We start from the raw sequence: 72,089 nt of genomic DNA, 5'->3' as shown, positions 1-72,089 counted from the left end.
ATCAGAGTGAAGGAAGAACTATTTGTGAGGTCTGGTAGAATATACATGGGATGTACTAGTTTCTTTGAGCTGCCTTAGGGGCATTGGGGCATTTCTCTGTAATATTTTTTCATTTTCTAAAGGTGTACCTTTTTTTAGAAGAGGACCCATGCCAGTCTAATTAGTTTTTATATTTGAAAATGCACCCTTGCTTTTGACACCCCCTTTGCCTTTTTTTTTTTTCCTTTCCCTCCAGGCTTTGAATAACGTGCAGTCTACACATGCTGGCTTTGGGTTTGTGGACAGTACGAATGTGTTTAAGGCAAGTGTGTTATTTTGTTCAGTGCTGTCAGTTTGTGCTAGTACTGTAGTAGCCTGCCTCTAAATTGGTATCTTATCTTTCAGGTTTGTGATGAACCACATCCACTGTTGGTGAAAGAAATGTTACAGCACTGTGTAAATGCAAACATTGATGAAGCATACAAGGTTTGTATTCTAGAAATTTTACTTAACCAGTTGATTACATTGGGCAGTGCTACACATGCAAACACAAAACTTAATTAACCACTTCCTGTCCAGCCTGTTGTAGTAATACGGCTGGGCGGGGTGCTCTGTTATCCTGGGTGGATGTCACATGACATCCTCCCACTCGCATGTCTCGTGTATGATCTGTGACCCGCTGTGTCTGGTACAACACAGATCGTTGTACTGGGCAGCTATGCGTGGCACTGGTACCGTGTGAGTGCTGTACTGGGCAGCTATGCGTGGCACTGGTACCGTATGAGTGCTGTAACCAATCACAGAGATCACATGTAAGTTGTAAACCATGGCTTGTCCATCATAGCCGTTGTGTACTATTGTGATTGGTCACAGTGATCACAAGGCCAATAACGGGCCTGTACCATGTGATGGCTGTGGTCAATGACCACTATCTTAATAGTACACTATTGCACATGAATGGATGACATTCCCGGTGTAAAAATTATTGCTTATTCAGTGATCATCACTGTAATAAGCAATTGGTGTAAAAAAAAAATCACTTTCTAGAGCTGTACAGTGTCACTGTGGTGACTCTAATGCTCTGGTGACAGTGTGTAATAAAAATTTGTGAGAAATGTTGTTTTTTGCCTAATTTTACAAAAAAAAAAGTGACAAAATATTACAACTTTGGGAAAATCCCCATGCCCCTTACTAAATACCTTTTGGGTTGTCTACTTTCAAAAAAGGGGGTATTTGTACATGCATTTTAGGACCTCAAGAAATGAGACACCGTCGGTACAACAGGACTGATCAATCTTCAAATGTATATACCATAGTTTGTAGACAAAAACTTTCACGCAGACTAAATAATATACATTGATTTGGGTTGTTTTTACAAAAGAAATGTAGCCGAATACATTTTGACCTAAAAGGATTATTTGCAAAATGTTATAACCAAAACTAACGTTTAAATAATAAAAGTAAAAAGCCCAGTGGTGATTAATCACTTCACTTGTAGAAGTGATTTGTGTAGCTATACAATCTTCTAGGTGGCAGAAGGGGGTCCCCAATCCTACACGAGAGCCTGGGACTACTCAGGCCGGCAGCAAACTCTGGAGTGGAGTGAACAGAGAGAGGAATGGACGTTGTTCCTCCCGCTCTGTGACGTCAGAAACTGGAAGTGACAAGGATTTAGTTCCTTTCCTGTATCGATTCTTAGTTTACTAGCCTGTTACCAATCTGTGTTTGATCGGCTGCATTGGAGGCCAGAGTACCTGCCACAGCCCATGCTATCGCAAAGAATGTTGTTCGTCCCATGTGATAGCAATGAAGTTCGGGGGGGAAAGGGGACTGTGTAAAATTAAAATAATGTTTTTTTATGATTTGAAAGTGCCCTTCCCCTGTGCTCATGCATGTGAACACATATGTAAGTCCTGAAGCGGGCTGAAGTCTGACGTTGCAGAACCGTTCCAGGCTCGGGCAAGATTGTGACAATGGAGTCTGGACTGACTCAGCAAGCTGCTGAGAGCCTGAGCTGGCCGCTTCCACCCCCTCTACAGCCCAGCGCTCCAGTGAGGGGGGGCAGCCAGAGAAAAGAGCTGCTGACTGCTCAGAAAGTTGCGAGAACTGAGTGATTGGCGGTGTTGTATCACTCGGTTCTTCGTGTTAGAGCCAGTGTGGGACATTCACCTAGGTAAGTATGATTTGGGGGTGATTTGTAAAGGGTCAGAATTGGCCCGGTAGGGAAATGATTAAATGCCAAAGTGTTATCTGTCTAAAGGGGGGGGGTACAAATTTCATTTGCGTACAGTGTTGCAAAGTGTGACAGCTCTGAAATCCGGAAAATTGGCCTGGGCAGAAAGGAGGTAAGTCTCTGGCATTAAAGTGGTTGTACCTCAGACGTGAAATATGAACAAAACACAGGAAGCTCAGACAAGCTATATAAGGTCTCCACTTTGAACAGATATGGATAAACGGGCATAATTTATGTAGAAGGATTTGTTTAATCTGTGGGTCACATGAGCCCAGTTACTTCACTGGGTATGTGTAATGGTGTACAATCATTTTTAAAGTATATAGAACGTTTGTAGCATGTTGAGTCCTTCTGCTCTGCTTCGGTGCCTCCCTTCCCACTTGCCAGCAATTCCAGCTTTTATTTTAACCAGTTGCCGACCGCCCACCACAGATATACTGTGGCAGGGCACCTCGGTTGCGCAAAATCACGTATATCTGCGTGATTTTGTGCACGGAATCTCGTGCCGCCGGAGCCGCGCTGTGTTTAGACGCAGCGGGAGGTGGGCCGTAGGAGGAGCGGCGGCGATCGCCGCTGGCCTCCCGCGATCGTCTGAGAAACTGGCAGAAGACCCATCTGCTTATGTAAACAAAACGGGCGAGTCTTCTGTCACATAGGCAGAGAGAGATCAGGCGTTTCATCAGCTAAGCTGAAACCCCGATCTCTCTGTGCCTGTCACAGAACCATTCCCCCACACAGTCAGTAAGCATATTTAGGCATACATTAACCCCTTTGATCACCCCCAGTGTTAACACCTTCCCTACCAGTGTCATTTATACAGTAACTGCATATTATTTAGCACTGATTACTGTATTAATGATGTCACTGGTCCCCAAAAAGTGTCAAAAATGTCAGTTAGGGGACCGATCTGTCCACTGCAATGTTGCAGTTCCGCCAAAAATTGCAGATTGCCGCCATTACGAATAAAAAAAAAAAAGTCCAAAAATCTATCCCGTAGTTTGTAAACGCTATAACTTTTGCGCAAACCAATTAAAATACGCTTTTGGGGAATTTTTTTTACCAAAAATATGTGGCAGAATACAAATTTGCCTAAACTGATAAAAAAAATTTTTTTATTGGGAATGTTTTTAGTTTTATAAAATAACGCAGTGCCGAATCGCAAAAAATGGCCTGGTCATTAAGGGGGTAAAACCTTCTGGAGCTGAAGTGGTTAAAAGACAAGTTTACTATGTTACACTCATATTCAGGCATCGGCCCCTGATTATCTGTTCTGACAGCTAGTGGTCAGATCTTCCCTCCCCCCACTAGCTGTCACAATCTGCTGTGAATGGGAAAACTACAGGGTCCAAAAAGCCTTTGCGGCTGCTGGCCTGTAGTTCCTAATGAACTACTGGACGCTGTTCAGTGATGTGGTGGTTCATTAAGTCTTCTTGTCAGAGTGTAACTGCCTGGCCGTATCGGTAGTACAGCCAGACAGATACACACACACACTCTGCAGGACCGTGGCATTACACCCACGATCTGCTGATCATGGGTGCAATTCTTTACAGGTCCATTGCAAAAAAACGAATAAATGCATTTCTTTTACCTGCATAAAAATGTGCATCAATTAATATTTTTGTAAAGATATACTTATCCTTTAGAGGTGGGAAGTTGCTGTGTAAATACAGTGTAGCTCTAGCGGCTGCTGCTGTCAAAAAATTAAAAAAGAAGCCAATTGACACTGTTATCTGACAAGTAGAAAAAAAAAAAAGTTTGTATTTTTTTTTTTTTTTTTTAAATAAAATTTGTGTCTAGTTCGGTGTTTCTCAAACATTTTCCTTTTTAAATAGTATTTTCAGTCTTAAAGGCACCCCTGTCCAAGGCTTTGCTCAATCCACTCAATAATATTCCTTCTAGTTATGTCACCATGGCAGAGGTAAGATTCAATCACTTACCAGATTTTGGGGTCATGTATGCCTTATAGCACAACGACCAATCGAGCTTGAGTCCAGGCTAAAATGGGCTCTCCTTATGGCTTACTCCAGTTGGATGAGATGGTGGGATCCCCCTCTCTCTCCTCTCCCCTCGTGCCAAAAGGATATAGAAAAAAGGAGCTCCAGATAGTGTGATAGCTTCAATTAAATTTATTCCCAATTGGGCAAAAAAATACAAAACTAGTGCAAATAAAAGCAAAAAAAACAGCAAAAAAACATGTAATAAAGGCGAGGGGTTTATTCCTCCCGAGTGCAGCCCTAATACGGCCGCTTGTGACCGTGTATTCAGCGCAAGCCGATAGCGTTCGCAAGGCTGTGTGTGTGTGTATATATATATATATATATATATATATATATATATATATATATATATATATATATATATATATAAATAATATAGGGTTCGTACGGTCATGAAATTCCTGGAAAAGTCATGGGATTTTGACATGACACTTTCCCAGGCCTGGAAAGTATTGGAAAATGACTGAATCCCACAAGGTTTTGGAGAAGTCATGGAATTGGGAAAGGCACAACTGCTGTGGAGCAGATGCTTAATTATTTTATTGACAGTGACATAGAGCTGCACGATTAAAAGTAAAAAAAATCGCGATCTCCATTCTCCTCCCGACAATCTTAACATGACCTTTGCTGCATTGTTTACATAGCTGTGAGATAGCAGAGATCGGCTTTCAAAGAAAAAAAAAAAAAAAAGAGCCTCCTGTTTATTAACATCAGTCTCCCAGTTCAGTACTATAATCACAATGAAATACAATGTATCTTTTCCTTCTGTCTGCCCATAGGAGGGAAATTTAACCTCTTAAAGACTAAACCTTTTTTGACACTTGTTGCTTGCAAGTTAAAATAAGTACCTGTATTTTTGCTAGAAAAGTACTTGGAACCCCCAAACATTTATATATATATATATATATTTTTTTTAGCAGAGACCCTACAGAATAAAATGGTGTTTGTTGTAATATTTTATGTCACACTGTATTTGCGCAGCAGTCTTTCAAACGCAATTAATACACTTTAATGAATAAAAAAAAAAAATGAAACAGTAAAGTTATCCCAATTTTTTTTTTTTTTTTTTTTATAATGTAAAAGATGATGTTACGCAGAGAATCGTGATCTTAATTCCAAGCAAAAAAAATTGTGATTCTCATTTCATCCAGAATCGTGCAGCTCTACAGTGACATGACATTTTACATTGTGTAAGCGTCTATCTGCATAAGAGCAGGGTCGGTGCTACCTATAGGTAGGCTATAGCAGTCAGGGGCAGTGCCAGGGCTGCTGAACCGCCCCTTCAGTGCTGTGCTTGGTCCCTATCCGCCCAGCAGGGAGGCGGGCAGCTTTACATTGACTTGTGGAGGAGCAGCGCAGAACCACCACTACTACTAGGTTTGAGGGGCCCAGGAGGTGAGAGCCGTAAGGGCATTTTTTTCTTTAATTTCAGCGCGCAGGTGGATAAAGCGGGCGCCGCATGTCCTGATCCTGAAGTTATGATCTGGCCGGCCATGGCAGCCACCATCCTTTCCCTTGCAGAGTGATACTCTGAAGAGTCTGTGCAGGAGTAAGAGGTGGCTGCAGGAGCAGGTGGGGGGATTCCAGCGGCGGGTGCACGTGCATGCATAGTCAGGCAGCAGGACATGGAAGGTACAGTGATTACACATTACAGCCTCAGTACCAACATATTAGGCAACAGTGTTCCTACTCTATATGGCTGTATATATTGATTCTGTGGCTGTACTTTATATACTAATACTGTGTCTATGTGTTATATTCTGATACTATGGCTGTACTGTATATACTGATTATATGGCTGTGTATTCTGATACTATGGCTGCACTGTATATGCTGATTCTGTGGCTGTAGTGTATATACTGATTCTGTAAATGTAGTGTATATACGGATTCAATAGCTGTACTGTATACACTCATTCTGTGGTTGTAGTGTATATGCTGATTCTGTAAATGTAGTGTATATACTGATTCTGTGGCTGTAGTGTATATGCTGATTCTGTGGCTGTAGTGTATATGGCTGTGTATTCTGATACTGTGGCTTTACTGTATATGGCTGCATATGCTGATACTTATCAGCATATACACTACAGCCAAAGTATCGGCATATACACTACAGACACAGTATTGGAATATAACACACAGACACGGAATCGGCATATAAAGTACAGCCATATAGCACCTACTGTACTATGATCATCATAATGATCATACTGTAAACATAGTGAGATGCTTCTGCTAAGGCCTTGTTTACACTTGTATTTGGAGGGCAGTAAAAATGTGCAGCTGAGCTGCTTTTTTTTTTTTTTTACCACCCCCAACAACTCTCCCCTAGGGCCCTTTAACACAACCTTTCCAACCAGGGTCGTCTTGTCTCTTTTTCAGGCAGGCCTGATCATGAGGTCCATGCAGGTCTATGGGCAGGCTGATGTAAATAGACTTGTGTCTGTTTACACCTACCCCCTTTTCATTCAGGTCCAGAAACAAAGGGAAAAGGACTGCATGTAGGGTTACCACCTCATCCCTTTAAACCAGGACACATATTAATTACACAGGTTCTGTGGCTGATTAAGGTGGTAATTAAACTCACTTGGCACCTTAGGTGCATTATATTAGCCTCAGAACCTGTGTAATTATTATGTGTCCTGGATTAAAGAGATGGGGTGGTAACCGGTTTCAGAGCATGCGTGCGTTAGTTAACATGTATACATAGACCTTTCATGAAACATTAGGTCAAAAATATTTACGTGAAGTCATGGAAAAGTCATGGAATTTTATTGGTGAAAATGTGTATGAACCCTGTATATATATATATATATATATATATATATATATATATATATATATATATATATATATATTCAAATGGAGAATGTGTTTGTATCACAAAATTATAAACAAAAGGTACCACATCCCTAATCTGTATATAATCTATACTGGGAAAGATATCCCGAAGGATAAAACCCACAGCTGAAACCTGAGGTGTACAGGTGGGTGCTGGGGTAGGAAACAAGGAGAGGAGAAAAGGGGGGGGAAAGAAACGGAGGGGGACAGGGACAAATAGAAGAAAAAACAGGAAAGCAAGAAAAATGAGACCCGAGGGTCGGAAAAAGGAATGGGAGGGCTGGTGGGACTTTTAAGGTACCGGATAATTCAAAATAATAAAGACATAGTTAAAAACTTAGAATATTTATTAACATAACATTTTTAAAATCAAAGACCGACAATACAACATTGGTACATGTATTTTGACATATACAAAAGAAGAATATATAAGACACAAGGCAATAAATGGATGATGAGGATGAATAGGTCCAATGATGAAAATCAGACCAATCCCGACATGTTTCACGGGCAACAGTGCACCGCTTCTTCAGGGGGATAAGAACATATCAATGTACAGTGCCTGTATAATACAGCAACAACAAACATTTGTTATTGGTTCAAATACATATATGTATATCATCAAACATAAAGTGCATGCCAATATGGAACATCAAGATGCATCCGAAACCTCCACCACAGAGAAATCCACCACCAGACCAGTCAGATGAAAGCACTCCCCAAGAGAAACGTCTCCCCAGCCGATGTGGAGGGGCATATAAGGCAAGATAGGGATATAGATGTAGTAAACTGGAAAAGCCTCCACCATCAAAAAGGGGAGGGGGGAAGAAAAGAGAACGGAGGCAAAAAGAAAAAGCCTATATATAAAGCTAGTATATATACCTTATTCAGTGTCTAAAATAGACACATTCATATAGTCAAAAATGGACAAGGTTAGGAGCAGGGGGGCTCATATATGGCGGTCATGTTGGAAACCCCCACATGGGATGTTAATCTGTTGGGATGGTGGTCAGATAAGTATACTTACAATCCAGAATCTATAGGGTATCTCTCCAATGGGAAGTTGGAAAAAAGGAAGGGCTTTACCTGCAGAATGGTAGATAAGCCTTTTCTGGTAAAGATGGGTGGCTTAAAATCTAATAAGGCCCAGGTATAGGCTTTTATACTTCTATCACTGGATCAGAGAGAGTAATGCCAGCCGTTAAGCACTTCTATACAGCATAACCGGAGAGATAAACAATTAGAGAGTTAGTAAACCCGTCTGTCACCGAGTAATTTGTGTACAGGTATAGTCCGAAGTTCTTACCCGCGTCTTATTTATTCTTTTGTATATGTCAAAATACATGTACCAATGTTGTATTGTCGGTCTTTGATTTTAAAAATGTTTTGTTAATAAATATTCTAAGTTTTTAACTATGTCTTTTATTATTTTGAATTATCCGGTACCTTAAAAGTCCCACCAGCCCTCCCATTCCTTTTTCTGACCCTCGGGTCTCATTTTTCTTGCTTTCCTGTTTTTTCTTCTATTTGTCCCTGTCCCCCTCTATTTCTTCCCCCCCCCCTTTTCCTTCCCCTTAGCCCCTTCCTCTTTCTTCTCGTTCCCTTTTCTCCGCCCCTCCCCTCCCTCCCCCCCTTCTTCTCCTTTCCCCCCCTTCTTCTCCTTTCCCCCCCCCTTCTTCTCCTTTCCCCCCCCCCCCCCCCTCCTTCATTTGTTTTCCTCCTCTCCTTGTTTCCTACCCCAGCACCCACCTGTACACCTCAGGTTTCAGCTGTGGGTTTTATCCTTTGGGATATCTTTCCCAGTATAGATTATATATATATATATATATAATGTGTGTGTGTGTATGTATAATATATATTATACTTTGTGGTTTAAAGGTTTTCATTTATTGCAGATAGTGGCTCATCTCTGGAAACTAGGTTACTCCCCAGAAGACATTATCAGCATTATCTTTCGTGTGTGCAAGACTTTCCAAATGCCTGAATATCTCAAGCTGGAATTTATTAAGGTAAATATAAAAACAAGGACCAAGGCACTGAGGACCTGTCCCCCACTAGGAGAGGGTAAACGTGCTATTGGGTGATCTTTCAAATTTTTGTTTGTGTGTGGTGTCTTTTGGGAAGGAAGAAACCAGCCCCTTTCACACATACGGTCCGTTCAGGTCCTCAGTTGAGTCATGTCAAAATGTATCCGTTTTTTTTTACATCCACTACCAATGCAAAAATGGATGAGAAACGGACCGTTTGTCCGTTTACATCTGTTTTTCGTCCGATCCGTTTTTTTTGACGGATGAATAATAGGGCATTCATCCGTTCCAAAAAAATGACATTGATGGAAGCGGATGAAAACGGATGTTAACAGATGATCATCCGTTTTTACATAGAAATGCATTGATGTCCATTTTTCTTCCGTCAATGGATGGATGAAAAACGGACAAACGGACCGATGTGTGAAAGGGGCCTTACACTGCATGTTAGGGGCACAAAAACCTATAAGTGCGGGATGCTTTTATCTTGACGGCACCAAAGGGATGCTAAGGAGGAAAAAAAAAAGAATGCCAGTGGTTGCCTCATAACCGTAAAATTCATATAATCTTTTCTATGCATAAGGTAGTCCTATTTAACAGCTTGTATGTATCATGTTCAAGATTAATTCTAGCAGTCATTAAAGGTAAAATACCCCTTCATCTTGAGTTGATACTAAGGTCTGTGAAATTCTGTCTCAGATAGTAGTTATGGAGGTATGGTGGTGCGATACTGAGGCTGAAGTGTCTACCAAACACACTGTCCTCAGTGCAACTCAGCAACCCTATGATGTAGAGCCTGTTAACGGTGCAGGATCAGCGTCACTGAGCACATAAAAAGAAAGTGTCTCTTTTTAAAAGAGAGCTGAAACTTTGTAGCGTAATTACCTATTTCAGTCGACTCTCACATTGCATTGTTACATTTCAGGATTTTGTTCATTTTTGTTGATCAGACTTTAAAAAAAAAATACTGAATTTTGAAGTATGATGGGCAAGCTTTTCTTTAAATGAATTCTGACTAATACTAAAAATAGGTTATCATTATTGAATTCCTTATGACAATACTCATTGGCTAGATTTCTGTGGCTTCCATATTTTAAGGTGGTATTAAACTCCTCAGAACAATACATTTTTAATGAAAATTTGCATTCCCTAGTAAATGTATTGATATTTTGTGTCCAAAACTGCGTTGTCCTGCTCTTTCCAAAGCCAAAGTCCTGCTTTTTCAGCACAGCTTCCCTGAACTTCTTGTCTGAGAATGCGTGCACTGACTACGTCACCTGGGACCAGACACAAGGGACTGCAGAGTCTTCAGCTGCTGTCTATCAGTTAGCTTGGAGGGAGAGAAGCGTGGGTTGGGCTTACTGTCTCTAGGCTTCAGGCTGTGTATTTGCAGATGTGCAAGAGTGGTTCTATAGGAACCTGCAATGCAGTGGAGCCTCCCTAAAATGGGAACCCTGCAGCAATGATTATGGGACCAGCTTGATTAAGTCATGCAAGATTTTGAAGAGGATGAAGCAGCATACAAGCTAAGTGCTATGGCAGCTGCTATAATATTGTAGGGTTTAATAGCATTTTGTGAGTTGCTGACAATAAGAAAAATGAGTGAGGTCAGTTATGTGCATACCTTTTCTGGGTCAGTGGATTAGGAAGAAATTAGAGCCATTGGATGATGGTCAGCAGTAGCTGCCCCCATACTTATATTAGGATGAAGAACTGCTTTAAAGAAATATATACCAACTAGTTGACTCACAATTGTTTAGATGCTGTTGGCCAACCCTTTGCAGCTAGAACAGCTTCAACTCTTCTGGGAAGGGTGTCCACAAGGTTTAATAATCTATGGGAATGTTTGACCATTCTTCCAGAATCGCATTTGTGAGGTTGGGCACTGATGTTGGACAAGAAGGTCTGGCTCACAGTCTCCTCTCTAATTCATCCCAAAGGAGTTCTAGGAGTTCTATCGGGTTGAGGTCAGGACTGCAGGCTAGTTAAGTTCCTCCACCCCAAACTTGCTCATCCATGACTTTATGGACTTTGCTTTTGTGCACTGGTCCAAATCATTTAATGGGGGGGGGGGAGACCATAACCCCATTATGTGTTTTTTTTTTTCCAGGGGTTGGGCTTGGCTCCTTAGTTCCAGTGAAGGGGATTCTTAATTTTGGACAATTTAATTTTCCCAACTTTACATGAACAGTTTGGGGATGGCCCCTTCCTGTTCCAACATGACTGCACACCAGTGCACAAAGCAAGGTCCATAAAGAAATGAATGAGCAAGTTTGGGGTTGAGGAACTTTTACTGGCCTCAACCCGATAGAACACCTTTGGGATTATTTAGTGCGCAGGCTGCAAGCCATGCCTTCTCGACCAAAATCAGTGCCTGACCTCACAAATGCGCTTCTGGAAGAATGGTCAAACATTCCCATAGACACACTCCTAACACACTCCTAAACCTTGTAGACAACCTTCCCAGAAGAGTTGAAGCTGTTATATCTGCAAAGGGTGGGCCAACTCAATATTGAACCCTATGGACTAAGACTGGGATGCCATTAAAGTTCATGTGCGTGTAAAGGCAGGCGTCCCAATACTTTTGCCAATATAGTGTATTTTCCAAGGGGCTGATTTTCTATGTGAGCACTGACAGATTTTACTTATTGCAGGAAATTGGCTACACACACATGAAAGTTTCAGAAGGTGTAAATTCTCTTCTACAAATGGCTGGACTCCTTGCACGTCTGTGTCAGAAGACTGCAGTTTCCACAAGCTAATGGATGTACTACTGTTATGTCATAAATATTTCCCTGTTATTTTTTTTATCGATAAAGGATATCTATTAAGTTCTAAAAAGGTGTGTGGGTTTTTCTTTTTTTCTCTCCTCTGTTTACATCTACTGCTAGGTATTTACTTTTGTGCCATATGTTCTGGTTTCTTGGTTTTATCATTTTTATTGTGGTTTGCCCCCTTTACTGCTACTGTATGTTTGAGTGGTGGAGTGATGGACATTTTATTTCTGCAATGGAGTTTGTAAATAGAATTACAGAAAACACTATCAGGTGGCCAGTGTGCACACTGACATACAGGGCATCTGGAAAGTATTCACAGCGTTTCAATTTTTGTGCATTTTGTTATGTTACAGCCTTATTCCAAAACTGAATAAATATAATGTTTTCCTCCTCAATTCTACAAACCTTGCCCCATGATGAAAACGTGAAATAAGTTTGTTTTCTCTCCTCACCTTCCAGGACGGCCCAACAGTGAGAGATGAGAGGCTCCTCACTACCGGAAACACAATCAATTAAGATTAGTTAAAAGGCCCCACCTTTCCCTCTAGCCCTCAGTTTCGATTGTGTTTCTTCCTACAAGAAACGTTGGTTACGTGTTACTCACCTGCAGACTCCTAGAGTCGAAAGGTACCCTGTGAGCCACGGGTTCCCTTTGGGGGACCTTACGAGTGGAGCTTTACCTGCCATCCCCGCCGGGAACTCACAGGTCGCCCACTGATGCACAAGCCCTCGGTCACCTGTGATTGTGTCTCCAGGTCTTCTCTCCGGCGCCAGCAGCTCTCAAGCTTCATCTTCAAACCGGAAGTTCCGGCGCAATGTCACACGCGCGCGACATGAAGAGGAAGAAGAACGTGGAGGAGACGCCGGAACCGCTGGTTAGCGGTAAAGCAGAATCCAAGGCTATCGGAGCTTGGATATCTGCTGGGGAAATGAAGCCCTCCACGACTCCTCCTCCGGGGAAGGAGGAGGAGAGGCAGGTCCAGGTGTCGGCAACCAAAACCAGGTCGGAACAGGGTAAGTGCTGAACATGTATCCTTTATTGTACTATGCATCCTAAAGTCTGCTGGTTACCGACATTAAATGTACCTGGAAGTTGTCCCATTTCTCTGACCTTAGTCGAACTTGCTATGTTCTTTCTACGGTCCCCATGTTATATGTTATTTAAGGAAGAGTGATACTTATACTATCTTGTATCCTGTCTTCCAGAGTCCCTGAGCGGTTTACAAGAAGCTACATCTATCACGGCATTATAAGGGCCAGTTGTCTATAGAAGTGTGGTAATTGCTCAGAGAAGTTGTCCAGTTCCCACACCAAGCCCTTTTGTTATAAATGCATTTATAAGTTGACAGGAAAGGAAACTTCAGGAATGATGAAAGACTTTTTTAAAACTATGCAAGATGAAATGCTGTCCACTATGATGACAGTCCGGTCTACCCTAGGTATGTCTGGTAGAGTGGAACCTATAGACCCTTCTTCAATGGAAGGGACCTCATCCCAAGAAAGCTCTCTGTCTAGAGCAGGACCTTCAGGCACTACACCAGCTACACAAAGTCTTCTCCCGAACCAGGTCACAGAAGAAAATAGATTATCTCCAGAAGATAACCGCTCAGATTCCCCATCTGGTTGAGAATCTGAGGGGGATAGGGACTTGGATACCTCAGGGGAGGTAGAGTCAGCTAAACACCTTTTTGGGTTAGAAAATATGCAGGCTCTCCTTCAGGCCATCTATGCCTCAGAAGAGATACCTGATTTGCCTAAGGAAATCACGGCACAAGATAAACTCTACAAATGGATAGGGAAAAGCCCTTCTAGAGTTTTTCATGTTCACCATTCACTGAAGACTTTGATTCTTCAACAATGGCAATTACCTGAAAACAGGTTAAATAGAGGGAATTCTTGGAAGAGGAGATTCCCCTTTAAGGAAGAGTATTCAAACAAATTCCTAAAAAGGCCAAAACTAGATGCTCCCCTCGCACAGGTCTCTAAAAAGTCAGATCTCTCCTTTTTGGATGCTGGTAGCATCAAGGATGCCATGAACCGAAAAGCTGAGACATTACTGGGGAAAGCCTGGGATGTCAATACAGTTGCTATGGCTTCATGTCTAACCGCCTCTTGTGTGGCAAGAAATGCCTTCTCCTGGATAGACAGACTGACTAAAAACCTTTCTCAGACAAAAACCCAGGATATCCAAGATTCCCTATCGGTGATAACCAAGGCAGTGGCATATCTAGCAGACGCTGCACTAGAATCGGTAGAAGCCTCTGCAAAAACAGGAGCTCTCCTGAACACAGCCAGAAGAGCCATTTGGCTCAAGGAATGGGAAGGAGACCTCACTTCCAAAACCAAGCTTTGTGGTCTTCCATTTGAGGGGACCCCCCTGTTTGGTTCAGGGCTAGACGAAGTCCTTTCTAGATCTTCAGAAAAAGGAAATACATTTCCCACAAAGCCTAAAGAGACTAGTAGGAAATTTTTTCGTGGCCCCTGGGATAATAAGCCGCAAAGAAGAAAAAGGGAGCCCACAAACAATTGGAACTTTAGGAAGGAATGATCAAGGAACAATACCTCCTTTCCTTCCACCTCAACCGCAAGGAATAAAAAATAACTCCAATCAAAGTAGGGGGCAGACTAAGTCAATTTCTTCCCAGTTGGGAAGAAATGACAGTCTCTCCATACATCCTCAGTACCCTAAAGGAAGGCTACCGACTAGAATTCGTATCAATACCCCCATTCAACAATGATCCTTACACATGTCCCTGAGAGAACTGCAAAAGGACAAGCCCTATTATTAGGGATTCGGGAGCTGGCAGAACAACGAGTAATCATCCCAGTACCAAAGGGTCAGGTTTTCCAAGGGTTTTATTCTCACGTCTTCGTGGTACCAAAACCCTCAGGGAAACATCGCCTGATAATCCTGAGAAGTCTCAACAAGTTCCTTCGCTACAAAAAATTCACTATGGAAACCATCTACTCAGTACGAAAAAATGTACTGAAAGATGTGTTCATGACCCCTTTGGACCTCAAGGATGCATACCTGCATGTTCCTATTCACCAGGACCATCAGCCATTTCTGAGGTTTGCAATAGTGACAAAGGAAGGAACTTCTCATTGGCAATTCAGACCACTACCGTTTGGCCTATCATCCAGCCCAAGAATCTTTACCAAGATCCTAGCGGAGCCGGTTGCTCATTTGCACAGCCAGGGGATAGCTCTAATCCCTTACCTGGACGACTTGTTGATCTTTGCAAGATCAGAGGTACAAATAAAAATAGACACCCAGCAAGTAGTAACCTACCTACAGAAACTAGGTTGGCTTATAAATTGGGAAAAATCTTCCCTGGTGTCGACTCAAGTGCAAACCTTCCTAGGGTTTCAAGTGGACTCTGTGTCACAGAAACTTTTTTCTTCCCAAAGAAAAGAGGTAACAAATAGTTTTGACAGTCTTAGACCTAAAGGAGGCTCAATCCTGTACCAGGAGAAAGGTTCTAAAGGTCTTAGGCCTTATGTCAGCCAGCATCCCAGCCATTGTGTGGGCTCAACTCCACGCAAAAGAACTACTGTTCTTTCATCTGTCCTCCTGGGACAAAAGAATAGAATCCCTAGACGAAATGGTCACCCTCACTCCACAGGTCCAGAACTCTCTAGAGTGGTGGACCAATCAGGACAACCTAGCAGAGGGCAGACCTTGGGGTCAATGGGACCCAGTAAGGGTTACCACAGATGCCAGTACCAGAGGCTGGGGAGCCCACCTAGAAGGGGCGCAAGCCCAGAGGATTTGAAGCAAGAAAACCGCTCAGGCTTCGTCCAACTTCAGAGAACTGAAGGCGGTAGGGAAAGCCTTAAAGGCATTCAGGAAATTCATATTGAACAGAGAAGTTTTGATATTATCAGACAATGCCACGACTGTGGCCTACTTGAATCGTCAAGGAGGAACCAGATCAAGATCACTTCTTACCCTGACCCAAGACATCTTGGGGTGGACCGAGGGGAGGGTAATTTCCCTAGTAGCGGTCCACATCAAGGGAAAGGACAATCTGCAGGCAGATTTCCTCAGCCGCCACTGCATCAAAGAGGGGGAGTGGTAACTGAATCCCAAGGTCTTCCAAGCTACAGTAGAGAGGTTTGGGCAACCAGAGATGGATCTATTTGCCTCAGCCCAGAACAAAAAGGTGAAGAACTTCTTCTCCATAACCAGGGCCCAAGAAATGGTTGGACTGGATGCTCTAGCCCAGCCATGGCAGTTCAATCTGGCCTATGCCTTTCCCCCTCTGGCCTATGCCTACCCGCCCTTGTTAAAAGGGTGAATGATAATATGGATAAATGTAGGTGATAAAGACCTATAAAATTATTACAACACTTCCCTCGAAATTGGTTATGGAAGATACTCTATTACAACTGAGGGCTAGAGGGAAAGGTGGGGCCTTTTAACTAATCTTAATTGATTGTGTTTCCGGTAGGGAGGAGCCTCTCATCTCTCACTGTTGGGCCGTCCTGGAAGGCTCGGAAGAAAAGATTGTTACCGCTGAACTAACGGTAAGTTTTTGAAATCTTTGCAAATTTATTAAAAATAAAAAAAAAATGAAAAAAAATCACATCTACTTAGTATTCACAGCCTTTGCTCAATACTTTGTTGAATCACTTTTGGCACCAATTACAGCCTCAAGTCTTTTGAGTATAATGCTACAAGCCTGGCACACCTATTTTGGGCAGTCTCTCCCATTTTCTTCGCAGGACCTCTCCAGCTCCATCATGTTGGAAGGGGAGCGTTGGTGCACAGCCATTTTTAGATCTCTACAGAGATGTTTGATTGGGATCAAGTCTGGGCTCTGGCTGGGCCACTCAAGGACATTCATAATTGTCCCATAGACACTCCTTTGTTATCTTGGCTTAGTGCTCAGGGTCATAGTCATGTAGGGAGATAAACCTTCGCCCTCGTCTGAGGTCCAGAGCGCTCTGGAGCAGGTTTTCCTCAAGGATTTATCTGTATGTTGCTGCATTCATCTTTCTGTCAATCCTGACTAGTCTCCCAATACCTGCTGTTGAAAAACCTTCACACAGCATGATGCTGCCACCACCATGCTTCACTGTAGGGATGGTATTGGCCAGGTGATGAGCAGTGCCTGGTTTCCTCCAGACATGATGCTTGCCATTTAGGCCAAAGAGTTCAAATTCTTGTTTCATTAGACCAGAAAATTTTGTTTCTCGTGGTCTAAGAAGTCCTTCAGGTGCCTTTTGGCAAATTCCAGGTGGGCTGTCAAGTGCCTTTGACTGAGGAGTGACTTCCGTCTGGGCACTGTACCATAAAAGCCTGATTGGTGGAGTGCTGCAGAGAAGGTTCTCCTCTCTCCACAGAGAAACGCTGGAGCTCTGTCAAGAGTGACCATCGTGTTCTTGGTCCTCTCCCTGGCTAAGGCCCTTCTTTTAAGAAATTTGCAAAGATTTCAAACTAACTTTGTTCACATTATCATTATGGGGTATTGTTTGTAGAATTTTGAGGAAAATAATGAATTTAATCCATGAGAGGCAGGTACTTTAATAAGATTGTAACACAAAAAATGTGGAAAAAGTAAAGCGCTGTGAATACTTTCCAGATGCACTGTATGTCATTGAGCAAGCTAAGGAACACAGACAAAACGACGGCAATGGCTGAAGCGTCTCATCAGTGATTGCATGTGTAAACACTAGTACTATGAAGCCAGCCCTTCCATTCCCCTTCCTCAGATCAGGTCAGAGTGTGAGAGGTGAGCTGTGCTACCAAAGCTGTCAGTAATGCATTGTATCACAGTTTACCATATGCCAGAGAATACATTGCAAAGTGGTGTTAACCAGCCATCAGAACCAAATGTGAGGAAATCTCTGCTTCTAATTATAAAACAGTAGAAAACTGACACTTCTAGTTCCGAAGAAGATGCAGATCCTGCTAAAACAGCCAAATATACTGAACTACCAAGCACCAGCAGTCTGGTGTATCAATACCAGCAACAAAGTGATAGATCAACACTGTCCCAGAGAGCCCATTTTGGTGTTCCTCCTCCTCTTGACAATTGTTGAGGCACCAGCTATTGCACTCCTGGAATAAATGTAGACTTTTTCTTTACTGCTGTACATTTTTCAGTGACGAGCTTTTCAATGAATTGTAGAACAAGCCAACTTGTACACCCAGCAGTTCATTTCTAGCAATGCACATTCTAGTTATGCTACAAACTGGAGGATCTGAACAAGGCCTGAAACATGGGAATAATCCATCATGTAACACCTTCTGCAATCCTGCCCAGGATAATGTGCCAAACTGTTATGAGAATTTTTACATTTTAGTACCAATGCCCTTTTGCCCTGCCACACGACAAAATTGACACTTAAGGGTTTATTTTCTAAAGACAAATCCACTGTGCATTACAAGTGCACGTGGAAGTGCAGTCACTGTAGAGCTGAGGGAGGACATGCAAGGAAAACAAAACACCACATTTTTGCTTGCACATGATTGAAATCAGCAGCGCTTCCCCTCATTTCAGATCTACAATAACTGCACTCCAAAGTGCACTTGCAATGCACAGTGGATTTGCCTTTAGCAAATCAAGCCCCCCCAAAGACCTATACACCCCTTGAAATGTTATTGCAGTTAGGTTCCCTTCTCTGGTAAACTCAGTATAAAACAGTATTCCTGGTAAATGTGCCAGCTCAGGGGCGGCAGTGCTGGAGCAGGTGCCCTCCCCCAGCTGCCAGGGGAGCGGCTGCTCCAGGAAGCGGGGGGGGGGGGGAGAGACTCAGGAAAGGTTAGACAGGTTGTGGTAGTGGGGGACTCAATTATCAAGAGGACAGAGAGGGCAATCTGTCAAAACGATTGCGGTAGCCGAACAGTATGTTGTTTACCGGGCGCTCGAGTTCGGCAAATCGGGTAGATAGATTATTGGGCAGGGCTGGGGAGGACCCAGCGGTCATGGTGCATGTTGGCACTAATGACCAAGTAAGAGGAAGATGAAAAATAAAAAATTATTTCACCAAGACCTAGATTTATTGCTCATTTTTTACACTTGTTCATATCACATAATTTTTAGTGTTTTACTCTGTTTTAACACTTATACACTTGTTTAGCGCACCTGATATTTTTTATTTACACGTTTACCACATTTTGGATCTATGGTTGCAGGTTAACATAGTCCCCAATCAGCGCACTTTTTACACCATACACAAATGTAATAACCAGTTAGTGCAATCTGGATGTTCATCTTACCTTGGCATCAACTAACAGAGTCTGAGACACTCTCCTTTAGGCTCCGTTCACATGTAGGCGTTTTGGGGCGTTTTTGGGGAGTTTTTCTGCTCTAGGATCAGCTCTCAAAACGCCCAACAAGACAAATCCTATTCATTTCAATGGCCCATGTTCACATCTGAGCGTTTTGACGCCTGAAGCAAAACGCCCAATGCTCAAAAAAGTACATGAGCTTCTTTTTGTGCAGATTACAGGCGTTTTCCATTGGTTTCTATTCAATCTAAAAACGCCTGCACAAAAATCGCGGTTAAAAATCGCGTGAAAACGCTACGCTCAGGTGTGACTGTAGCCTAAGAGATACCACCTCTATGTTGACAATTTTACTCAAGTGTACCACTTTTGTTTTTAATAATCCTGCTTAAAAAACAAACAAAAAAACACCTATGCGTTGTCATACAATGTGACCAATTTTAAAGGGCTTTCCACAAACCCTTATGCACAAAAAGTTTCAAAGTCTGTGCAACCAGGGACTAATGGCATGATTACAAGTATTTTATAAAGTGCCTAAACGTACATGCTATACACATCAGTCCCGGTCTGTAAGTGGCTTACAATCTAAGCTTCCCTACCACATGCATGCATACACATTCCAGGGTCAAATTCGAAAGGAGCCACCTATGGAGTATGGGAAGAATCTGGTGTCCCTGGAGGAAACGCATGCAAGCATAGTGATAACATACAAACTCCATGCAGGTAGTGTTTTGCCTGCATGGAGTTTGTCATTGTAGGCGAAACCTTGGGATCCAGTGATCACCAGTCAGTGTGGTTTAATATAAGAACTGTGAAAGAGTCACACCACTCAAAAACAAAAGTTTTAGATTTTAGAAAAACAGACTTTTCAAAAATGAAATTAGTCATAAATGAGTCCTTATCAGACTGGTACGGATTACATGGAGTCCAGGAGAAATGGGACTACTTAAAAGGTGCATTATTGAAGGCAACAGAAAATTGCATTAGACTTGTCAGTAAAAGCAAAAAAAGGAAGAGACCGCTGTTGGGGGGGCGTGGTCGGAAGCGGTCATGGGAGTGAGAGCTCCGTGAACTCCCTAGCTTCGCGCTCTCTCCCCCGCCCGAATGAGCACCAGAGCTAAGTAGCTTAGAGACGCCCTACACGTGGAGCGCGCGGGGGGTCGACGGTGACACGGTCGGATCAGCCCTCAATCACTTGTCCGGAGAGGGAGAGCACCGTATGCAGCAGGATCGGCGGGGCCAGTGACGGACCGCCAAGGAGCGTGTGTAACTACCGCTCTTGAGAGAGAGAGCTCGGCAGACAGTAGAACCGGCGGGGTCAGTGACGGACCGCCAAGGAGGTTGTTCACCCACCGCTCTTGAGAGAAAAAGCACTGCCTGCAGCAGGACCGAGGGGACCAGTGACAGTCTGCTAAGGAGATTGCTCACCTTCCGCTCTGTGGGAGGTTAGGCGGAGACACACGGGAACCTCCAGGGAAGGCAACGCCGAGACGCTGTATGGCAGGAGCATCGAGGAGGTAAACCTTGGAAGAAGGTGAGCAGACACTTTATCCTATAAATAAAACCTGCTGGAGGTTCACTAGCAGTTAAGTCCTTACCCGGCAGCAAAGTAAGAAAGAGGAGCCTGCTAGAAGTGTGGTTCAGATTGCATTCAAGGAAAACCCATCAGTGTCTCATAGATAATATGACATTGTCGAAAAGGCGCAAGGGAAGAAAAAGCTTGGGAAAAGAGCCGATAAACAATAAAGCAGAGGGAGAAATAAGGCGGTTCTTATCAAAAAAAACAACCAGGGAAGGTGAGATGGCAGAGAGGAGGGAGGAGATACAGACTGACCTAGAGACTAGTGATATGACCGATTCTCGGGTCACCTCACCTTCAGGAGAATCCAGTCTGGTGGGGCAGGACGGGAGTCAAAGAGGAGATTTGAGCCCCCTAGTAAACCCCCAAATTGCAACCCAGACAGCCGAATTAAAAGCCATCCTGAGTGCATTACCCACTAAAATGGATATGGAACAAATTATTGAACGAGTGGAGGAAACGCACCGCAGGGAGATGCAGTTGGTGAGAAAGGAGATACAGGTGTTGGCTAACCGGGTAGCAGAGGATGAAACAACAATAGCTTTAATTAAAGACCGGGTAACGGTATTGGAACATGCAAGAGATTTACAGGAGGAAAGTGAAGGAACTATTTATATACAACTTGAAGATCTCGAAAATCGTAGTCGCCGAAACAATCTGAGGATTCGGGGCTTACCAGAGACGGTAAAGCAGGAACAGCTTATAGATGTATCTAAGCAGGTGTTTAAAAAAATTATGGGGGATAAATTCCCGGCACAGCTGGAGGTAGAGAGGATACATAGGGTGTCCGGCCCTAGAAGATCGGAAGACAACCCGAGGGATGTGATATGTAAGCTTTATAGTTATGTACACAAAGAATCCATTCTGAGACTGGCCTGGGGCATGAAAGAGCTGGATTATGAAGGGACACCCATAAAAAATTTTTCGGATATCGCTAAAGCGACTCTACAACGACGAGCTTTGTTAAGGCCACTACTAGACCTAGCCAGGAGGCAAGGTTGTACTTATAGGTGGGGATTTCCCTTCTCCATAACATTTTGTAGGAGTGGACATTACTTTACCCTGCGGAGAATACAGGAGAAATATGCACTGTTTACATTTCTGGGCACGGAACCCATAGATATCCCTAATTGGATGGGACCCCTCGGGGTGAATAACAGAGGAGGGGATCATCGATATACAGAAATCCAGTCTATAGGAAGAAAATGAAGAGAATAAATGAGAAGTGGAAGCGAGGAGAGGAGGGGGGGCTGGAAGATTCCCCCCCTTTCCTTTTTTTTTTTTTTTCCCTCTCTTCCTCTGTCCTAGTGACGCACGGACAAAGAAAGGAAAAACTTTTTGCTTTTTTTTGTGAATTTTTAAAAAAAAACGTTTTTTTTTTTTTTTTTTTTTTTTTTTTTTTTCCAGAGGTGGACATATGATGCACTGTAGCTGATGGAAGTGCCCACAATGTTGGGTGGGAGTAGAGAGGTTTTGGGGAGAGTCAAGGAATAAGGGGTGGTAATAGAGCAGAGGGTATTTTTTTTTTTTTTTTTTTTCCTACACATAATAACACTAATAGTAATACTAGTAAAAGGGGTTTTTTTTGGGGTCCATAGTACGTAACGAAGGGGATCTCTTTGTTTTTTTTTTTTTTTTCTTCCCCCTGAATCACGGGGTGGTTCTCTTTGGTTCCTTTTTTTTTTCTCACAATAAATTGTGCATAAGACACGGGTTTTTTTTTTCTCACGATATGTAAATGAAGGGGTTTTTTTTTTTTTTCTTTTCCCCCTTCTCTTCATAGCGACACGGGTTTCGGGGTTTTTTTTTTTTTTTTTTTTTTTGCGTTGCCACTTACAATAAGGATGGTGTTGTTGATTTATACACTCATGGGCAAGAGGTTTTTTTTTTTTTTTTTTTCTTTCTTCCCTCCCTCCTCTATGTGGGGACCGAGGAAACTAAAGAGCCAGTAGCCTGCTCACCTCCTTTTTTTTTTTTTTTTTTTTTTTTTTTTTTTTTTTTTTTGGGGACCATTGAAACTAAAGAGTCAATATCCTGCCCCTACCTCTCTTTCAGGGGGAACGGGAGAGAGGGGGTACTGCTGTATAAAAGTATAAATTTAACAGTGTAAATTTGAGTTTGATTGTGGATGTACTTGAATACATTAGAGGAGTGGTTAGGAGGGATATGGGAATTTCTTTTTTTTTTTTTTTTTTTTTTTTTTTTTTCTCTCTCGGGGCGAGAGGAAAGGAAGAGGAGGAGAGAAACTTGAGGAAAAGTGGACTGGTATGAGCAATTAAGATCCTGGGAGTACATCGGGGATATAACAGATAAAAGGGGCGAAAAATGAAATTTAAGGGCGGGGGGGGAGAGGCGGCGAGGGGATTTACTCATTGGCCTCTTCCGCTCACTTCCCCATTTAGGTAAACACACAAATGGCAGCAAAATGCCGTGTGTAAAAAAAAAAGAATAGATATTCTTCCCACTGAGGGACCAGCGGGGACGAACCTTGGTCCTCGCCGTTGACTCAGGGGGATTAGTTAGGGGAAGAGGAATATATCTGGGTTTTTTTTTTTTTTTTCTCTCCCTTTTCTTTCTCGGTGTGCTTTTCTTGCTCTCCTCCTGCCCTCCCACCCTCCCGGGGATGGACGACGTAAAACTCATCTCCCTTAATGTGAAGGGATTAAATATCCCAGAAAAGAGACGAATTCTATTGATGGAATTAAAACGTCTCAAAACAAGCATAGCTTTCATTCAAGAAACGCACTTTAAGACAAATAAATTACCATACCTCAATAGTGGAGCCTTCCCGTATGTATATCATTCAACCAATATGCAAAGTAAATCTCGGGGTGTATCGATATTGATCGCTAATAGTATACCATGGACATATCAAGAAAGTAAAATTGATGTAAATGGCAGATTTTTGTTTCTAAAGGGTAAAATAGGAGATATACAAGTTACATTGGCAACATTATATGTACCGAACACCCAGCAGGATAAGTTTATTGCCAGAATACTATCGGATTTGAGGGAATTTGCAGAAGGCCAACTAATTTTGGGGGGGGGGACTTTAATATCACCCTGACACCAGTAGTGGATACTTCCAATGGGCTATCAGCAACCCCACAGGGAATAGGAAGAAGAGTGGTAAAAATCTTACATAGAGAACAGCTAATAGACATCTGGCGACTCCAACACCCTTCTGAGAAAGAATTTTCATTCTACTCAAATCCTCATAAAAGCTACTCCAGGATTGACTTCTTCCTGGTCCCCCATGCCCAACTCCAGGCGGTTAGGAATACAGGGATAGATAACATCAGTTGGTCAGACCATGCCCCAATTTCAATGATCTATAGCTTGACCTCCATTAATTCACATAAACAACGTTTCTGGAGACTAAACGAAAGCCTTTTACAAAACCAGGAGGTTTTAATGGACGTAGTAAAGGAACTACAAAATTATTTTGAGATTAATGACCAAGCAGAATGTACGATAGGTACTCTCTGGGAAGCACATAAATCGGTAGTAAGAGGGGTACTAATAAAGCATGGGGCTAGAATCAAAAGAGAAAGAAATAGTAACCTAAAGGCACTACTAGAGAAATTAAAGAACCTAGAGAAGAATCATAAGCAGAAACCATCAGCACCTTTACTAGCAGAATTAATACTAGTCAGAAAACAGATAACAGATCTACTCCAATACAAGGCAAAAGCAGCACTACAAGTAACACAAAGATTCTCATACGAATCGGCAAATAAATGTGGGAAAATGTTAGCAAAGACAGTGCGGGATCAGAAGGGGAGGTCATATATACCTTATATAGTGGCGCCAGGAGGGGAAAGGAAAGCACTCCCGGGACAGATAGCAGGGGAATTTGAATCTTTCTTCTCGACCCTATATAATCTGACGGAAGATGAGAATATCGAGCAAGAGATAGAAAATTACCTGTCACAATCTGGTCTACCAGTATTACCTCAGGAGGCATGTTTAGCTATGGAGACAGACATCACGCAGGAAGAAATCCAGCAAGCTTTGAGATCAATGAGACAGGGGAAAGCTCCGGGCCCGGATGGGTTATCAAACCAATATTACCATTCGTTATTTCACATACTGGGTCCATATCTGGGAAGACTATACAATGGGGTCGATGCAAATGAGATCTGGGCTAGAGATACCCTGACAGCCCATATCTCATTGATCTTAAAAGAAGGGAAAGACCCATCGCAGTGTGGGAGCTATAGACCGATATCTCTCCTAAATGTGGATCTAAAAATATATACTAAGATACTTGCTACAAGATTAACAAAATATATGCCAAACATAGTACATTTAGACCAGGTGGGGTTTATGGCAGACAGGGAGGCAAGGGACAACACGACTAGGGTGCTCAATCTGATGCAGGTGGCCAGCTCGTCTGGGACCCCCTGCGTCATATTGAGCACAGATGCGGAGAAAGCCTTTGACCGGGTGAAATGGTCTTATATGTTCTCAGTCCTAAAACACATTGGAGTAGGAGAGTTAATGTTACAGAAAATAGCGAAAGTTTACTCAAACCCTACAGCAAGAGTAAAAGCAAACGGAATTCTTTCAGACCCCTTTGTAATAAAAAACGGTACAAGGCAGGGCTGCCCGTTGTCTCCCCTCCTGTTCGCTTTATCGCTGGAACCCCTACTGTGCAGAATTAGAGCAAACCCGGACATAGGGGGGATAAAGCTGAAACAAACACAATATAAAATCGCCGCATACGCCAACGACCTTTTGTTTACGATAACGAACCCAGAGATCTCGCTGCCGAATTTACTGAAGGAAATTGAGCAGTATGGAATATTTTCCAATTTCAAAATAAATTATGGGAAATCGGAGGCAATGGGGGTGGGTATCCCAAAGTTGAAATTATCTACATTAAAAGCTAGTTTTAAATTTAAATGGAAGGATTCGGCAGTGAGATATCTGGGGACGTATGTACCTACAAATTTATCTAAGGTCTTTGAACTGAATTTCCCGCCATTGTTAGCAGAGACGAGGAAGATGCTGGGACAGTGGCAAGGAGGGCTGCAATCCTGGTTTGGGAGATGTAACTTATTGAAAATGAATATCCTCCCTAAATATTTATACCTTATGCGAGCATTACCGGTAAAAATACCAAATAATTTCTTTAAGAGTGTACACACATTATTTATTAAATATATATGGGCAGGGAAAAAGCCTCGTTTAGCCCGTAGTACCTTGGTGGTGTCAAAACAGTACGGGGGTTTAGCAGTACCAGACGTACGCAAGTATTACCACGGTATACACCTAAGCAGAGTACTGGAGTGGTGGCACCAGTCCAGTACAAAACTTTGGACGCAAATTGAACAAGCGCAAACTACGGTGGATTTAAAGAGGGCAATATGGTGTTACCCAAGTCTACCTGGAAATCTGAAAACCCACCCAATAATAGGTAATACGCTTCGTATAAGCCATTATCAGGGTATTCAACAAAAATTAACAACTATGGATTCACCCTTAGTTCCAATAATGGGAAATCCCAAATTCATTCCGGGTATGGAGGGGAAAGAGTATATAAAATTGAAAGAAAAAGGGCAGGTACAAGTATCAGCTTTTTTGATAGAGAAAAAGTGGCCCTCGATTGCAAAATTAAAAGAGGAAGGGGGACCATTTGGCCTACCCTTTTGGCAGGCGAATCAGCTACACCATTTTCTATCATCGATACCGAATCCAGAGCGATTTGATAGACCACTGACGGAGTTTGAGAGATTATGTGAAGGACGAAGGAGTGTTTCGCGCACTCTAGCAACCTCATATAAATTATTAACCACACCAAAAGAGTTGATGAATTGGCCATGGGTAGAGAAATGGAGAAGTGAGCTAAACCGTGAGCTCACCCAGGAACAAATAGAAAGGATTCTTAGATTTACTTTTAGACCTGCAAGATGCGTTAAATCCCAAGAAACAAATTTTAAGATACTTACCAGGTGGTACAACACACCGGACAAAGTACACAAATGGTATCCACAAGAGACAGATAAATGCTGGAGGTGTAGGAAGGAGAAGGGCACAATTTTACATATCTTTTGGTCATGCGAAGTAATAAGGCCCTTTTGGTCGGAGGTAAGGAACTTGACCCAAACTTTTACAGATTATAAGATAGAGGAGGACCCAGCCTTTTTCCTATTCCATCTTTCTGAAATTCCAAGTGGAAAGTATGAGAGGTCAATAATACCTTTTCTATTAGATGCTGCAAAGGCATGTATCCCCTTACTGTGGAAAAAAACACGAGCACCGTCAATTTCAGATTGGGTACGGAAGGTAGAAAATATTAGTAGAATGGAAGACTTGATCTTGTCCTCACAACATAAGCAGGAAAAATATAATAGTATCTGGGATAAATGGAACCTGTTTATGTTATCAGAGGTAGGCAGACGACTTCTTGCTAGCTAAGAGGGCTTGATAGAGGACTGGAGATAGGGGGGGGGGGCGCGTCGTTCATCTACGGGAGGGGGGGATTGGGAGGAGGAGATGCTTGTTTGGTTTTTTTTTTGTTTTTTTTTTTTTTTTTTTTTTTTTCCTCTTTTCTCTGTGGGGGGTGGGAGGGTATAATAAACTGGGCAACAGCATTGGGATCAGGTGCCAGACGGGCTAATATATGAAGGTCTGAAATACCATCTTGAGATATAGTTGAGAGTTACCTATGAGGATGTACTGTTGCCATTGTGTTTATGTTTTGGGAACTTGTTGAATTGTTATGTCTTGTTGGTTTTTGTATGAAATGATTTAATAAAACTATATTTGAAAAAAAAAAAAAGGAAGAGACCACTGTGGTACTCAGCAGAAGTGGCCCAAATCATGAAAAATAAAAAGCTAGCATTTTGTAATTATAAAAAACCCAGAGCAATGAAGATAAGGAAATCTACAAGATTAGGCAGAAAGAGGCCAAGCAAGTTATAAGAACTTCTAAAGCGCAGGCAGAAGAAAAACTAGCTCAGTCTATGAAAAAGGGGGATAAGACATTCTTCAGATATATAAATGAAAAAAGGAAATTAAAACAAGGAATAACTAAATTAAAAACAAAGGACGGAAGGTATGTAGAAGAGAATAAAGGGCTAGCCGGCTGCCTTAATGAATACTTCTGTTCAGTTTTTACAGAAGAAAAAGGAGAAGGACCTCCACTTGAAAGGATGACTAATGAATCGTTTGATGCATGTGTCTTTACAGAGGAAGACGTTCTAAGATTGCTGTCTAAAGTGAAGACAAATAAGTCACAGGGTCCTGATGAGATACACCCAAAATTATTAAAAGAGCTTAATGGTGAGCTGGCAAAACCATTAACAGATTTATTTAACCAATCATTAGTAACAGGAGTCGTCCCGGAAGATTGGAAATTGGCAAATGTCGTGCCCATTCACAAGAAAGGTAGTAGGGAGGAATCGAGCAACTATAGACCAGTGAGTCTGACATCAATAGTAGGCAAATTAATGGAAACCCTATTAAAGGATAGGATTGTGGAACATCTTAAATCCCATGGATTTCAAGATGAAAAACAACATGGGTTTACTTCAGGGAGATCATGTCAAACAAATCTTATAGATTTTTTTGACTGGGTGACTAAAATAATAGACGGTGGAGGTGCAGTAGACATTGCATATCTAGATTTTAGTAAGGCTTTTGACACTGTCCCACATAGAAGACTTATCAATAAACTGCAGTCATTGAGCATGGACTCCCATATTGTTGAGTGGATTAGGCAGTGGCTGAGTGACAGACAACAGAGGGTTGTAGTCAATGGAGAACATTCAGAACAAGGTCATGTTACCAGTGGGGTACCTCAGGGATCTGTACTGGGACCAATTTTGTTTAATATCTTCAGAAGTGATATTGCAAAAGGCCTCGATGGTAAGGTTTGTCTTTTTGCTAATGACACAAAGATATGTAACAGGGTTGATGTTCCTGGAGGGAAACGCCAAATGGAAAAGGATTTAGGAAAACTAGAAGAATGGTCAGAACTCTGGCAACTGAAATTTAATGTGGATAAGTGCAAGATAATGCACCTGGGACGTAAAAACCCAAGGGCAGAATATAGAATATTTGACACAGTCCTGACCTCAGTATCTGAGGAAAGGGATTTAGGAGTAATTATTTCAGAAGACTTAAAGGTGGGAAGACAATGTAATAGAGCAGCACGAAATGCCAGCAGAATGCTTGGATGTATAGGGAGAGGTATAAGCAGTAGAAAGAGAGAAGTGCTTATGCCGCTGTACAGAACACTGGTGAGACCTCACTTGGAGTATTGTGCGCAGTACTGGAGGCCATATCTCCAGAAGGATATAGATACTCTAGAGAGAGTTCAGAGAAGAGCTACTAAACTAGTACATGGATTGCAGGAAAAAACTTACCAGGAAAGGTTAAAGGACCTTAACATGTATAGCTTGGAAGAAAGAAGAGACAGAGGGGATATGATAGAAACTTTTAAATACATAAAGGGAATCAACTCGGTAAAGGAGGAGAGCATATTTAAAAGAAGAAAAACTACCACAAGAGGACACAGTTTTAAATTAGAGGGGCAAAGGTTTAAAAGTAATATGAGGAAGTATTACTTTACTGAGAGAGTAGTGGATGCATGTAATAACCTTCCTGCAGAAGTGGTAGCTGCAAATACTGTGAAGGAGTTTAAGCATGCATGGGATAGGCATAAGGCTATCCTTCATATAAGATAGGGCCAGGGACTATTCATAGGATTCAGGTATATTGGGCAGACTAGATGGGCCAAATGGTTCTTATCTGCCAACACATTCTATGTTTTGGTTGGGATTCAAATGGAGGATCCTAGGGCAGCAAGACAGAAGCGCTAACCACTCATTTCTGTCGCAGCAATAACTTTCAAGGATAAAAGACGTTCATTGTCTCTCAACCATCCAAACTGGGGCCTTAGTACCTGTGCAGGTGAACCTTATAGGGATGCAAAGGACACCTCTATATCATATGTATTAGATCTGCTGGTCTTCAGTCACATCTAGGACAATTAGGGGTGCCTTTGGAATAACTTGGCAAAGGTATGACAGGTCCTGTTCAATATAAATGTCTGCTTAAGTCTCTGTGTAGGTGATAGAGACTATTTTAGCTACTTACAGCCCAGAGGCTATATATATATATATATATATATATATATATATATATATATATATATATATATATATATATATATATATATACACACACACACACACACACACACACACACACACACACACACACACACACACACACACACACTATCTCACATAAGTGAGTACACCCCTCACATTTTTGTAAATATTTTATTATATCTTTTCATGTGACAGCACTGAAAGAATGACTCTGCCACAATGTAAAGTAGTGAGTGTACAGCTTGTTTAACAGTGTAAATTTGCTGTCCCCTCAAAATAACCCAACACACAGCCATTAATGTCTAAACTGCTGGCACCAAAAGTGAGTACACCCCTAAGTGAAAATGTCCAAATCGGGCCCAATTAGCCATTTTCCATCCCCGGTGTCATGTGCCTCGTTTGTGTCTCAAGTGTGAATGAGGAGCAGGTGTGTTAAATTTGGTGTTATCGCTCTCACTCTCTCTAATACTGGTCACTGGAAGTTCAACATGGCACCTCATGGCAAACAACTCTCTGAGGATCTGAAAAAAAGAATTGTTGTTCTACATAAAGATGGCCTAGGCTATAGGAAGAATGCCAAGACCATGAAACCGAGCTGCAGCATGGTGGCCAAGACCATACAGCAGTGTAAGAGGACAGGTTCCACTCGGAATAGACCCTGTCATGGTCGACCAAAGAAGTTGAGTGCAGATGCTCAGCGTCCTATCTAGAGGTTGTCTTTGGGAAATAGACATATGAGTGCTGCCAGCATTGCTGCAGAGGTTGAAGGGGTTGGGGTCAACCTGTCAGTGCTCAGACCATACGCTGCACACTGCATCAAATTGGTCTCCATGGCTGTCATCCCAGAAGGAAGCATCTTCTAAAATGATGCACGAGAAAGCCGGCAAACAGTTTGCTGAACACAAGCAGACTAAGGACATGGGTTACTGGAACCATGTCCTGTGGTCTGATGAGACCAAGATAAACTTATTTGGTTCAGATGTTGTCAAGCGTGTGTGGCAGCAACCAGGAAAAGGATTACAAAGACAAGTTGGGTCTTGCCTACAGTCAAGCATGGTGGTGGGAGTGTCATGGTCTGGGGCTGCATTAGTGGTGCCGGAACTGGGTAGCTACAGTTCATTGAGGGAACCATGAATGCCAACATATACTGTGACATAAAGAATGATGCTTAAAAAAAACGCGGCACACCAAGCAAGCAACCCCAAGCGCTATATGAGAATAGTAAAATATAAATATAGATATAATATGCTGCTACTTAAATAAATAACATGTAAAAATTGGAATAAAATGTCAACAGTATAAACTGCATAATACTTCCAGTAGCGCAAGGATGTGGTAACCTCTCGCCATCAATATATATGTAATGATGATCGCTCATAAAACAGACAAAACTTGTCAATCAGTGCAATCTAAATAAAGTCCATAAAATTCCACCAAGACAGCAGAAGTTGTTACAAAAGTCCACAGTTGCTACACACTCCTGGAATGATTGCTACATGTGCAGATGGAGTATCGGATCACCATAAACGCCACCACCGTGCTCAAAAGGGGGAGAGAGAATGCACACTCACCAACTTGACTGGCCCAGCCACTCTCGTGACTAAGCAAACAAGCCCAATGTTAAACACATCCACTTAGGGATCCGGGATATCCACAGTGATGGGTGATCAGCAGTGCTGTTTGCTCTGCTTCAAGTTTCAGTTCCTTGGGTATGTGTTTGTAGTCCTTTTAAAGTCCTTGTTCAAAGGTAAGTGTCCTTTCTGGAACAAACCATAATATCCTAGGTTTCAGAGACAAGCAGCCGTGCTCCCATTTGCTTCCTGTAATGGAGACATCCACACTCTCCATTAAAGGAAGCAAATGGGAGCATGGCTGCTTGTCTCTGAAACCTGGGATATTATTTCTCTGATGTATAGAGCATTATTAAACAAGATGTCCTACACCTATCTATATACAGGAGAAGTAGCAGGATACATTCTGTCAAAAACAAAAAAAAGGAAAACAAAACCGTGCTCCCCACAGAGAATGTTATAAACTAAAAATTAAAAAGGAACCAGCAGCTGTCCTAATGTCCAGGTATAATAGACACCATAAATATATAGATATATATAATAGACAGCGCTATGTTACTAATAATGTGCAAACATAGAATTGGCATAAAATGCATAACAGACAAATAATGTGCAAGTAAAAAAACATATGACAAAAAAATTAATCCCAAACATGGGAACATAGACGGCGCTATGTTAGCCATATTATGCAAACCTATAAAATTTATAATAGTGATTTAAAAACCAAAAATTATGAATATTCAAATATTGTGCAAACATAAGTCCATGTGCTACACAGAAAAATGAATAGTGAATCATCCCAACTTGTGAACAGTGCAGAGTGCTCCCAATTGCAGAGTAAAAATATCCAGTAAAGTCGATAGAAAAAAGAACGTGCCTCCCAAAATTAAAGGGAACGCTGTATATATCCACCTTGTGTGCAAAATAGGGCTCCAAAGCCACGTACCAAAAGACTATAACTCTCTGGTTAAGAGCGGTCATATCGAGCATGCATGAGACTGATCATAGGGCTCTTTTGGGCAGCTGTCAGATTCTCAATGGCATGGACTCCAAAAGTTTATTACCGGATCTCTCCTCCTATAAATTATATCATGTAAAAGAAGAAGCACCGGTCTATAGTGTAAAATCTTCACAAATTAGTTTAATAAAATAAAGTTTTTCTTTCGTTCATTGACCGACACAGCTCCTGATCATCTTGACCATTGGGTTATACTGCCCCCTACAAGAGTAGGACACTAGGCAAAAAAAGAACTTAACTACGCCTATGGGCAGTCCCAGGAGGTTTACTCCCCCTCTCTGCTATAGGTACTTTTATATAGGTCGTTTTTTTCTGCCTAGTCAGGAGTAAGGACCTAGTTCCTTGCTGGGATCTCTGGTCCTGGCAATGTTTTTCTTTTTAGTTAGATTTTTTTCCTGTGAGATCTACAATCCTAATCTAGATCCAGTGGTCACCCTAGTCTGGCCAGCGAGCGCAGACCACAGCTCTGTGCTAGGTCGGCCCTGACATAGCCCCACCGAACGGGGGCCTGCGAGTTAAATGTCTCGCAAGGTTGCATACGACCGGGTTTTGGCCCGCGTCGCAGCGTTCCTCCTGGCCGACAGCCCCCTATTTCGATGGCGAGGGGTTCTGTTTGGAGCGCTGCCCGCCTGGTTCCTGGTATGGTGAGTAACTGTCCTCCCTCCCCCCTGAGGGTTTTTGGTATGGATGCGGGCCCCTCCCTGGGACAGTCAGACCCTGGGTTTCCGTCCTTCCCATTAGGCACCCCTCCCTTGTGTCTGGTGGTCCTGTGGGTCATCTACCCCCCCTCCACCTATACTTGGGGTTGTATGGTGTTTTGGCCTACCTCCTGGGGCTGGGACAGGGTGCTGTACTGGTGATGGGGGGGTCTGTACCTGGTGGGGGCTTCTGTCATGCCCCCCCTTCATGCTCTCTGCCTTGCCTAGGCCCCAGGGATCCCTCCTGGGTCCCTGGGAGCCTCGTGGAGTTGCGCGGGGCCGACATTATGTTGTAGCCTATATTCTGTATATGCTGGCTGCCATGTTTGTGTAGCCGTGGCTGCCATTTTGCATTTGTCCAGCATTGAAATCAATAGTGGCCATTACTGTGGAGACTTCTGGGTGGCGATTTTAGCTGTGGGAGCTCCTCCTTATCCTTTGTGTCCCGGGTGGAGGTGCCTTTTGGGCGGTGGGGTAGTAAAAAGCATCCCACGCCTTCCCCTGCTTTACTTGTCTCCTGAATCTGAGCTGGCTGCTGCGGACGGGGCCAGAGGGGTCTGCGGCCACGCGCCCTGAGTTCTCGGATAGTGAGGATGATTCCTCCACTCCTGTAGCTGTGCTTGAAAAGGCGTTGGTGGATGCATTGATTGTGTCTGTGCATGATAACCTGAAAATAGAGGACACAGCTGAAGCTGTGGTGGAGGCACCGGTTCCCTTTGGCACTTACAAACCTCCTAGAGCGGCTTGTGCAACAGATTTGTTGCAAAAGAGTGGGAATGTCCAAAACGTCCCTTTGTGGTCCCTAAGCAATTCGAAATGAAGTACCCCTTTGAGGAGTCCCTCCTTAAAAAGTGGACTCTTCCACCAGTGGATGGATCCTCCGGTTTCCAGGTTGAATAAGGCAACCATGATTCTGGTAGAAGAATCCCGGCTTCTAAGGATCTGGCTGACAGAAAAGCAGAGGCTGTGGCCCGCAATATGTTCAGTGTGGCGGGCTCGGCACTCAGGCTGGTCTTCACCATTGCCCTGGTGTCACAAACTCTGACCGAGTTTGCTAAGCTTTTTGGCTGTGCCCTGGAGGGTCAGCAGCTCCCTCCTGCATTTGCTGAGCTAGCGGACCAGTTGGTCCAAAGGCTGCAGTTTATCTGTGATGCCTCTTTGGATGCAGGTCCCTTGCTTTCTAGACTGTCTGTTTTGGCAGTGGTCCTTAGGCGTGTTTTGTGGCTCAAATGTGGGTCTGCGGACCAGACCTCTAACAAAGCCTTAACTGATCTTCCTTTTCAAGATCGCCTGTTTGGGGCTAGCCTGGATGACATCATTAAGAGTCTCTCACAGAGGGGAAGAGCACCTTTCGTCCTCAGGCTAGTAAGGGTAAGGAACCTCGTCGCAGACGTGGCCCATCCTTCTCGGCTCACAAGAAGTTTTTTTCGTCCCTCAAAGGCTTTCAAGGCCTCTTCAGGAGGATCCAAGCGACCTTGGTCTGGCCAGTCCAAAGCGGGTATCTCCAGATCTGCGGACAAGGTTCCTTCTGCATGAAGGTGCGCCCTCACCTGTGCCTTGGGTGGGGGGACGTCTTTGCTGGTTTCCGGGCCCATGGAACTCCTTGGTGCAAGACAAGTGGGTCCACAAAGTGATGTGGTCCAGCTACAAGATTGAGTTTCGTTCTTACCCTCTGGAAAAGTTCTTTCCTTCCAATGTCTACCTGTCCCTGGACCAATTGCAAGCCCTCTTTGGGATGGTGCAAGACCTTGCTTCAAGGGGTGATTGTTCCGTTTCCAACTTCAAAACATTTTCAGGGGTTTTATTCAAACCTGGTCATGGTCTCGAAGAAAGAAGGCAAGGTGCATCCATTTCTGGATCTCAAGGCCCTGAATTGCTTTGTGCGGGTACAGAAGTTCAGAGTGCAGTCTATTTGCACAGTGGTGGCGTCCCTGCATCAGAGGGATTTCCTTGCCTCTATCGACATCAAGGATGTTTACTTAAACATTCCAATATGTGTCTGTCATTAATGCTTCCTCTGCTTTACCGTGGGAGAGGAAATTTTCCACAAAGCTGGACTATTTGGGTCTGACTTAGAACTCGGCTCTAGCCAGAATGTTCCTTCCTATGGACAAACTCCAGAAATTGCATGCTGCGATTCATCTCTTGCTGTCCAGAACCTGATCGTCCCTCCGGACTTGCATGAGGGTGCTGGGCCTGATGGTCTCTACCTTTTGAGGTGGTCCCGTTTGCACAGTTCCATACGAGGTCCCTGCAAAGGGAGATTTTGGCCAAATGGGACAGGTGTCCGAAGTCTCTGGAATATCAAATCCGGCTGAGCCGAAAAACAAAAGGGTCTTTGATCTGGTGCTACAAGAAAACAACAAGAGAAGGGCGCACCGACCTTGTGCATTACCACTTAAAAGTTTCTTAAAAGCAAAGAAGGGTAGCGTACAATATACTCACAAACGTAGCATATGAACAGTGTATATGAGTGGCGATTTTGGCTCTGAGGAAGAGGGTCCTCCCTTGAAACGCGTAAGCCACATCAGGTTTTGAGGACGCCATCACGCTATCCAGCAGTAGAGAAGTGTCCAGTAAGCGAGCGGTGCCCATTTCCTATATGCTTGTTCATATGCTACGCTTGTGAGTATATTGTACGCTACCCTTCTTTGCTTTTAATAAACTTTTAAGTGGTAATGCACAAGGTCGGTGCGCCCTTCTCTTGTTGTTTTCTTGTAGTGCCTTTTTGGTCCTGAGGGGGGCAGCAAGACCACTTAATTTGTGTCATAATACCGCCTAGAAGATTCACCTTCCCGCATACCACTCGAGCGCAGGAGAGATATTGTTGTTTTTTTGGAAATCTCTGATCTGGTGGCTTCGCTCTCCAGCTCTGCGCCAGGGCAAATTTTTTCTCCCCCTGTATTGGACAGTGGTTACCATGGATGTAATGGGCAATTTATTGACCAATATGATGCTCAGGAAGAGCCAAAGACAAGCTTCACTGTTACAGGGGCATGGAAGAGATTTGTATGAAACTTCAGCTGTCTATATCTCTGGATTTTGTGATAGAAGAACTATTTGCACCATTCCCATTACCCATTTCATGATCTGGGTCTATGATAGGTAGATGCCCAGACTAAGTTTAGCAGTTTCAGTGTGTGCTGGCGCATCACATAATTGGGAATCATGTTGATTGATCTCAATCCCTAGTAGAGACAAGAGCTGTTAGACAGAGGGCATCTGTGCATGTTGCAAGCTTTTGAATGGGGAACATACTATAGATTAATATTCCTTCAACGTGGGGCATCATACTGAGGGATGTTAATCCACATCATACAATCGGTATGCCATTAAGCCAGGGCTTGATAAATTTACTTGGAATCTAGGAGTCAGCTAAAAAAGTTAGGAGACCGTTTTTTTGTCGCGCATGCCAAATGGCCGGCTTCTGTCAGACCGGCTGCCATACACGGGCTGAATGGCGGCCAGTTTTTTTGAACCGGCTGATGTTGCCTGGCATTGGGCCGATGTGTACTTGGCCTAATGGTGTGATGGGCAGTGGCTCACTAGGGAAGGACTGTGCAGCAAGGTGGGGGCAATAGGTGATCCAGTAACTCATGCTACCTTAGGCCCCTTTCATATGGGCACCTCCCCTAAGCGGAATCTGCTTGTTCAGCGGGAATCACCCCCGGCCACAACTAGAGGACGCCAGTTCCCCGATAGAAGCATCTCATTTACCGACCGGCACAGCATCTTAGTCTGTGCACCCACGCGCGGGGGCTTTACGGGGACAAGACACCTCATGCAGTGCAACCCTAAGGTTGTGACATCTTCACCTCCTATTTAGATCTACATTTGCCATGGTGCTGCCTTGTGTTCGGCTCTAACACCAGCCATTCTGGGAAAGTTTGGGTGAGAGCCATCATAAACACACTGGCAACTGTGAGGCATGCCTTGGTTGTAACTGTTTTGGGAGAGTTAAATTGGTGGGTTTAGTTTCATGTTAACAGTTCCCACCCTGGGTCACATCCTTTTTTATATTGTGCCAAGTTGTTCTTTCCTGACACGTGAACAGGATGGATCTGCAACCCTCCTGCTTTACTTGGCATTTTCCTTCTGCTGTCCAACTAATGTAGACAAATAACATATGCTTGTCTCAACCCCAGCCACCACAAGAAGGCACCAGTTCCCCGATAGAAGCGTCTCATTCAAGAAGCCCGCAAAGCCGCGGCCTCAATTACTGGCCGGTGCGGCATCTTATCCCACGGGGGGGCGCACGGTCACAAGACATCTAATGCAGTGCAGCCCAGGCGCCAGGTCGTAACCCAGTTAATAGAATTTGTCTTATCTGCAAAGCTCTCACCAAGGATAATAAAAATGGTTTTGAAAATGTAACTCCTGTTTCTATTAATACTATCAATTTCAACTTACACTTTGTAGAACTCCCAAATTGATCTTGAAAAGCAGACAAAAACACTTACATGACTACTGCACCTTTTTTAAATCCATGTTGTAATAAGCCTAGCACACATATTAAATCAGAAATATAAATGCTATACCTTCCCCCCCCCCCACATAAACTAAGATTTTTCCACAGTCTTAACTGTTAACTGTTGCTAAAAACAACTGTTGCTGCTTACGTCACTAACTGACCATCTAGGCTCCTGTGGAGGAACAAGCATGCAAGTACTTTTGTGTGCTGTGGAAGTCCCAGCCTTCAATGCCCCTGGGAAAAGCTGACAAAACCCAGTAGGAAAGCAAGATTTTGAGCTTCAACCAGTTGTTACCACCTGTTAGCTGATTGGTGGGTAACTTTCTAAGGTGCATTTTATACGTATACTTGTAGTGCACTGGATAGGTACTTTTTCCTCCACAGGAACATTAATGATCAGTTAGTGGTGTAAGTGGCCACCAGTTTGTTGATTTTTACCACCAGATTTAACATTTATGTCAAGTATTGATGGTGGTCAAAGAGGTCCTCCAAAGACTATTATACAATCTAGTGGCAAATGGATGTAACACCCCAGATCCATCATTGTTCCAATATAGTAAATGTGAACATTTATATATGTCCCTTAGATCACAGAACACATATTTTCCACAGGTAATAGGGTAAAAAAATACTTTGTCTAATAAAACTAGTATTTTTGTAGAACCCTTTTTGGTCTTCATTCTAAGCTTTTCCCCATGATATACAGTAAAAGCCTGACATAGGTTTCCAGCTTTCCCTGCTTTGCTAAAGAAAATATTTTTCTTTAAATATATTTCAACAGCTTACAAAAAACATTATAAAAGGGAAAATACATTTTAAAGCTAGCCATAGCTGGATTCAAATTTGGCTGGTTCAGCAGGGACTGGCTGAATTTCAATACATCTATGGTCAGGCTGGATGTACAGAAGTTGATCGCTCAACCAACCTGTCTTTATATGCTTAATACCGCCTGCTGTAGCCTGCAACACTGTTCATTGTATTCTGATGGCAGGGAACTCTCCCTGCTGTCAGAATACAATAGTTTTGCAGGAGGGATTCGCCCATCAACACTGCGTGGTTGAACGAAAAAAAAAAATGCATTTATGGCCTGCTTTAGTCATGGCCCATACCTTTAGAGTAGAATCCATAAGAATTCTATTATAACAAATTGTGCATATGTGACAAGAGTATATAAGCTGTGAGCAAATGCTTTTTTTTTCCTTATTCTCCACCTGCTGCACTAGGCTTGAATTTTATTATTAAGCCATTTTTGTATGTACAGTATGTTTTTATTTTTTTTTAACATCAAACAATACACTATCTGTAGTTATACATATATACGAGAGTATAAAAATATACTCAAAACAATTCTTTTTTTTTTTTTCCAGAAAATCTGACATTCTTCTCCGAAGATCATCTTTTCCCGCTACAACCTATAAATACAAAAAAAGACTGTTTAACTCAGCCCAACCAAATAACGAGTCATGCAATTATAGAAATACCAAGTCCTATACTTTCATGGAACATTTTTAAACTGTATAGAAACACAGTTTTGTCATATCAGCTTAGCATGAATGTAGCTCCAATTACTGACTGTATATTTGTGACAAACACGTTTTTGAAAATTGTGAACAGCGGTTGTAAAATGTTTTGGCCCAGGCCCACTAATTTGTAGACTTAAGAGCCAATTGTTGGCCAACCTTAATGGCTTATTCATACTACACATTTTACATTTTTGAAAGACTCCTTTATTTGACCTAAATGGTCAAATAGAGTTTAGGCTTTATAGAAAGCTGCAGCGTCCTCCGAAGACGGAGATCGCCAACTGTTTGTTTGTGAGCTCATCATAGGCAAAAGGAGGAGTACACACTCGTAAAATACATGCAAATGGAGTTCAGTTTTGTCACCAACTCCATAAATCCAGCTCCCTTTCCATCCCATAATATGACAACATCATCGATGGAGCGGGACTACAATGAAATGTGGAATATATTTTTCCAGATCTTATGGAATACATCTATAGGGTTTTCTCTCACTATACACTAGAGAGAGGTTTGTGTAAGTTGATGCACAAAACTTGCCCATTGCAGTCCATTCTACCTGTCTATAGATGTCACCTTTGAAGGGAAAGAATTATGCTTCATTGTAAACTGAAATAAGTCCAACACAAACATTGTGTGTGCAGGAATATGACTTTGTCTCAAACTCAGAAAGTGTTTGCACTCCCAGATCATGTGATATATTATCATGCAAGGCTGCAACATCCAAATGCCCTAGCATACCTCTTTCCCCAACTACAGTTTCTTGCAGTGTATTAATAAGGTATTTCCTCTAAGGGCTATAGTGTAGATTGAAAATAACGACATACCTGTTTGTTTACTTTTTATGTCCACAGGTCCTGTCCAGATATTCTGGTAATCTGTAACTGTTTCATATTCTTAAGGGAACAAATGTAATTGGATTTAGAAAGATTAATAAAAGAGAGCCACATTACATTTGCCTTCAGTTGGTTTTTTAGTTAGTAAACTTTATTACCAACTCTATAAAGATTTTTAAGCCCCAAATGGAAGTATGCAGTTTAAATAGAAACAGTATATGTTTTACCTGCCAAAGGATTTGCAGTTCTTTAAAGGCCAGTTTTGTGATTAGCACACTGCAAAGCCTGGCAGGTTAAAACCCCTATTTTCTGGTTCAGCAATGCATCATGTCACCCTTTCCAGCTCCAGGCTGAAAACAGTAAACCAATTTGAAAGCCTTTGTCCAGACAGCAGGTAGGTGATCCAGGCAGCATTAAAGGTAACTCAAGGACTAGTAGAGCAGTCACCGGGTTGGTTAAATACAGAGGCAAAGCCTTTGGCATGTAGATCAGTAAACATACACATACTGAATTTGTATCAGTGTTGAGGGAGCCTTTGAGTTTTGTGTTATGCTTTTTTTTTTTTCTAGTGTCCTACGAGGGTGGACATCTTTTTCTGCAGCTCTGCGGTGTCAGGACTAACTTCTTTGTTAGCACCTCTTTTCTTGTTTGTTCTTTTTCTTCAACCTAGGCTCTTATCTACATTGCTGTTGGAGATTTGTCTCTTTAATTGCATTTTCCTGTGTACTTTGTTATGGTAAAGATTGGTTGCAGAGCGCTTCACAGAGCCTTTGACATTGCCTCAGCGCTTTCCCTGTCTCTGAAGACTCACATATGGACTAGGCCAGTCAGGCTAAGCACCTGGAGCTACTGCAAATACATAAGTCTATGGACATCTTTTTCTCTTATTGCAGCTTTTTTTTGCCACAGAAGGAGTGGGACTGAATGCTGATGTAATCCACTGGTTCAAGTGATGAGCGTGCACTGTATGTTCTCTTTCCCACCATACATCAAGGTAACATTGTTCTGCTTGAAAAGAGCAATGTGGATCTTTCCTGCTGCCTGCCTGCCTGCAGTGACTTTGCTCACCCCTGGCCATCTGACCTTCACCTGCTACCAGCTAAATATAAATACAAAAACGTGATGCCCCAGAAGTGCACCAAATACTCTTATGGTGATGATATACTATAATAATAATACTAATAAAATAAATGAAGTCCACATAAACAATCCACTGTGATCGTGCTCAAATCCAATGAAATGTGTATAAGTGTCCAAGTATCCAAATCAAGAATTCAATCTCGTGGTAAATAAACACCAGTATGTGAAATCCCTCCAGCTGAGTGCCCTTAACATGTGAGTCGATTTCAATTCACTTTAATAAAGCCTAACAATTTTACAAGCGGAGAGCACTAGATTTTGCCTTTATATTTTTCAATCACATGTCCCGTGACCTCCGGAGGTGAGAGGCTGGAGAGTCATCCTAGGAGTCCAATACCCTCATACATGCTTATGCTGGCCCGTTTGGGTCCCACATTGAGGTGAGAGGCCAATCTATCAGGTGGAGGGATTTCACATACTGGTGTTTATTTCCCACGAGATTGAATTCTTGATTTGGACACTTATACACATTTCATTGGATTTGAGCACGATCACAGTGGATTGTTTATGTGGACTTCATTTATTTTATTAGTATTATTATTATAGTATATCATCACCATAAGAGTATTTGGTGCACTTCTGGCGCATCACGTTTTTGTATTTATATGAGTTTATTGTGAGGTGTGAACACGATTGGCGTATGCTGCCGTTTATTTCTTTATGCACATTGATGATTCATATTTATGCACTATTTAGTACATATCTCACGCACAGTGATTTATTTTGTTTTTTGTGTTTTTACATCACGAATCAGGTTTGCGCTGATAGTTTTTTATTTACACCTGCTACCAGCTGTCTGGGATTTGTGAGTACTTGAGGCCCTACCCTGAGTCTATATGCTGCTATACCACCACACAGTCACTATTGATTCTAGACACAAGATGTGGGATGGTCCTGCTGTGTTAGGTGTCCCCAGCTTACATTCTACTAACTGTTCTGGGGTTGTTTGAAGCTCACCTTCTAACAGTGCCAATATCTGCAGTCTGAGATCATCAGCAGATCTATTAAGCTGTTTTGGATCTACTCGATCAATTATTGCCGACTTCCTGTGGTAGAACAGTTCCAGGGGCTTCCGGTCATCCTCACTGTTCCACACTGGCCCAGACAGATGTGAGGCATTTACCTTGTAAGACTCCTTGCAGGCACTTCATTGGCACTACAGGATCATCATGATCTTCTGTCCCACATACCAATTTGTCATGCAGTTTGCCGATCACTTGCTTTAATGGCATGTCTGTTGAAGCCTAGCTTCTGGGGAACAGAGCCATTTTTGAGCCTGTGATTCTTATGAAGGTATAAGCTAGTAAGTCCACTTTTCCAAGGTCTGCCATCAGAAGGCTTACTTGGTGTGAGCCTTGTGGCTTTTACCCCAGGAGTTTTTCAGTGAAAATAATTCTCTTCTCTCAATAGATAGGTCTGGACCAGCATCTGGCTCTCAGCACTATAAAGAGTAAGGTTTTTCTCATTTTTTATTTATATTTTTATTTTATTTTAAAGACTTTTGGCCTCTCACTCTCCAACACACTTGTTTAGCCCCCCCCCCCCCCCCATTCATTATCCTGTAACTTTATGGGATCAAAATTTGGTTCTTTCTGCACTTACCCACAAGGTGTTTTTACTTGTAGTTGTCACCTCTATGAGTGTCTGGTCTGGAGATTTTATTTTGCAAGGACTCTTTTTTGGTTCAGCATAGGGACATGTTTGTGTTGGGAAACAGGACTTCCTTTCTGCCTTTTGACCAGGACATTATTCTTTTATCACTTTGTCTGGTTCCAGTTGGCCAAAAGGAATTTTACCTCCCTTGTCTGAATTTGGTTTGGACTGTTGAGATTTTTTCCCAGCCACTGCTTCCTTTGGAAAGACTAATTCTTAATTTGGGATCCTGGATAAGCCCTGTAAGGGTGCACTGGCTTGTTGTTCCACCATCCCAGGTGGCGCATGCAGAACATAATCCAATGCTCTTGGTACTGCTTTACTACAAGACTGGGGCAATCTGGTAGTATGGTGGGTTATCATAGGCGAGCTTACAGTTTTCCAGTGTACAGTTTTCATGTAGGTGGGACAGTATAACCCAAAGGTTAAAGACTTTCTGTTTTCCAACAAAAAATAGATTTTACAGTCAGTACAAAAATCCTATTTTGTTAATAGTTTTTTTTACATATCCTACAGTGGTGTTTTGAAAATGTTTACATTTCATACAGTACCTGTATATATTTTTCACACAGAATCAATATTTACATAGCTGGTTCTTACCTGCTTCAGCACACTGATTTTTAGAATTAAAGACATTTCCATATGTAGGCGTTGTGTTGAAATCTATGAGAGAAGTCACGAAAAGGCTTTAGAAATTAAGCATAATGTTAAGGATTCATAATAAATTATAAGTTCTGACAATAAAAGTATCCCCAAACTGGCAGTTGGAATCTTGTAAACATGTCTGACTCCTGAACAACTGCTTAAAGCGTGCTGTCCCAGTCTCCATTCTTTCCAGACTCTAACAGGTTTTCTTCTAAGATTGCCCTGTATTTGGCTCCATCCATTTTCCCAACAACTCTGACCAGCTTTCCTGTCACTGCTGAAGAAAAGCATCCCCACCAAATGATGCTGCCACCATTTTGTTACCTGGTGAGGATGGTGTGTTCATGGTGATATGCAGTGTTAGTTTGCTAGACACAGTGTTTTGCTTTTATGCCAAAAAGTTCAATTTTGGCCTCATCTGACCAGAGCACTTTCTTCCAGATGTTTGCTGTGTCCCCCACATGGCTTCTCGCAAACTGCAAACGGGTCTTCTTATGGCTTTATTTCAGCAATGGCTTTCTTCTTGCCACTCTTCCATAAAGGGCAGATTTTTGGGGTGCACGACTAATAGTTGTCCTGTGGACAGATTCTCCCACCTGAGCTGTGGATCTCTGCAGAGTTCTTCCAGAGTTACCATGGGCATCTTGACTGCTTCTTTGATTATTGCTCTCCTTGCCCAGCCTGTCAGTTTAGGTGGACGGCCATGTCTTGGTAGGTTTGCAGTTATTCCATACTCTTTCCATTTTCAGATGATGGATTGAACAGTGCTCTGTGAGATGTTGAGAGCTTGGGATATTTTTTTATAACTTAACCCTGCTTTAAACTTCTCCATAACTTTATCCCTGACCTGTTTGGTGTGTTCCTTGGCCTTAATGATACTGTTTGTTCACTAAGGTTCTCTGACAAACCTCAGAGGGCTTCACAGAACAGCTGTATTTATACTGAGACTTAATTTACACACAGGTGAACTCTATTTGCTAATTAGGTAACTTCTGATGGCAATTGGTTCCACTAGATTTTAGTTAGGGGTATCAGAGTAAAGGGGGGTGAATACAAATGCACACCACACTCAGGGCTGGTGCTAGACTTTTTTACGCCCTAGGCAAGATCAGCTACTTGCGCCCCCCCAAAAAATAAATAAATAAAAAGGGAAGGAGTTAAAAACTGCTCTATGTCATATCCAGTGACCCTGATCTGATGGTTCCTCCATGTAATGCTGTCATACCCAGTGATCCCAATGTTCCTCTATGTCACATCAGGGGTCCCGGAGACCCAGATGTCATACCTGGAGACTCTGATGTTCCTCCATGTCACACCTGGGGACCCTGATGTTCCTCCATGTCACACCTGGGGACCCTGATGTTCCTCCATGTCACACCTGGGGACCTCAATCCCCCATGGCACACCCATGGATCCCAATTCCTCATGGCACACCTGGTGACCCCAAACCCCTGTTACACTTGTGACCCCTCTCCCCCATGTCACACCTGGTGACTCAGATTCCCCATGGCATACCTGGTGACCGCAATTCTTTCACACCAGGGATACTCCATGTCACACCCAGGGACCCTGATTCCCTGTTCTGGGGACACTCACTGGGCAGCATGAAGAGAGTGGCCTGCACTCTGCCCTCCTTCACCATGATCCTGCTTATTCCTTCTCCCAGGATGCTCCTCTCCTGGACCACAGTGCTCACCACAGCTCCAACCGGCTCCTGGTGGAGGGAGAAGCAGCAGTCGGAGAGCTCCGCACCTCCTTCATCACCAACATCCTCAGACCATTCCATTGCCTCGTCACTTCTGCTCCAGTAAAGGTGCCGCCCTCCAGTGCCAAGCTCCGGCTCAGGTTCAGCTCTCCTCCACTCCCTGCTTAATACCGACCCAGGGAAATGAACGGTTGCCCACCAGCTCAGATTAGAGAGTCACTTCCCGCCCAGGGATTAGGTTGCTCAGCTCCAGACGAAGATGATCATTATGCAGCTAGCACTCTGGTGGGCTCCTTTCCTGCCCCTTAGGGCTCCCCCAACAATGGTGGAAAGCCAGGGCCTGGTAGTTCTGCCACTGCCCCAGACACCTGGCATCTTCCTCTGTCCCTTCTTCCTCCCCCACTGCCCCCCTTTCCTCAGCTCACAAGGATCATTCATGATGGAGCGTGAGTGCTGACTCGTGGCTGCGCCCCTAGGTGGCAATGAGCCCTAGGCGGCTGCCTAGTTTGCCTAGTGGAAGCACCGGCCCTGACCACACTTTTCAGATATGTATTTGCAAAACAATGTGAAACCATTTATCATTTTTCTTCCACTTTACAATTATGTGCCACTTTGTGTTGGTCTATCACATAAAATTCCAATAAATTAAATTTACATTTTGGTTGTAACATGACAAAACGTGGAAAATGTCAAGGGGTATGAATACTTTTTCAAGGCACTCTACTCTGCAGCATTTTGGATCATGCTTTGCTAAGGTTTATTTTCACCTTCCTCTGGATCAACAGCGGGTATAGGATTGTGTATATGGGATTGTATGGTAAGGTTTTCAATACTGTTTTTTTTTTTTTTTTATGGTTGAACCGGATGGACTTGCGTCTTTTTTCAACCTGACTAACTATATTTTAATTCATGTAGTAAAATCCCAGCCTGTGCTTTTTGTCTCTAGTAAATTTAGGCCTAATCTTGCTCAGTAAAATTGTCCTGCTGTTGGCCAACTGCTTGCGAATTACTGACCAATTTTCTGGTAAGATCAGGTCTGCATCACTGCTAAAGCTACCCAGAAAAAAAATAAAATAAAACTTTTTTCAAACTGAAATTTATCAGATTGGGGTGTTGCTGTATGTAAGTCAAATTACTTTTAAAAGAGAAAAAACATCAGACAGCCAACTATATGCTGCCAGTATCACTAGGTCACTAAGACTAAGTTGGCTTGAAAAATAGGCAGGGCCTTGAAACGCATTGCCAAGGAGGCGGCTGAACACCTTCTGTGATTCCAAAGTTGTGGGGAGATTGTTCAGCAGGCCACTTGGTGCTTGTGGTGCCTGCGTGGCCTGAGGGATGTTATCTGCAGCGTGTGTCACTGTCCTTCTTTGATTTGACTCCCAGGGCTTTTTTCTTTCTCCTTCCCCTTGACTGGGCACAAATGGGGAGGCAGATTTTCTGACCACCGCTATCCGAGCAGCTTCCCAAGGTGCACATGTACATATAAGTGGATGCCATTTGTTTTCAATAAAAATCTCGGTTTTACTACTTATTGGAGCTCCTTTTGCTTCCTTACCTGCCACACAGAGGCTATGTCCCTGGTCTTCCAGAACCAGTATCCATTGGTTCAACCACTGCAGCTGTCTTTTGTCCATCTGGCTTGAGGATTGGAAGGACTGTCACTCTTTTTATGAACTTGTGCATTATGCTTATGTTCTTTGGCCTTCTTGTGTTATAGTTTACTTCTCTCTAGTGGTTCATTACTAACACACAAGTCAGAGGTTTCTTCTGGCTTGTGCAATAACCATTGATACCAGTCTATTTGTGCTTTGTTTCATTCGCTATTACTGACACTGCTTGTAAAAATCATATTGTTCTGTAACACCATGAACAGCTTTAAGGATGCCTAAGAATGTTATTTAGTTCATTCTGAAGTTTAATGTTGCCTTTGAAGCCACGTGAAAAGAATCTCTACCCACGGTATGGTAAAATAATTGTTTGCATTGGTACATTTTTCTGAAGGGAGTTCCCAGGTTCCCATGCCTTTTTAACAGTAATTTGCCTTTTATTCCTAAAGAATGTCCATAATTGTAATAAGAATGGCCCCCAGAAAGTTCAATGAGATTCACCCCTAAATTCAAATATGCTGAATTTTGAACATTGACTGAACTATTGTTAAAATGAACCCGGGCAGATTTGCCCAACCATTGTGGCTGTATTTTTTTTTAAATTTCAGGCTAAGGACATATTCAGCAAATGCAGAAAATACCTGTTGATCTTGTGAGAAGATGTGTTACTTCCTTTATGTTGAACTGCCCAAAAATGCTATGCCCCTTTTGCAAGCTACTAATCCCCCCACCCCCCATGTAATGGAGATGAAGAGAGGAAGACATGTTTGAAGTAGGATGGGCTCAGGCGTGTTTGGATCATAATCCCAACCCACCTGAGCAATCCCGCCAGGAAGCTCTCACTGCACACTGGCAATCATAGGAAGTGAGGCATTTCCTTGCACGCAGCTACATATACACACGCTGCCTATGATTGGAGGTGTGCAATGATGGCTTCCTGGCGGGATTGCTCAGGTGGGTTGGGACTACGATCCGAACACGCCTGAGCCCATCTCTAGCTTGAAGTTCAACCATGGTGAATACCATGGCTCCCTCCATAGATACAGTGGAGTGAGTGAGCGTAGCCACCCAGTGACAGGCAGTGTGCTATTCAAAGGGTTAACAGAAAATAAAGGAAAACCAATAAAAAAAAAAAAAAGAAAGCAAAGGCGGACACCTTATCTAAGGAGTTGTAATCTGAAACAAAATACATTTATATTTTGGAGCTTAGATATGTTTTAAGGGGGAATTCCTTTTGAGATGATTCAAGCCAGTGAAGTATTAAGTGAACAAGTACAGTGTTTTGACTTTGGTTGCATTAGCAAATTTAGATGTACTAGGACAGTCCAGTAATTTGAGCTGATGGCCATTATGCATTTAAAAATAGAGTTCACAGTACTAAAAGCTCAACAAACACAGTATAGAGGGCTGCGTGCAGTCATTTTAACAAGTTAAACTTGTAGTTCATCGCTTTGCAGGATTGTACATAGCATACACTATAGCCATGTGACAGCATATTTGGTCTATCATCCTACAACTTACACATGTGCAGACTGGGATGGTCACTGAGTGTAGGCTGATTTGCAACAGGTTTGGTCCTCTATGATCTTTCTATACACATAATTTACATATATATAGCTTTCACAAGGAACTGCTAGAAGACTATTCCTGGTAGCTTTACATACAGTAGTTATGGTTTGCACATACAAACAAAGGCTGACAGCTAAAAACTCCAAATGTAAATTCCAATGATACACTGATAAATAATACAGTAAGCATAACATGTTATTTTATGTTGTGTGATGGCTTTACAGGTACAAAAAAGTTTCTTACCAAAGTTGTAGTAATCAGATGCTATAGGGACACTAAAAAGAAAGAAAATGCTGAGCTTGGCAATTATAATTCACTGAAATAGTTGCACACCTATGAGTATTTTATAGTTACAATTCCAGTCAGCTGGTGAAGCTTTAGACTTATTTTTACACTTTCCAGTCTGGGTTTAGCTATTTTGCGAGTAATAAATGTTTACAAAGCTAAATAGCTCATGCTGAAATTTACACACAACTGAATGACTGCCTGTCTGCTGTATTCAAAATAGGGATTGACCAATTATCAGCAAGGCCGATATATTGAAGGCCTATATTGACTTTTGCCGATATATCTGTATCGGCCCCGGAACTGGCCGATATTGCTGATATTTCAAATATTGCTCATGTAAGGGTAAAATTATGTCACATAGCATAATTCCTTTTACAAATATTATTGAATATGCCACTCCCATATGTACAAATTAAAGATATATGCAATTCCACATTAGCAGATCTGCTGGCAGATCGGTATCTCTCAGGGGTCACTGTGGCTGAATTTTCATGCTGTAGACTTGCGGAGCTCTTGCTGTAGACTCACCACTGCAACTTTGCTCTTGCTAGAGACTTGCCACGCAAATTTCCTATTGGCAGGGGGCATTGTCACCATGATTCAAAGTAAGGGAAATCCTAAATTTTGACAAAAAATAGAGGGAAAATCTCCCAACACAGACCCTTGTTACACGGGCAACTGTTTAAAGAGGGCATGTGCCTCACTGGTTGGGTCTACAAAGCAGGACTTAAAGGAAAATCTCCCCAATGGGACCCTACTCTATTGAAATGGAATAAAAAAAGTTTGGCAATACATCGATTTTAAGTAGCTTTTAAAAGTCTTCATTCTTTTCTAATTGCTTGGAAAATGCTACCAATCTGTTTTTGTCTCTATGTTCTCTTGGTGTCTACCTTCATTCAGCATAAAACCACATTTGGTTAGGTTCTCTGTTATTGAATTTCTGATTTTAAAAATGTGTTTTCCCAACCCATCGTTTCAACTCTCATATTTGATTGAATTTAATTGAATATTGATTGAATTACTGATGAAGGTGGCTAAGTGGTGCCTTTTTTCCAATTACTATATAACAGAGGGGAGTTCAGGGAGGAACTGTTTTGATAATCTTTTAGGAATTTTTATATCTCCTCATTGTGGTGAAACCCCTGATTTTTCCTTACAGCTATTTGAATCTATGTTATAGTATGCATGTAGCACACTATACACATATGCAACATCTGTTAAACTCTGGCCTTCCTAATTATACCAACAGAGGGAATAAACAGCTAAGTCCTTTCCCTTCAGCGGTGACTTGGAACAAAATTTTGACTATAAATTCAGGTATTTAACAAAATGTGAATATTAAGGAAAGCGCCTATAAGCTCTTAAGTAATAAGTATTATACCTCTGCCAGACTGAATAACAGCTTCCCTTCCCTCTCACCAGACTGTTTTAGGAATCGTCCATAGGTTGGCATTCATAAGCATATTTCTTGGGACTGTCTGGTATCATCCACATATTGGAAAGAGATTGAAAGCTTCCTACTAACAGTGTTTGGGAAACAAAATGCGTTACCCTGTGGTCTGCATTGTTTAATATTTACCTGATCTGGCTATTACAATTCCACCATAATTTTTTTCAGTTTGTCATTTCAGCAGCTAAGTAGGCAATTGTGAAACAATGGTGTAAACCAGACCTACCGATCGCTATGGTAGAGTATATACTGTACCAGACTCTCCAATATTTATGTAAACCAGAGAATCATCTAAATAATAAAATGTGTTTCTGAAAATTTCCAGTTAGTATGGTAGCCTTGGAAAGTGTACTTTTAAACCCACACCTCCCTGCAATCTTGGGGGGTGACCTAGCAAGGGGAAAACTCCCTGCAGGGAGACACTTCATGAAGTGGCATTTTTATGAACAGTCCACTAGGGGACTTCTATAATATTATGAGCTTTCCTTTGTGATATTTTTACTGGTACTATGCTGCAAATAAGAATTGCATGTTTTTCTAGAGTGCAAAAATTGTTGTTGGTACTTTCTTTATAATTATTTTTGTACATTGTAAAGTGAAGCTAACTGTGCTGTCTACTGTAAGCTTTTGATTTTACTTGTATCCTTTCTTAACCCAACATCACTGTCAACAGGTTTGTCTGTTATTGTTACATTATAAACTTCTGCTTTTATCATTCTTTTGTATGGACATAACAAACTTGGAGTCTCCCCCAAAGAGTGTGCTGGGGCACTGTTTGGGGAAACCACTTTCCTGAAGAAGGATTGCATCTTTAAATTTCCCAGCTGTGATATTAATTGTGTACAATGTCGCTCATAAATAGGCTAATAAATTGTAGAAGAAATGTAAATGTGTCTAAAATAAATGTAGAAAATTTTGACTTACATATAACCTCTACTGGAATCTGAGCTGAACCCTGGAAACAAAAAGTCATTATATATTCTGTGCACAGAATATCTATCCATCCAAAATCAACTGTACAACTAAACAGTACACCTCCTGCGCATGAGTGTGGTGGTCTAGCACAGTATCTTTCTACACATCCAATTCTTGGCTGTAGAAGTAGACGCACCATGCCTTGCAGCCCTCTCAGGATTGGGTAGAGTCCCAATAAAATGCCAGAAAAAAACGGGGCGAGAGAGAGGGCGCCCAAGCTTAGCACATTATCCCAAATACCCATTTATTTATAAAAACAAGCAAGTATCTACTTATAAACATAAAAACAAGCAATGCTCATCAAAATAGTCAAGACTTCAAGACTTTTTCAACAACACCACCCTCTCAAAAGCTCACAGCATACTGGGTGGGAGTATAAGAGTGGGTATTAGATCAGGAGGTGGAGAAATGGTTATGTAAGGAGAGGGAAATGGGATGCTGTGAGATTTTGAGAGCATGGTGTCGGTGGGAAGAGTCTTGAAGTTGGAGTTTAATGGGGGAGCTTGGGAGGTGTGAGTTAATGATAGGAATGGAGCAGGGTGCTATGAAGTGCAGCGGAGAAAAGCAGGAAGAAAAATAGAGAATATGAGCTGCTGGGTGTTTTGTGCAACGGGGAGTTGGTATTGGGTTCAGGGAGAGAACAAGGGAGCTAGCAGACAGGACAAGACTGCTTGGGGAGAGATTGAGTGACTGGTAAGGTCCTTTTGGAGAAAGTTGTGCTGGTACAGACGGGTAATTCCAGGACATGCCTACTGGGTAATCTGTAAACAAGAAAAAGAGAGGAGATATTTTGCTCAATTAGCATATCTCCCCATAGGGGCAGGGCGGAATTTTCTAGGTACCTAAATTACAATTTAGGTACCTAGAAAATCTAATGTAATTTAGGTACCTAGAAAATCCCATCCTGCCACTATGGGGAGATATGCTAATTGGGGAATGTATCTCCTCTCTTTTTCTTGTATAACGTTAATTTGGGATGTTAGTACCAGTACTCTTAACCTTCTCCCAGGCTCTTTAATCAATTTATTTACTGGGTAAATTGGTATGATTTGAGGGTTTGGCATCAGGACCCTAAAAATCTGAAGGGACCTATGATTTGAAACTTGCAGTTTAATAAATATTTGGATGCTTCTTCAAATAAGAGTCCACTAAATATCCATGATACTTCAGAAAGTGAATTTAAAACAGTGACGTTCTCAACACGAATAATGTCAGCACACGGTCCACTGCAAGTTGTCATAGTTTAGGTGCGTTGTGAGTGCAAGCAGAAAACATAACATTCATAAATATTTAATATCTACTTACTTCTGTCATTCAAATAGTTGGGTTCTGTGTTACCTAAAAGGCAATGCAGGTAAATATTTCAAATCCATATGTGCAACAAAAAGAATAGAAAGGGTTAATTTGCCTAGTTGTAAACCTAAGCTTTAAAAAACAAAGTATAGCAAATAAAATCTGTAAAATCAAATCGTAAAGTTCACGTACAACATTGACACAGGCTCACTTTCAGTTAGACAATGTCTTTGTTAAAAAGGTTTCTGTTGTAAACCATAGACATCGTTTATCTGATTTTAGAAATGAATCATGGTTGTATACTTTTCTGTCAAGGAATATACAGTAACCTGGTTTTAGCTATGCATTATATAAATTTTATACATACTGTATTTTTCTTGTCTCTCCATATCATAAATAAGATTTCTTTTTTGCTGGCTACCTGAAAGATGTGCTGGGGAACTTTTGTATTACTTTATATATTGCCCTGCCCATGTGCACCTTTCCACTTTTTTAGTTTTAAATTGATGCCAGAAGTTGCCATTGTTGCTTTATTATGGGTAAAGCGCTATTCACATTTGCAAATGGAGCCATTTTTGATTAAATGCATTGACTGTATTGATTACAGTCTGTGTCCAGGGCCATTCATAAAAGTTAATAGCTCCATGAGTGATTACAGGCATATGGCCATGATTAGCTGTGGGAGCTGTCAGCTAAATGCTGTGAACCCGCGTTGGGTGTCTCACATGTAACAGTCCCATTCGCAAGTTTGAATGGGGCATAAAGGATGCAGCATATTTATTTTTGATTTTTCGGTTTATAAACACTTTATATCCCTGGTGCCCAACACACAGCCTGTGAGCTATCAGGCACCAGCAAATTGCAGAGTGGCAGTGGGGTGCCAGGCACGTTTACTGTGATCCAGCACAGAAAGAGAGACTGTACTCTGGGTGGAGTTATCTCTGCCCACATTAAGTGAAGTCCTGGCCTGGGGAGAGGGAAAGAAAGCTGCGTGTAATAGGTAAGTGATTAACAATGGGGCAAGGGTGCCACGACCAACAATACAGAGCGGTAACACTTTCAGTGCCATGACCACTAATACAGGGGTGGATTTGGGGTTAACACTTTTACTGCCATGACCACCAAAAGGAAGGGGGGGGGGGGGTTGAACACTTTCATTGCCATGACTGCCAACACAGAGGGGATGGGGGTTAAGATTTTCACTACCATGACCACCAATATGGGGGGGTTAACTTTCACTGCCATAATCACCAATGCGGAGGTGGAGGAGATTAGGTTTTACTGCCATGACCACCAATACAGGGGGGTGGGAGGGTTAACTTCTCATGACCCTCAATGTGGGGGAGTAATGGAGGGTTAACTTTTACTGCCATAACCACCAATGTAGGGGATATTGGGGGTTACTTTTCACTGCCTCTGACCACCATTGCAGGGGAAGGATGGGGAGTTACCTTTCACTGCCACTTACCACCAATGTCTGTTATTATTTATAGTACTGGCATAAATGCTGGGTGGTATTGCATCCACTGACACCAATGCTGCGGTTATAATTACAGTCATTGACATCAATGCTAGAGGTTATTATTGCGTCCACTGACACCAATGCCAGGGGTTATAATTGCATCCACTGACGCTATTGTTTGGGGTTATTATTGCATCCACTGACACCAATGCTGGGGGTTAATATTGTGTTAACGGACACCATTGCTGGGGGTTATTATTGCATCCACTGACACCAATGCTGGGGTTATCATTGTGTACACTGACACCAGTGCTGGGGGGATTATGTTGAGTCCACTGACACCTGCCATCGTTCCTGACTCTGTTTATACACTGGCATACAATGCCCTTTCTCTCACTGGTAACACTCTGCCTCTGGGTTACTCTGAAGATGCACTTGTAAATACTATAAGGGTGTTTGCATTAAGCACGTCCCCTGCTATCTTCTGTACCTAGCCATTGAGTGTTGGTGTTATTTATTTTAGTTTCTCTTTCGTGTGCGCGACTTTTTTTTATCTAGTGCTTTGTTTCTGATACCAGCATGACCTAATTTTGCCTTTTCCTCAGTTTGTCCTGTTATAATTATTTTTATTTCTCAGTTGTGTTCTCTTTTGAATTTTTTTCTTGAATAAACCATTTTAAAATTAATTTATTTTTTTTAAGCATGGAAGCCAAAACTACTGAGCAAAATTTGAGAACAGGTCTAAAGCTACTCTTGCTGATCAGATAAATGAATGCATACTATTTACATACAATTTTTCATATTTATCTGACTTAAAATATTTAAAGCTTTTTGTAGCCCTGACCATGATAAAGAAAGGAAACCTTCATGTTAAGTTGGCATATTGAATTCCTCCCTGGTAAATCTGGACAGGGGCAACTACAATTCACTGAGGCCTAAAAACAAAAGGTTAATTTATGTACTTCTACTATCTCACAGCAATTTAGCAGAGGCTCTTGATTTTGTAACATGTTATTGCTACCTTAGTAAATTAATATACAATCAGATAGTGTGGGCCTCTGGAACTATCATGATGCCCTTTTCTACAGTATCCTGAAAAAAATGGATATGATCGGAATACACTCAGTCTTTGAACTCCGATGTTTTGCATCAGATATACTTACAGTTAGTATCAATGGGTAGTGTGTCATTTCTGTAAATCAAAGAGTTCAGATTAACAGATGCAATAAATGAAATGAAATAATAAACTGGCAGACAATTAACCTGCAGATACTTAATATGAAAGTTATTGTGCCCCCTACCTCTTTTCTGTTTATTGAATGACAGCTGAAGGGCACTGTTGGTTAAAGAGAATCTGTCACCCACTTAAAAAATGCAGGTAAAAACCCCAGAAAAATCAAGTAATTTAACCACTTTACAACCGGAGGATTTTGCTGTCTTCCGTCCAGGCCACTTTTTGCGATTCGGCGCTGTGCGACTTCAACTGACAATTGCGCGGTCGTGCGACGCCGTACCCAAACGAAATTTACGTCCTTTTTTTCCCACAAACAGAGCTTTCTTTTGGTGGTATTTGATCACCTGTGCGATTTTTACTTTTTGCGCTATAAACAAAAAAAGAGCGTTTATTTTGAAAAAATAACAATATTTTTCACATTTTTTTATATGAAATTCCCCCCAAAAAAGATGTAAAAACCAATTTTTTTAAAAGTTTTTGGCCAATTTGTTTTATGCTACATATGTTTGGTAAAAAAAATCGCAATAAGCGTATTTTGATTGGTTTGCGCAAAAGTTATTGCGTTTACTAACAAAGGGAAAGATTTCTGTCATTTTTGGTGTTTTTTTTTTAACGCGTAATGGCGGCGATCTGCGATTTTTTTTGCGGGACTGCGACATTGCGGCGGAGAGACCGGACCCCTGACTGACATTTTTGACACTTTTGGGGGTACCAGTGACATTACTGCAGTAATCAGTGCTATATATATGCACTGTTACTGTAAAAATGACACTGGCAGGGAAGGGGTTAATTTTATTGGAGAGGGAGGGGTTAATGTATGCCTGGTGCTTACTGACGTGTAGGGGGGGAGGTGACTATGTGATTCATGGACAGATCGGATGTCCAGCTATGCTGAACAGTCCGATCTGTCACTCCCTGTCACTATGGAGATCCGCCCGCTGTGTTTACACACAGCGGGCGGATCTCCAGACTCGATCCCCGACGATCGGGTAAGAGCAGCGGCGATCGCCGCTGCTCCTCCCCTGGCCTGACTCCAGCTGTGAATGAAAACAGCGGGAGCGAGCCTCCGGCGGCGCGCAAGCGCCGCCCAGAAGGGGAGGAGTCCAGTCACGTTAATACTACGTGGCTGGACGATAACGAACCACTCTGCCGCAGTAGTATTACTGTGAGCGGTTGCAGAGTGGTTAAATGCTTAATAACATGCACAGCCCCCTACTTGCATGTTATAGCTCTTTCCCCCTCTGGCGGTGTGTCTAATCAATTAATTATTACATTAAGTAATATGATAGTTTTCACAAAGCATGCTCATCATGTGAAACGCATCACCTTGCCTCCCCCTGCCTGTATACCATTGTGTTTGCTTTTATTAATCTTCTGAATAAATTTAATTGCATGGTTCATGAGAGTGCGGACATCCTCTTCTTTCGTTCTACTGGCGTGTCTAATTACTGTCTGTACTGCTTAAATGATTGTCATATGTGCTCAGATAGGCTGTTGGCATCTCCTCCAAGATGGCGGTGCCTAGCAGCAGTCTCAAGGCTTTTTGATATCTGCAAAAGGTAGACTTTTACAGGTAAATAACATGCATAAAATATGTTCCCATGATCTTATGGGAAGTGTGCTATTGACTTGAGTAATCGGGTGACTGGGTAAAATAGGGTGAAGTAGCAGCAGGACAGGTAGCAGTGTTCATAGTACAGGAGGTTGCAGTTGCAAATGCGTATTCTGGTGCTGTTAGTGTCACAATGTTGTTGTCATGCAAAAAATAGTAAAACAGAGAGTACATCCCATGCTAATAATTTTATCCTGTTCTCTAAACTAATGGTGGCCATATGCCAAATGATGTTATATATAATAGTATTTTCATTAGATTTACTATCCGCTCATGAAGTATAATCAGAAAATCCAAAAGATCATTCAATTCAGTACATACTTAACAATCATATCAAATTATCTAGTTTCCTACTATAAAATTTTACATCTAGACCAGTCAAAATCATTTTGATTAAGTCCATTGGTTTTGCTTGAATGAAAATCGAAAAGATGAAACGTTATATGTATTTTACATAATTTGTAGAACCAATAATATTATCTGATTCTATAGAGACGGCGTTCACCGGCATGGCGGCGGGTTGCGGGTAAGATGTTCGGCACGATGGGATTCTACAGCTTTGGCATACCATCTTTTTAACAAACTTTCCTTCTTGTATTATGCCTTATAGATTCCCTTAAAGCCTGGGTCTATTCCCTAATATGCGGCATTTCTATGTATACCCCGCAATGATGTATATGCTCACTTACTCTGCTCCATTTTACCATCACTAAATTCAGTTTTCACGACTTGATACTCAGCAGGTAAATTTGCCTTCTTATGTTGATACCTTCACTGGAGATCACTCCCATTGTAGGGCATAGAGTGCTCATATATTTCTCATTTTTATTTATCTATGTAGAAGATCTGCCCACGCTGAATCCCAGCCCCAGCCGCACAGTAATTGCCCTCTCCATTTATACTCTTCCCCTCCCCCAATGGGTATATAAATTTCTCCAACGAGACACCCCAAAAGGTACAGAATAATTTTCCAGCACAGTGGAGCTGTTTATATGCTCTTTTTGATTCTATTTTCCATTCCTTCTCATTTCCCGCCTCTACTATCCCTCCACATTCGCTCGGGAGACGTTTTTCTAGGGGGGAACCCTCGCCACATCTGATTGGTGATGAGCATGTTCACGGTGGTTGGTGTTTTTGGATGCACATGGGTGGTCCATATTGGCATGCACTATCTATCTTACTCTTGTTTATATGTTTGTATATGTATTAATTTTTGTTACCATTGTATTGTACAGGCTAATCAAGGCAACTTATATTTAACATATCTCTATTCCCCTGAAGAAGCGGACTATCCATGCCCGCGAAACATGTCGGGATTGGTTTGATGCTCCTCATTGGACCGGAATATTTGTATAATTCTTTGCCTTGTGTCTCTACATATGATCTTAGACATTCAGCTCATTCGTATGTTAGATAATATGTATATTTTCTGTTATACCCATCTTGTTTTTAATATGCTATATGAATAAATTTTCGATGATTTTATTGTAATCTTTAGTCTTTGGTTCTATTGGTACCTACAAAGTCCCATCAGCCCTCTTTACATTGCTCTCACTGCACTGTTGTTCCATTTTTTCCTTTCTAGCAGGGGCCATCTTCCCCTTTTCCTGTTTCCTTGCCTTTCTTTTCCCCCCTTTCCCCCCCTCTCTTTTCCCCCCCCCCTTCCCCCCCTCTTTTTTCCCCTGTTTTCCCCTCCTTCCCCTTCCCCCCCCTTTTTCTCTTTCTCTCTTTCCTTTCCCTTCTCCAATTTTTCCCCCCCTTGTCTTGCGCTTCTTTCCTGCCTAAGCTCACGCCTTTGCACCTTAGGTCTTAGCTGACGGCACACTTGGGAATCTTGTTCCCATTATTTATTGTATAAATTTAGGGACGTGGTACTCTTCATACAAAACCATACAAACATACAAATTTTGATTCTATAAAGAATCATTGAATCAGATTCTTACATGTAGGGCTACATGGCCAATTTACTCTTTACTACTGAGAGATTTCACTGCTTGATGACAATGATCTGAATAGCAGCACTTTTATTTTGGTGTCTTAAGTCCCAAACACACGGGGCGAATGCCAGCCGACATCGCCCTGTTTAAAAACAAAAATCGGCCTGTGTGTATGGCACATTGTCGGATGAGCATGCTGGAAAACCAACATCCAACCAGCTCCCCATCAGAGTGTTCTGGTGGGGGGGGATCTCTGTACTAACGTATATCTTACTCCATAACCCTGTCATGGTCATGTCTCTCAATTAAAGTCCCAACCCCTCCATATTTTTCTATATGAATTTAGGGATGGAATCGCATGGCCAGTCCCACCATGCGTTTCATTTAAAGTCCCGCCTTCCTCCCCCCCCCTTGTTCCAAATGATTTAGGGATGGAGAGACATGACCTCGCCTGACAGGTTTATACAGCCATTTTCATTGTGCACTGACTGTATGCAATGGCCTATGTCCCCCAAATACACTGTGTCACACAGACTTGTTGTCTGGACCAGTGGGGGGCTCTGCGTATTCTAGTCATGCACACAGGCTGTTACATATAAAGTTGCTTTTTTCCAACAATCATATATATGTCTGATATCCTTGGCTTTGGTTATTCCTTGTTGTTGCTTGGCATGGACGCTCTGGCTGCTGCTGGGTGGCTGACGGGCTGACCCCTGTTTATCTTCCCGGGAGCTGCGATGCTTGCTGTATGCCCCCCCTCCCCCCCCTGGTCTCTCGCAGGCTCGGGGGATCGGGTGGGCGGAGCCACCACGCATCGGCGCCACGTCCTGCGCTGACGTGTGACGTCATTTTGGCGCCACCACGCCGACGGCTGTTGTACATCCTCAGTGCATATAGAGGGAGCTTGCCGGACGGTTTGGTAAGCCTGCCGTTCCTGCGGCTCCCTCGGTATGTGCACTGACGTGACGCTGGGCGCTCTAGATTTGACGGCTCTGGCGGAGTGGAGGCACACCTTTTTCTACTCCAATCCCTGGTATGGTTCTCTTCCCCTCTCTATCCTCCCTATTCTCTCATCTATCCACATATCACTTTTGCATCTTCACTCATATTGTTTGGTCATTCTTTCGGCACATTGGTTTAATTAGAGGTAACCACCCCCATGTCATTATCAACTTCCTATCACCCCTATTCATTCTATTTCCTGTTTTTCCTTTTTATCCAGACACTCATTCTTTAAGCTCTTTACGACTCCACTCCCTCAGCACAGCATACACTTTTTTCACTGTTTTCAGTATCCAATTTTCTTCAATTTTTATTTTGACTCCACTATATCCTTCACAGTCATACATTTTTTGCAGATATTTCTTATATATTCCCTTTTTTATAAATTATATTTCATATTCTACATACATTCCATTCCTTCCATTTTCCTACTCTTATCATGTAAATTATATTATGATTTCACATACAATATATACTTTTTTACTACTCATCTCTATTTATTTGATATAGATACATGATACCATCAAGAATTTTCCAGTCCCTTTTATTTCACAAATTTTCCGGTGTGTGACTACTGCTCTTGCCGCGGACCTATAGCGTCCTCAGCTCCCGGGGGAGACACCTGGGTCCTCTCCGCCTCCATCACCAGTCGTCGCCACGGCTACCATGTAAGCTGGGATTATGGGGGCTATTCCTCCCTTCCCTTCCCCCTTTCAGCTTCCATCTACCATCCTACTTTGCAACACCTTACATGTATACTTTCTACTTTTAGATATGGATCATGCATCTACTCTGAAGAAGTGGCGGCATTAGGCCACAAAACGCGTCAGTTTATGGATGTCACGACTTTACTCAAATACTCCTAGGGTTGTCAATTGTTGTGTTGGTTCCTTTGAGGCTGTTCTGGGGATTATGTACTCTTCTATACTACTCCAGCTGTGTTTATACCATATGTCTAACTTTGTACAGCAATTTTATGCTTTATGCTATTTGTATACCATTATGTATGAAATAAATGTATATTTTACTCCATAACCCTGTCATGGTCATTTCTCTCAATTAAAGTCCCAACCCCTCCATATTTTTCTATATGAATTTAGGGATGGAATCGCATGGCCAGTCCCACCATGCGTTTCATTTAAAGTCCCGCCTTCCTCCCCCCCTTGTTCCGATCGTTAGTACAGCGGCTTCAACCAGAGCTAACAGGTTTTTTTCGTTCAACCCTCTGGGTTGATCGGAAATATACGAATGGTGTGTACCAGGCTTTACAATGAGCTCTGCTAATGCTTTTCTAATTCGTAAAGACAATTTTCATTGCAGACCCAGTCTATGCTGTCATACTTTCCACTAACTGTTATGTCTAGCAGCTAATTTATTAGTTATATTTGATCTAAACATTAGTGTTGAGTAAAGCTAAATAAATGTATTCAGTTTTCAAAAGTGCCATTATAACAAGTACGAAGTACATAAATTTCTACGTTTCTTTAGAAAATATATATATATATTTTTATCACTGGGTAAATGTATATGTACTTACTTTATTTGATCTTCGCTTGTTTTTACTATTTCTTGAGCTAAAATCAGATAAAAAGTAAAATTAGATCACTGGAAACACAGACACACAGGTAGTTTATATTAGAAAACTTTTCTTATTTTGAAACAAATTATTATACTGTTCAGTGTCAAACCTAAACTACTTGGACATTGTATTCTGGCAGTGAATCTGGAGTTTACAGAATATACTGATCAATGACTGCAGCCACTGATCAAAATAAGCTTTTCCAATTTGTCAGTCTGACAGAAGTGGATTTAACGAGCAGAGGCAGCCACAAACTGAATCAAAATTATGCCAGCCCCTGCTGACCTGTCCAAATTTTGATCCATCTGTGGCCAACATTAGTAAAGGGTAATCTTGGCAATTGTTCACTTTAGTAAGATTGTTAACAATATATTTCAGTGTGGACTGTAATATATTTAATGGTTCCTCTACTTACATATTTATAGTCTTGAACATTGTTTATAAGTTGCTCATATTCTGTTACATATTATTTGCTTTACAAATTAATGCAATTTGGCCTTGCTTGGCAGCCATAAGAACAGCAAGCCATGTAGTGTATATAAACCCTAACAGTGACGTTTTTTTTTTTTTTTTTTCTTTTAGTAGCTCTCCTTTGGTCTGGTAAATAACCATTTAAAGCATTTTGTGATAACTGTTCAATAAGTGCAAATAAAAACCTATTGATCATGCCAGAATTTCAGAACTGTCTTGTGTACTGCGCACACTTCCTGTGTTATCAGCCATTCAGTTCTTATCTTGCACTACAGAACAGTTAGTGCCTATGCTATGGAAATAATAAGAATGTTTGGTCGTTTGTAGTGGGCAGAGCTCACATCAAGCTTTTCAATTCTGTTACACAAATGGGAATGTGTTAGTCCACAAAAGAAAATTAGCTGATTTTTTTTATTTTTTATTTTGCCCTGACATACTTGTAAGTGGATTTAAATTGTGAAAGTTAGATTCTGACCCAAACAGGAGGGTAAGGGTTAATGTATTTCCCATTTCTTTGGTAGGTTTTCTTTGGGTCTGACCCACTGATCCTGTGATATAAAAGAGGAACAGTAGTCTGGAGCGAGAGCTCCAGGCAGAGAGGCTCAGAGCCCGTAGGAGAATCGGAATGCTGCACCAATGAGGAGTGAAAGAATGCCGCCTGCTGCTATCGCTGTCGTGTAAAGGGTCATCAGGACCTAGGACTTGTCCTTGAAGACTCCAGCACTGGAAAATGCCATGGATCTTTTCCAAGTCAAGCTTTTGAAACTATGTTCCCACCTTATCTGAAGCTACTAAAGGGGTGTAATGCAAGTAACCAGTACCTTTCTACAGTTTAGGTCACTAAGGTACTCTGGGGTATGAAGACATCAGTACAAGAAGTTAATACAGCAGGAAGACACAAGTGGTTACCTAGTGTAATGGAAGGGTACCAAGAAGCCTGTCATTAAGCATGTGCCTGAGACAGGTGATAAAGCATTTTTGCAGGAGGGAGTTGTTGTTGGCACTCTCTCCCTGTGAGTGGTCTGTCTCCCATAGCAATGGGAGCAGACTCGCGCCACAGAGGTCTCCAACCTGTGCACAGGTACAAAAGAGTTAAGTGAAATTAAGTGTATGCATGAAGTCTGCCCTGGGTGCACATTGGGACCTCATACCTTTGCTGGGAGTGAGGTAGCAGTGATACGCTGGATGGGTGTATGTGGACAAGGCTCATTGTGTCCCTCCCTGATGCAAGTTACAGTGAAAGTGTACGTTGCCACTGGGACCCAAGAGTTAAATGGAGGATGGTTATGGCTCAAGTGTACACAGTGCAGAAGTTTGCTTTAAGGTCGAGTATTCCCCCACAACAGCCTCAGCCTTGTCCCTCATCCATGTCATATCAGTTATCATACATGCCAAGCCAGTGCTCATCTGTTCCACATCCATGCCATGTCAGTGCTCATCCATGCCATGTCAGTGCTCATCACTGCCCCGTCAGTGCTCATCCATGCTGCATCCATGCAATGTCAGTGCTCACCCATGCCACGTCAGTGGTCATCCATGCCACAATCATGCCACGTCAGTGCTCATCCGTGCCACAGCCATGCCATGTCAGTGCTCATCCGTGCCACATCAGTGGTCATTGGTGCCACATCCATGCAATGTCAATGCTTATCCGTGCCACATCCATGCCATGTCAGTGGTCATCCGTGCCACATCCATGCCACATCAGTGGTAATCTGTTCCTCATCCATGCCATGTCAGTGCTTATCCGTGCCACATCCATGACATGTCAGTGCTCATCTGTGCCACATCAGTTCTCATCCGGGCCACATCCATGCCACGTCAGTGCGCATCTGTGCCATATCAATGCCACATCTGTGCCACATCAGTGCTCATCCGTACTACATCCATGCCACATCAGTGCTCATCCGTACTACAGCCATGCCACGTCAGTACTCATTGGTGCCACATCCTTGCCATGTCAGTGCTCATCCATGCCACATCCATGCCACGTCAGTGCTCATCCGTGCTACATCCATGCCACGTCAGTACTCATTGGTGCCACATCCTTGCCATGTCAGTGCTCATCCATGCCACATCCATGCCACGTCAGTGCTCATCCGTGCTACATCCATGCCACGTCAGTGCTCATCTGTGCCACATCCATGCCACGTCAGTGCTCATCTGTGCCACATCCATGCCATGTCAGTGCTCATCCGTGCCACATCCATGACATGTCTGTGCTCATCTGTGCCACATCAGTGCTCATCCGTGCCTCTTACTAAATACCTTGGAATGTCTACTTTCCAAAAAGGGGTAGTTGGGGGGTATTTGTACTTTACTGGCTTGTTAGGGTCTCAAGAAATGAGATAGGCCGTCAGTACATCAGGTGTGATCAATTTTCAATGATTGGCACCCTAGCTTGTAGCCTCTATAACCTTCACAAAGACAAAAAAAATGTATACTTATTTGGGTTATTTTTATTAAAGATATGTACCAGTATAAATTTTGGCCAAAATTTATGAAGAAAAATGACTAAATTTACAAAATTTTGAAACCGAAACAAAGAAAAAAAAAATTTTTTTCGCAAACTTTTTGGTCTTTTTTCATTTATAGCACAAAAAATAAAACACCCAATGATGATTAAATACAACCAAAAGAAAGCTCTGTTTGTGTGAAAAGAAAAGGATGAAAATTTCTTATGGGTACAGTGTTGCAACTGAGTAATTGTCATTCAAAATGTGAGAGCACTGAAAGCTGAAAATTGGTCTCGTTACGAAGAGGGTTTTAGTGCTCTTAAGTGGTTAAGAGACTGTTCTAAGAAGTAGCTGCAAAGGAAAGAGGATCCTCACATTCTTGTTATTCTGTAATAAACTTTAAAAAGGCAACCCTTAAACTGTTTACTGAGCCAGAGGTGTGAATGTTGCTGTTTGCCTGGCTACTGTGGCACATATCTGGGAGAAGAACCTGGGACACAAATCGATGGCCCTTGCGGGGGTTAGTGCTACATACACACAAATATAACATACCTGCATCTGGATTTTCATACCTGTAAAAAAGCATAATATTGCTTTTGAGATTGTAAACTCCACTAGTTTTAATATCTGATTTTTATTTTTATAATAATTACTTCCACAACAAACCAAAACCAAAAGATTCAGTGCACTGGATAATGCTAATAACAACAGCGATTTATAGAAAACCTGCACTGGGAGACACATACAGGCTTCCATTGCTGACTTAGTTACCTGGCTGTGGAATCCCTTCACTAAGAGGTAAAGACCACATGATTTTTTGCCTTAAAATGGTTGTAAAGGCTCAACATTTTTTACATTCGTGCATTTATATAAAAAACCTCCTCTGTGCAGGAACCCCCCCTCTTTATACTCACCTGAGCCCCACCTAGATCTAGCAGCAGCTCTCTGGGGACTCTCCCTCCTCATTGGCTGGGACAGCAGCGGGAGCAATAACAATTGTTATTGTGTCCATTATTAAAATATCGACTGCTTATATCATGAGATAAATACCTAATGAGTTTTTCTTTAATAAATTGACTTTTCATTTTTTGCAGTATTTTTTATTTTTTTTTACTTTCAATAAATTTGTATTAGTTTTAAGACATATCAGCATAAGAAATTACAGGAAACATAATCAAGGAACGTTTCAAGTGACATGTCAGGGAACATATGCGAAGCATGAACAGGTAATTTTTTTTTTTTAAATCAGGAAGAACTATATTGAAACAAAGTCAGTCCCAGAGTGGCAAAAAATCCAAGCATGCACCTAAAGTGTGACATAACATTGCACGGTATAATTTTTTGTGATATTTACTGAATTTGTGATATTTACCTCTAATTCAGTATTTCACTTTGATGAATTATATTACTGCATACAATATATCACAAATATTGAATGCAATAATTGTCAGTGAGTTGACCTCTGTGATGTTTATTCTCTGGATTCCAACATTTCTACAGAACTGGCTCAGAAAGGGCATCCAGATCAAGAATTTTTACTTCATTCTGACTTTACTTTCTTGTTCTGTGTCAATGAATCATAAAATACCAAGGCTGGATGCAGCAAAGATAGTGGGGGTCAGCAATGACCGCCTACATATTTCTCACAGTGCAAGTTTCTTCTGCTATGGGTACTGGAGGCACAGAAATTCTGGGACCCTCTCCTCTAGTCAATGATGAGAATGTGATATATTGGCAGGAAACATGTGGCCTGAAACAGACTGATTTCCTGACCTGGGCTGCAACGCTGAGTGTTATATCTTGCCCGCAGCGACCTTTACATGCAGAGAAAACAAACTCAAGTGCTTTAAAAAGACAAAATTCTGATGATAGAATTTACTACTAAATATGAAACTTACATGACGGTATTTCCATTCTTACAAATCCAATTGTCTGTGTAAAAATAAATAAAATCAATGACATATCTCAGCATGGACTTGTATATTTTTACATAATGTTATCATTTTTATTTTCTTTAAGAAGAATTATTTTCTTTATTTTCATTAGGATATCATTAGATGCTGATTTTGGACTGACACAATGTAAAGCGTCCCACTTTAGAACCATAAACTATTTAAATATCACCTGAGTACAAAAAGGATGCTTCATGTTTTTAAATATTAATGTAAAAGAGAGCCACTCAACGTGAACAATATTTTCAATGTGTGTTAATGTCTTAAAATACACCTTATTATACTCTAATATAAAATCTAAAATAAAATAATAACTAATATTTATCCCACGGCCAGTCAACTGTGTGCTAGATGTCGATGAGCCAATGACACCTTCTATCACATGGTGTGGACCTGTCCTAGCCTTGATGTCTTCTGGTCGTCGGCCCTGAGAACTGTTAATGATGTCTTTGACCTGGCATTAACCTGAGACCCCAGGATACTTCTGTTAGGACCATTGGAGGGCGTGGAGCTTAGCCGTTACAGCAAGTTATTTGGTTTTTTTTTGTATCATTTTATGCCCAAAGAAAAATATTACGTAAGTGGAAGTCGCCATTGAACCCTACTGTTGACTCTTGGCGTACTACAATTAACTCTATGTTACCCTTGTATAAAATGACTTATGCTAGCCATAAATGCCCAGGTAAATTTGAGTAAAATGTGGATGGCGTGGATAGACTCCTGGGGTGTCATGCTGAATGAGGGGTGATCCCCTTCTGGATGAGTGGATGCCCCAGATCACTTGCACCTTCACCTCTTTCCCTTGTTCTGTGTGCCCCCCCCTCAACCTTTCCCCCTACTTCTCTTCTCCCACTCCCTCCCCCCTTCTCCTTCCTCCTCCCCCCTCTCCTTCCTTATCCCCCCTTGGAATATTACTGTATGGTTTTGTTGAATTTATGGCTTATTTGATGGTGTCTCTCTGTTTTGTTCATCCTCTGTATCAGTACTCCAGGTGACTCTCACCCGACATGCTGTAGTGTTCATTGCTCTATGGACATATGTTATGTTTACCTTTCTGATATGTGCACATCTGTACTAAACCCTTAAATGCTCAATAAAATCACTTTGTTAAAAAAAAAACACACACCTATCATGACTGTACATGGGTAACTCTTTATAAAATTACTAGTTACCTGGCAGTGTTTGACTTTTTAAATGATAAGTTCACCTTTTGTAACATGTTATCTTCTCCAACCACTCACTATCAGCTTGTGGTTCCCAATGTACTACCATGGTGCTGTTGAGCACTCTGGTAGTTCATTAATTCTTCCTGTCAGTGTGTATCGGCCTGCCTGGACAAGGTACGAGCAGACAGCTACATTGACAAGTTTGCAGGAGTCCTCATGGCACCCACGATCAGCAATGCTTTAGTCTCCAAGCCAAAAAAAAATATTAAATGCACATTTTTTTTACCTGCAAAAAGATGTACATTTATTAATTTATTTTTTTTAAATTTTTTTAAAGATGAACTTATCCTTTAAGTCACAGATCCAGAAGAGCATGCTCAGAAGTGTCAGAAAAGTTCAGTAGGTTCCAACAGCTACGTGTTCCAAAATCAGTGTCTTAAAGAGCATCAGTATGGTAGCCAGGTAACTTAGCTTGTCGAAATGTGAGCTCAGCAATGGTAGTAGCCATAATTGTTTCATGATAGGTGTTCTTTAAATATCTCTGGGTTGATTTAATAAACCCAAATAAGCTGTTCATGTTGCAAGGGAAGTTGGTCTTTGCAAGAAAATTTTCCACAGAGTTTAGTGAATGCCGTAAAATTTTATTTTGCAAGGAATACCCAATTACATACAATGAAAATAAAATCAGCAGAGCTTTACCTCATTCACTGAGAAAATTCCCTTGCAAAGTGCAACAGTCCATTTGCCTTTAGTAAATCAACCCCCTTTTCTCTACATATACAATAGCTTCTAGGTTTTTGCTCCTTTTTTAAACTAATTTGAGTGTTTTTTTCCCTGCTAGTTCATTCATGAACATGGACATTCCAATGTAATGGGTGTACATGTTTGCTTAAGTCCATGGCACCCCTCTAAATTAATGGAATCCATCATTTATTACCCAATCAATTCCGATCAGGCCTTTTCCTTCAGTGAAGTTGCATTTTGTTGCCATCCTAGACAACCTCTAAAATTGTAGGTATCAGGGATTTTTCATTTAGGTGTCCGTTTATAAAACTGAGATGAGCTGCGATCCATCCTGATGATCGCAGCTCATCCCAAATCATTAGCGGTTTATGTAACTGGGATGATAAGGAAAGTGCGATCTCACTCAAAATTTGATTTCTTAACATTTTTTTAATGAATATGTTTTATAGCAGAAAGTAAATGTTTTTTTTTTTATTTTTTTATTGTCAGTCTTTTTTCGAGTATAGCGCAAAATTAAGTAAAACACTATAAAATAAATAAAAAACCCAGAGGTGACCCAGAAGCGGGGAAAGGGATATCCAGTAGAGTGACAACCTCAGCTCTGGTCCTGTGAGCTGCATGAAAAGGGGGGGGGGGTGTCTCTTCCCTCCAATCAGCTCTCAGAGCCCTTCTCAGTGAGCTCTGCATTGTGTAATTTCAGCTCTCCACCCCCTTGTTTCTGAACTCTCAGACAAGCTTTTAAATTCAGTACGCAAATGCAGAGAATAGATAGCTGCAGATAAACAGGTACAACTTATGTAGGAGCATTTGTTTAATCCCTATGTATCACCTGAGGCCAATCACTTCACTGGGTATATGTAAGGGTTTACAACCACTTTAAGAGAAGTAATCCACATTGCTATATAAATTGGCATTCAGAGAACTGCCGGCGATCTTATCAGTGGTGATCTACCACTGCTTAATAAGCAGACACCTTAATGTCTTTGGGTAACTTTTCATGCATATTTTCTTTGTTTCAATTATTTATTTTTGTGCAAATGTTAAGAAATGTGAACAGTAAATACAATTGAAAGACTGGATCATTCTATGGTAAAATCAGCAAAAATGCCTGTGTTAGTAGACACACAGGACCTGAAATACTAAATAAGTTGCAGCGGGCTGTTATAAAACATAAGTCCTTTGCAAGGTACGTTCTTGTGTTTTTTTTGTTTTTTTTTCCTTTTACATGAATGGATTTTGAGGTAAAACTATTTCATTGGTCAGTGTGGACTAGAAATGGCCAGAAACTGTTAAAACTTGATATAACGATAATGATATGTAAACTGCAGAAACTCATAGCAACCAATCACATTGCAGTATACTGTAGTAAGGTAAGTGAGTGATGAGTTCTGATTGTTTTCTATGTATTACTGCACTTTACACTGCTTTGCTGACTACATTAAAAATAACCCTATGTAGTCACATAGCTGTCAACTCTTAACAGAAGTTAATTCTCATAAGCAATGTTCGTTAGGAGGCTGATATACAGACTTTTGATGTAAAACCGACAGCAGATGACTAAGGCCACCAGACTTATGAGCATTACGACAATGGCTAAGACAAGCCAGATTTCGCCGTTGGTCATTGTCTTCTGTGCGCTGTTTCTGAAAAAGAATAATTATATGGCTCTTAGTAACAAGCAAATGTTGATTGCCTATATTGGACAAGAAATAGCATTAAGTAATAGTTTTTTTTTTTTTTAACATATTAAAGGATAACTATAGGAAAGCTATAAGGCTTCATGTACATGGGCACGTTTTCCCATGTAATTAGATCCTTTTTTTCAGGTCGCATATTCTTATTTCCAACAAACACAGACACCACCCTCGCAATGCCAACAGGAATTGCTAAAAATTACCATTGAAAAAAGGCAAATTGTACAATTGTAAAAACGCATTAAAAGCACACCAAAAACACAATACAGTAAAACCTTGGATTGGGAGTAACTTGGTTTGAGAGCGTTTTGCAAGACCAGCAAAGTTTTTTTTATAAATTTGGACTTGATAAACAAGCAATGTCTTAAATACAAGCAGCGTCATGTCACAACTGAGTATAAAAGAGGAGAGGTGCCTCTAAGTGTAGCAATATGGTTACATGTAATGAAGGAACAACATTTAGCAACTCACATGGTTGATGATTAACCAGTTGCCGACTGTCGCACGACTATTTACTGCGGCGGTCAGCCCCGGCCAGGCAAAGTGACGTATATATACGTCACTAGCCTGGGAGCCAATAGCGGGCGGGCGCGCGCCGCCAGAGGCGCGCTCCCGCCTCGGCTCGTTCACGGACACCTCCGTGCGTGTGACCGGCGGACCCGATGTCCGCCGGTCACTCGCGATCGTCCACTGTGAAGGGAGAAAGGCAGGCGGCTAATGTAAACAAAGCTGCCTGTCATTCTTCCCTGTGTAAAAGCACTGATCTAACGGTCCTGCTATGTAGGACCATTGATCTGTGCTGTTAAACACACATCCCTGCACAGTAAGAAGCACGCCCCTAGGGACACACATAGTCACTGCATCTCTATTAAAGTTAACCCCTTCCCTGCCAGTGTCATTTTTACAGTAACAGTGCATATGTATAGCACTGATTACTGTAGTAATGTCACTGGTACCCCCAAAAGTGTCAAAAATGTCAGTCAAGGGTCCCATCTGTCCGCCGCAATGTCGCAGTACCGCAAAATAAATCGCAGATCACTGCCATTACTCGTTAAAAAAAAAAAACAACAAAAATGACAAAAATCTTTTCCTTAGTTAGTAAACGCAATAACTTTTGCGCAAACCAATCAAAATACGCTTATTGTGATTTTCTTTACCAAACATAGGTAGCAGAAAACAAATTGGCCAAAAATTAAAAAAAAATTTGATTTTTAAATTTTTTTTGGGGGGGGAATTTCATATAAAAAAATGTGAAAAATATTGTTATTTTTGCAAAATTGTTGCTCTTTTTTTGATTATAGCGCATGATCAAAAAATCGCACAGGTGATCAAATACCACCAAAAGAAAGCTCTATTTGTGGGGGAAAAAGGACGGCAAATTCGTTTAGGTACAGCGTCGCACAACCACGCAATTGTCCGTTAAAGTCACGCAGTGCCGAATCGCAAAATACCCTCTGGTCAGGAAGGGGGTAAAATCTTCCGGGGCTTAAGTGGTTAAAAGAGGCACATCTAAGTATGCAGGCATCCGGAGTAAAGCTGTCCACATAGATTATCTTCCGCACCTCCATTGACGTCATCCCTTCCACGCTGCGCTCCATGAGCGCTTCAAGCCTCAATTTCAGATCGCTCAACTGCAGGGTAGTCTTCCCGGTCACTATTGCAGACTTTAATATTAAAATAAAAGGAGGTGCTGGCTTAACGAATAAGATTGCAGCACCTAGGACTCCCTGAACACTGGGAGTAACATATATTGAAAGAAAAAAGAAACAAATGCGCTATCTAGAACTCAATAAGTGTGACATATATGTGACGTGACACACCTAGTGATAATCAATTAACTGTGACAAGGTCCAAAAAGATACCTTATCACTTCTCAAAAAAACACTTGTGTAAAAAAACATAAAATTGTTAAACATACAAAGATAGTATAGGGTAAAAAATTGTAAATGATATTATGAATCACTGTGAAAAAAATAAAGCACTTAGGCAGCATATAGAAAGTCCCACTGAAAAAAATGGCAAACCAAATAGTCTCTGCATGAAAATCAACTGTGGAAGATGTCAGTGGTGATCTCCTCCGAGTGCTGCATGCATCCCAAGGTGCTCAAAAAAGGAAAAGAGTGGCCGCTAACCAAAAACAGGCAATTACACAGCCTTTAGAGAGCTTCACAGAGAGGACTCGACAGGGATCACCAGACCAGACAAACCAAGGGTCCCGTTGTGCTCCAGCAATCAACCAACCTTTAGAAATGCTCCACAGAGAGGGCTACGTGGATATCGCTTTGTTCCAACACTCAGGAGATCTTGGCTCAGTGTTAGAAAGAAAAGGACTCATAGTGCATTATCTTCCACATAAAACTAAACTTATTAAAATATTGCACTTACATCAAGCTCTTGAAAAAACAAACATCTGAAGCACTGCCACCTGCAGTGTGGTCTGTTTGTGGTGACGGCTCGGCTGGCTCCATCCGACGCGTTTCCCCTCAGAAGGCATCAACTGGGATTGCAGACTTACAGAGGTGAGAGTTGGCGGTAAGGAGGATG

The 72,089-nt window shown here is 41.9% G+C and overlaps 2 protein-coding genes across 2 annotated transcripts in view; one reads left to right on the top strand and one right to left on the bottom strand.

Moving 5' to 3' along the window:
- Positions 1–11,895, top strand: part of RFC2 (replication factor C subunit 2) — a 39,740-nt gene extending 27,845 nt beyond the window's left edge. The window contains exons 8-11 of the mRNA XM_082246815.1: positions 236–301; positions 385–465; positions 8,945–9,058; positions 11,731–11,895. Of these exons, the coding sequence (XP_082102941.1) occupies positions 236–301; positions 385–465; positions 8,945–9,058; positions 11,731–11,838 (369 nt within the window). The 3' untranslated portion in view covers positions 11,839–11,895. The remainder of the gene's footprint in view (positions 1–235; positions 302–384; positions 466–8,944; positions 9,059–11,730) is intronic.
- Positions 11,896–38,944: 27,049 nt separating this feature from the next.
- Positions 38,945–63,050, bottom strand: LOC309548134 (uncharacterized protein; the record flags this gene model as incomplete). Its single annotated transcript, XM_082248098.1, has 9 exons — positions 38,945–38,964; positions 39,900–39,968; positions 43,302–43,364; positions 48,474–48,505; positions 50,893–50,923; positions 52,249–52,281; positions 54,862–54,890; positions 61,021–61,057; positions 63,047–63,050. The coding sequence occupies 9 exons, from the start codon at positions 63,048–63,050 to the stop codon at positions 38,945–38,947; spliced, it is 318 nt and encodes a 105-aa protein (XP_082104224.1).
- Between the last annotated feature and the right edge of the window lie 9,039 nt (positions 63,051–72,089).

Source organism: Pelophylax lessonae (genome assembly GCF_965119305.1).
Source record: "Pelophylax lessonae genome assembly, chromosome: 2".
NCBI classification, from domain to species: Eukaryota; Metazoa; Chordata; class Amphibia; order Anura; family Ranidae; genus Pelophylax; species Pelophylax lessonae.
This window is presented reverse-complemented; position numbering and strand designations above follow the sequence as displayed.